General features: G+C 47.9%; 2 protein-coding genes across 5 annotated transcripts; one reads left to right on the forward strand and one right to left on the reverse strand.

Annotated features, from left to right (window-relative positions):
• Positions 1 to 13,032: 13,032 nt before the first annotated feature.
• On the reverse strand, positions 13,033 to 21,195 carry PFDN4 (prefoldin subunit 4). 4 transcript variants are annotated; one of them, XM_081148287.1, is made up of 4 exons: positions 20,950 to 21,195; positions 16,449 to 16,556; positions 15,519 to 15,659; positions 13,033 to 13,222 (listed from the first exon to the last, which is right to left on the reverse strand). In XM_081148287.1, exons 1-4 carry the CDS (start codon positions 20,971 to 20,973, stop codon positions 13,091 to 13,093), a joined length of 405 nt encoding a protein of 134 aa, XP_081004413.1. In that variant the 5' UTR covers positions 20,974 to 21,195; the 3' UTR covers positions 13,033 to 13,090. The 4 variants fall into 4 exon arrangements, with proteins under 4 accessions (XP_081004413.1, XP_081004414.1, XP_081004415.1 ...); XM_081148288.1 differs by lacking the exon at positions 20,950 to 21,195 and adding an exon at positions 20,682 to 20,800; XM_081148289.1 differs by lacking the exon at positions 20,950 to 21,195 and adding an exon at positions 20,430 to 20,524.
• A 19,464-nt stretch (positions 21,196 to 40,659) lies between these two features.
• Positions 40,660 to 57,111, forward strand: CYP24A1 (cytochrome P450 family 24 subfamily A member 1). The gene is made up of 12 exons (XM_081149222.1): positions 40,660 to 41,301; positions 41,509 to 41,699; positions 42,814 to 42,907; positions 44,695 to 44,791; positions 46,915 to 47,006; positions 47,598 to 47,709; positions 49,135 to 49,280; positions 52,226 to 52,392; positions 53,230 to 53,308; positions 53,801 to 53,998; positions 54,093 to 54,213; positions 55,640 to 57,111. The coding sequence occupies exons 1-11, from the start codon at positions 41,044 to 41,046 to the stop codon at positions 54,201 to 54,203; spliced, it is 1,545 nt and encodes a 514-aa protein (XP_081005348.1). The 5' UTR covers positions 40,660 to 41,043; the 3' UTR covers positions 54,204 to 54,213; positions 55,640 to 57,111.
• Positions 57,112 to 57,348: the final 237 nt, after the last annotated feature.

The following is a 57,348-nucleotide window of genomic DNA, read 5'->3' on the forward strand; positions in this document are numbered from 1 at the left end:
CATGCGGCACCTCAATTCTCCTGTCCATGAAGTCTGTGTTAAACTCCCCAGGATCCCTTCAGCTCCAACCTCTGACCCTAGGAGGCCTGGGAAGGAAGAGACGGCGCCCCCGAGAGCCACGTTCCGTTCCGCACGGCTCCGCAAGCGCCCGGACAAACGAGGCGTTTCAGCCTCCCGCCCGTCGCCCCCGCACCTCGCAGTCCGCTGCGTTAAGGACGACCGTGAGGGAAGCGCTAGGATGTGCCATTGGCTCCACGCCCCAAGCCCAGAGGAGATTTGAGAAAAAGGGGTTGCTGCAGTTCTGTGCCCGTTTGCAGCACTTGAGAAAGAGGACCATGAGTTTCCAAAATTTAATTGAAATGGAGCGTTTTATTAGTTTGCCCAAGTGTCAATAAAAAATGGTGCATGGCAGATAATTCTCTTGTGTTCCCAAGAGAGCTCTGTCTTGAGGTTAATAACCCTTTTCGATTGATTGACTCACTGGCAAACTCTTTCTGGTGGTATTTAAGTTCTAGATATTTTCTTGACTGTTATTTAAAAAAAAAAAATCTCTGTCCACTACCGGTTTTTCATCCACTGAAGAAACTTCATGCTCCTTTCCTTTTGAGCAATGTACTGAAATCTTTTTTAACGGACTCATAGATACAGAGAACAGGCTGACGGGGCGGGCGGGCGGCTGGTGAAATAGGCGAAGGGATCAAGCAAAACAAACAAACAAACAAAAACCTCATAGACACAGACTGCCAGAAGGAAAGGGGGTGGGGGGCAGGGAGGAGGGGGCACGGGGGGATAAACGGTGATGGAAGGAGGCTAGACTGGGGTGGTGAACACACAACACAATGTACAGATGATGGATTATAGAATTGTACGCCTGAAACCGATGTAATTTTGTCACCCCAATAAAAAAATCTCTTCTAAGCCATCACAGCAACCGAGTAAGACATCGACTAAAACTACATGAAAGCAATTCATTGATGCTGTAAAAAAACAACCATGAAGAAAGAGTGAACATATGACTCAACTCCCATCCTGGATATCTACCTGAAAAACTTGAAAACATGTATTTACAAAGATTTATGCACCCTGTGTTCACTGCAGAATTATTCACGGCGGCCAAGACACGGAGACCACCCAAGCGTCCTGCGACCGGGGACTGGATACGGAAGGTGTGGGCCATGCTCTCGACGGAACACTGCTCAGCCGTGAGAAAGGGTGAGAGGCTGCCATTTGCCGCAACACGGATGGGCCTTGAGAAAGTCATGCTAAGCGAAATAAGTCGGACAGGAAAAATAAAGAACCACGTGATTTCACTCACATGTGGGATATAAAGCTGAAAGCAGCAGATGAACAAACAAGAAAAACAAAAATTCATAGACACGGAAAAGAGTGTGGTGGTCACCAGAGGGAAGGGGGCGAGTGGGGTGGTAGAAGGTAAAGGGGTCAAATATATGGTGACCGAAGATGATGTGACTTTGGGTGGTGGGCACACAATGCCATATATAGATGTTGTATCACAGAATTGTACACTTGAGACCTATATAATTTTATTAACCAATGCCACCCCAATAAATTTAATTTTAAAAATCCCTGCCATATATGTATTAATTTTTCTTTGGGTTGAAGACAGGGAACCCATTGTTGAAGAGTGTAGTTTGGTTAAAACTCAAAAGCAAAGATGAGATTTTCCTTTTCACTATGAACTCAAAGGCCTCCGCCAGCCCTCCGTGGTCCCTGTTGATGTTTATATCCCCTAGGAACCGGCCAGGGGCTGGTGGCCTGTGACCCGGGTGTGCAGATCTTTGCTGTTGGTGCCTCACCGTTCTGTTCTCCTTAACGCTGTTCACATCTTCGAATGACAGCGTTTAAACCCTGGGAGACTTCACCGAGAGCCACCCAGGTTTCCGCTCGCCTTGAGGAGTCGGCAGCCCGGCCAGCGCCTGCCACAGCCAGCGGGGACCCAGCTGGTGAGGCCCCAGCTCGGTCCCCCCTTTCCACGGGCCACGCCCTTGCCGGTCGCCGTCTCCCCAGCCCCCGCGGGCTCTAACTATAACATTAGCCTGCGAACGAAAGACAGCTAGAAATCCCGCTCCCAGAGGAGCCGCGGTGACTTGGTCATTAAGGAAGCAGGAAGGGCAGGGACGGACCCTGGTGCACGACCGTCCTGCGGCCTCCGAACAGGCAGCCGCCCCCCAGCGACGCGAGCTCCCTGGTGGCGGGAGGAGACCGCTGGTGGGACCCAGGCACAGCGCTTCTGGTCCGAAGAGACCTTGGTTCAGGGTGAGATGATCTCACCACCACGGTGGGGCCAGAGGCATCGGGTAACTGTGCGGTGGCTTGACCCATTGTCTTTGCGCGGACAATGGCTTTCTGTTGGTCTCACAGCCACCTGCTCTCACGTTTCTTGGTCCTTCGAGCAATTACAGCCGGCAGGCCGGACAGAACGGAAGGTGCCTTGTTGTCTGTGCCGCCCTGGTTTTGTGTTGATAGCGGCTGTAATGCCGAGATTGCCCCCTGGGTCACACGGACCCGCTGCCCTGCGTGGCTCACAGCGCACCGTGCTAGCCCGTGAAATTTAGGGCGTGTGCAGAGCTGTGTGTCAGTCCCCAGCCCCAAGGTGTGTGTTTGCTTTCAAAGACCTCCGTGAAAGGTTACAGACACCAGTCACCAGCCCGGAGCTACTCAAATCCCACCGACAAATACCATCCAAGTGGCTGGAGGGGTTTTTTCCCCTTCAGTCCTTTCCCAAAGGCCTTCTAGAAAAGATCAGACGCAAGGCAAATAGTCATTTTAAACCTGCAGGGAAACGTGTGTTCTCTGTGGCCGATCGGTTCCTCTGTACTGAGACCGGCTCCGACAGACGCTGTGTAACTCGAGGCCAGGCCGGTGTGTTTCGAAACCTAAAACACGATTCATTATTCCGTGAAGGCCCATCTGAACGAGAGCCTGTTGCAGCATTTCATCAGCTCCTTTTCCCACCCCTTCCAAATCAGATAAAATGACACAAACACCATTTCCGGGCACCGTGGTCTCCTTTTCTGGATTGTTTTCTGCTTTTTCATTAAGTCTAAAGGTCTTCACTATCCTTTGGACCCATCGCACGCTCATGGCTGAATCATTTATGGTGACTGGCAATTTAAAAATTACCAGTGAAGTAAAATCTGTTTCCATCAAAAAATAACTCTGCCTTCAGCTGTATTTTTCAACCACAGGTTTCCCCTCACTTTCCCAAAGAAACCCACCGTCTTCATGACCACACCTGATAATCCTGCCTGTATTTAGCACAGCCTGCTTCTCCATGGGCACCTTCAGGGCCCATGAAAATGTTTTAATTTTTCGTGTTTGTTTTGTTAAATTGGAAAAAAATAATGAATATAAAGCAACCTGGGTTACATTTGCCCTTATGCCAAGACAATCATAAAATATACTCTTTGATATTTGCCTTATGGAGGAAGGGGCTCAGAAGGACAAAAGTGCCCAGTGCCCACGAAAATGATATCGTGGCACTGCATTCAGGGTAACGATGGGAGGCACTTGGAATCAGTCCACACAGTAGGATCCACGGTCAGAACTCCACAAACTCAGCATTACCTACTTAGTTCTCCGGCCTTGGGTACCCTCTCTGAGCCTCCACTGTTTCTCAGGACTAATCTTGAGAGACGGTGGAGGTCTCGCCAGGCCCCAGGCCTCGTGGGGAATGCTTAGTGTGTGTTCTCATGCCGTCCTTTGGCCTTGCAGCCCAGGCGATGGTTCTTGTGCAGCTGCTGATGTAATGTCAGGACACAGTGAGATCAGGAGCGAACCCAGCTCTGAACTTAGGAGCGGTGTAGCTTGGGTAGGGTATCGCCCCTCTCAGAGCCCTAGTTTCCTTATCTGACAAATGGGGACCATAAAAGAATCCGTTTCATAGGGCTGGGGGAGTTAAGGCATGTTTAGTAAATGTTCCATAAATGGTAGTTATTATGGTTCTTCCCTAAAAAGGGACCTTCCCCTGCCCTCCATTGTATCTAAACTTCATATAAGTGGAGTCATATTATTTTTGTAAGGCTTCTTTCACTTAGCAGTATGTGCCCGTGGTTCATAGATTCTCTTGTGTGTCATAGTAATGTGTTCTTTACGGCTGTATAGTATTCCACTGCATGAATTGACCACAGTGTATTTATCACCCTGCTGTTGACGGCTATGGGGTTGTTTCTAGGTTTTGGCTATTAGGAATAAAGCTCCTGCGGGCATTCTTGAATATGTCTTTTGATGGACACAAACCCTCTGTCTATTGGACACAGATCTAGGAGGGGGATTACGGGATCATAATAAATATTGAGTATCATGGTGTCCTAGACTTTAGGGTAGGTAGTGTCAGAGAATATAGAAGAGAGCAAAACAACAATGTGGTCCCTGATTTAAGTTTAAGGAGGCAGACATATCAATAGTTTTCGCAGATAAATAAAATGCAATGGCTGCACAAGCTACAAAAAAGAGGGCCTGGGTGCTGTGAAAGCATATGGTGGGGGGAGTTCAGGGGAGGGCACAGGTCCTCGGACCACGGGGAACGTGACAAACTTCAGAAAGTGCAACGAAGTCAGTATGTCGGTGCAGAGAGGGGAGGAACACGGAGAGGCAGGCGGGGTTCATCCAAGCAGGCCATGCAGCGTTTTCTTTCCCACTGCTCTTGCCAAGGGGAGAACATTCATTTTTTGAGAGGGAGGGAAGGTGTTGGGGAGAGAGTAAACTCATCAGATTTGTGGTCTGGAAAAAAATTTACCTGGCTACTGGGTAAAAAATGGATTGAAGGACATGTGTGTAAGCGAGTGGAGGAGGGGAGACTCATGAGCAATCACAGCCGTGAGATGAGCAATCACAGCCGTTGGGCCACGGTGGTGCGGACAGAGATGGAGAGATGTAGACCAAATGAAGAGTCATCTTAGATACACGTCTTATCCTGTTTCTCTGCTCGTTTAACTATTGTTCTTTGCCCCCGCCAGCTACTGTCATTTGGACTTCGTAAGTTTTTTTATCTGAATGATTTAAAACAATAATCAATAGCTTCTGAGTTAATCCATACCCTCTTCAGGCCAACAGTTTTCCATCGCGATCACATCCCAAGGGTTTCATTAATTTCCCAGTACATTTGCTCACCTACATCTGTCATATCAGGGTTTTATTGACATTGATCAGACAAATTCTACAGATAATTCAAGTGTTACTCCCAAATGCAGTAGGATTGTGAATGTCAGAGATGTCATTACAAAACAAATCAGGAATTGTGACTAGTATTCAGTGTCTCTTTCCAACAGAAGTGGCCCTTCCCGCCCCCCAATATTATTGTGCACAGTGCTGTCCAAGGCCAAGTTGGAAAGGACAGCACTTAGCCTCGGACAGCAGTGAATCAAGATTCTGAATTAAGATTCCAGATGTTCTGTGGGCACAACTGTCCCTCAGCTCCCAGGACTAACCCGAAATGGGTTCCCAATGAGAAGGGTATTTTAACATGGCCAATAGGCCAAGACCGTCACTCCTCCGCTCTCCGATTTCCACCCATTTCTAAGGGAAGTTCTAAATTTGAAGTTACTGTGGGCTGTCCTTGCATCTGGGGAGTGGCTAGAAGATCCTACACTTGCATGTCAGTATTGCCCTGGAGGAGCTGGGTGCATAGATGTGAAGCCCCACTGCTCGGTGTGAGTCTGGACTCCTCCGCTTCAGGACTGTGGGACTTCGAGCAGGGCCCTTCATCTCTCCGGACCGTCACTGCCTCCTCTGTGAAATGGAAACGGTGACAGTCGCAGCGTGCACCGCGTAGGGTCGTGAGGACCAGCTCGGCTCTGTGGACCTGGCTGGTTATCATCAGCCTCTGAACCGCTGCCGTCGGATCGAGGTGGACCGTTACACGGCCGCGAGCGCTGGTCCTCCTGCCTCTCCTCTCCCTGTGGCAGCTGTTGAAGTTAATATCTACTACGCTGCTCAAAGTCAGCGCCCAGCGTGAGAAACATTTTTTCGGGGTTTAATCTCCCGAAAGACAATGTTTTTCTCCTGTGATGCGGGTATATTCCGCTCTTCCCAATGTGGTATTACCCCAAATTTTCTTTCTTTGCCTTAGCTAACAAGAAGCTCGGGGCATGTCAATCCAATGTGTGGACTCCGGGGCTGATTTATTTACATTTCTGCCGCGGTCCAGCCGCAGCGGGAGTCGGGTGCCGAAGGGGGGCAAGGCGTCGGCGCTGGGAGACGGCAGACTACGTGACTCGGAGGCCGTGTGACACTGTCCCACTTTATTGAGGATCAACATAATCTTTTATACTTTCTTTTTTGGCTACGATCACATTTTTTCGGTTAGCAAGCAAGAAATATTATTCACAGGTTAAACAATACAAGTTTTGATTTCATCAAAACGGAACAATTTTGACTTTTATTTTTCAGAATAGAGGAGAAAGGAAAAATCAGTGACCTATAGAGTGATAGATGCGGCTTTGTTTGCAGCAGTAATATATTAGCTTGTGAGACAGAAATGTTATATAATATTTGCCTGTGGTTACTACTTCTTATGGTTATATTTTAACTATGGACCTATTCTTAAGCTATTATATTCTTCTTGCCATTTTCTCCTAAGAAAAGAGTGCCTTTTGCCATAGCTATTGATTAACTGCTAAGAATGCTTTTCTTTGGTTTCTTTGGGAGCGAGCACCGGCGTGGCCGCCTCCTTGCCAAGCGTTTCATGAAGGGCAAGTTCTCCTACTGAACATGCCTTCCGTTTACAGTAACTGTTCTGATACCGTTCCCATTGGAAGCACCTGTCTAAGGCAGAGGAGGGCCTGGTAGCCTTTTCACACTGTTAGCCCCTTCAGGGGATGCCACAATCTGCCATTTATTCTATGTGCTACCCAGGGTGGTCCTTGTGCAGCAGGCGAGGGGCGATGGCCTTTTTCTTGTCCTCGACTAATCCTGCAATCATAGGCGGGGGCACTTGAGGATAGGCGGGTGGGTGAGCTCAGCTTTCTCTGGTTCCTCCATAAATTCCTTATTGGGGCGTCAGGGGGAGTTTTCCTAGCTACTTCTAATAACAATTTGTTAAAGCATCCGGCACATGTGGTAGTGACTGGACTTGGGGAAATCGGGATTTCTTCAGAAGTGAGAACATTGCTTACCATTCCCAGGTTAGTTATTGATTTATGGCCCAAAATCCCCCTCCAAGGAGGAGAGATATTCCCATTAAGCCAATTCCTCCCACCCACAGGCCACGTCCTCTCCCCAGAAGACGCCTTCCTTGAAGCTTCCTCTCCACGTCGGGATCTTGTCAGACGACATGGTTGGGAGAGGACGCGGCACATTTCCCTTTTTCACTCATTTCTATTCTTTTTCTTTCCTCTATGCTGTTCACGTTACACTCATGTTTTGTGTATATACACACGTACAGTTATATTTGAGAAGCTATGTGAAATTCTTTTGGGTACATAAATGGACACAAATAAAATCACCAAACAAAACCAGTTTCCCAAGTGCAGTGTGTGCGTTCAGGGAGAGCCCGTCCGCTCAGTAAGCTGTAAGACTCGGGGCAAATCGTCTGGCCTCTCCCCCAGCCCCTCTCCGCATCTGTACCATGAGCGGCGGTGACAGACTCTGCTTTCAAGGGCTACTGGAGGAAAGGAAGGAGGGACACATGGAAGCACCCGGCTGGTGCCAGCGTACAGCAGGACTCAGTGCGAGTTCGTGGTCAACCACGAGACGATTCCTAGATGTCAGAGGCGGGCTCTTCCAGAGAGCCGGGTCCTGGGAGACACGCACACACGAGCCCTACCTACTCTTCTCCAAACTTTTCGGACCAAATCTTGAAGCCAACTTTTAAATTCTGTCCAGTACATAAATGTGGTGTGTAGAGTGTGCGCGTGTGTGTGCATGTGTGTGTGTGTGTGATCTTTACTAAAGAACTGTGTTGGGCCCTGGTCATGTTCCCCAGTGGTTAGAGCATCGGCCCGAGCACCATAGGGTCTCGGGTTTGATTCCTGGTCAAGGGCATGTACTTGGGTTTCGGGTTCGCTCCCCACCCCTGCCAGGTGCATGTGGGAGGCAGACAATAGCCACCAGTCGATGTGTCTCCCACACGGATCTTTCTCTCTCTCTCTTCCCCTCCCTCTCTCCCTTTCTCTCTCTCTGAAAAACAACAGAAAAAATATTCTCAGGTGAGGATTAACCGAAAAAGAATTGGGCTGGGGTGTTGCTGTTTTTCTGCCCCTAAACATGGCCATTTTATGTCAATGACACACAAAAATGTTAACAGTGATGCAGCAAAGTATCAGCAACACCCTCACAAGAGGCACTTTTTCCTGGCTTATATTTGTGCCGTAGCTAACAGGATTTTATAAACACTTGTTATTGTGAATGACGCCGCACCCAGAGGGTCCTTACCGAACGTCGGTGAAGGGGAGCGGCCTCCCCAGGCACCCTCCCGCAGAGGCTGCTCTGCGGCTGCTGTCACCCGGGGGAGAGCAGGTGCCGGGTCCTGTGGCACAGGCACTGCGCCCTGTCGTTCTTTCGCGGACCCTCCCGTCGCCGGGCTCCGCTATCTCTGGTCCCTACATGGGCTCATATATCCCGTAATCTTAAAAATAAAAACCACCAAAAAGGCCCTTCCGTCCCCTGCAGTGGCATCAAACGACCGTCTCTCGCCTCCGCTCCACTGCTCACTTTCTTGTGACTTTTCACTTCTGCTCCAAACCTCACATCGCCCGCTGCTTAATCTTTCTGGCAACCAGGACACTGCCAGCCCTTCCATGTCCCGTATCTTACTGCTGTCCCCATCTCCACAGGCAACTGTGGGCCAAGAGTTGTCAGGTGGCGCTTGGTGCCCCCCAGCCCGCTGAAGGCCTGAGCCAGGCCCCTCCTCAGCTGAAGGCGCGTCGCCCGAGGCTCCACTGTGCTGAGCGCAACAGGCCGCCAGCCGGGCGAGTGCCGGGAGTTCTTATGGGGACCCTAACGAACAAAATAAACTGACACACAAAATAGAAACAGACGCACAGATGCAGAGAGCAGACTGACGCTGGCAGAGAGGAGGGGGGCTGGGAGCCTGGGTGGAAGGGGGGAGGGAGCAAGGGAAAAACAAAACCCCCTCGCAGCCAGGCAGCAGTGTGGGGGTTACCAGGGGGAAGCGGGAAAGGCGCTAAATGGAGGTGGAAGGAGGCTTGGCGTTGAGTGAGGGACACAACACACAGATGAGGTATCAAAGAATTGTACACCCGAAATCGATATAATTTAATTAACCAATGTCACCCCAATAAACCCTATAAAAATTAAAAATAAAAATAAACAACAACAAAACCCCCACCAGTTTCTATGAAACAGCCGTTGAAGGCAATGTCATTACATCGTCAGCATCACACCCAATTGGGGAAACGTTTTCCAGGGTTTAGTCCTGTGAAAACTGCACATTTCTAGCACCTCCAGGCTTCTGCCCCCGTGGGTGTCCGTCTCCTCTGCTGCTGCTTCCTCCACCTGCTCTCCTACATCTTCTCCTCCATAAGCTCCCTTAGCTGTACAATGCACGGCCCAAGGATGAGCAATGTCCCCATAACCTGAAAGCTTGTTAGAAATGCAGGTCTCAGGCCCCGGCCCCAAACCACTGAGCCAGACGTGCGTTTTATTTTTAAATGTTTATTATTGATTTCAGAGAGAGGGAGAGAGATAGAAACATCAATGATGAGAGAGTCATTGATCGGCTGCCTCCTGCACACCCCCTTCTGGGGATTGAGCCCATAATTGGAGTACGTGCCCTGACCGGGAATCAAACTGCAATCTCCTGGATCCTAGGTCGATGCTCAACCGCTGAGCCACACCAGCCAGGCATTTTAACAAACCCCAAGTGGTATGTACATAGCTTAAATATGAAGAAGCCGGTCTCTAGGATGGAAAGGGTCCTAAAATATACCTCCCCACCCCTGCAAGGAGTGGACAGCCCGCCCCAGGCTCACATGGAACCCGGGAGGTGGGGACTCCAATGTCCTCTCAGCCCCCACGGGGCATGGGTAGGCACAGCGCTCCTGGGGCCCGGCTTCAGCCAGCCACCTTCCCCACAGCCCAGAACGGTCTCACTGCGGGTAGGTTGCTGAGCTCTCTCTGGCTCCCCTGGCCTTGACCTCAGCTACCTTCCTCTTTTAGGGCTTAGAGTTTTGCTGAAGAAGCCAAGGGACAGCTCTCCTGGGCCAGTTTCCCAGCCCCTCTTGTCCAGGAAAAAAAATGTTTCAGCCACCTTTCCAATGACCAGTGGCACGTCCCCACATAGTGGACGTCCTAGAGACTGCAGGTGTCCAAAGCCAGACTCATGCTCTGCTCCCTCCCAGGCCCTTCTGACCTTCTGTCTGTGTTCAGCTGGAGCAGGCTCGGGGAGTCAAGGCCACGGAGGAGAGGCACCAGGCAGGTAATGTAAATGGGGGGGGGGGGAGAGCTTTGTCTAATGGGTGAGCACCAGGTTATCATTTGTAAATATGGTCCCACTGTTGCCAAACTGTGACATTTTGTGTGAAATCTCCTGATTTTATTGTGGCAAGAAAATTTTAAACAATGAGCCAAAGAAAAGGTGTTTTGCAAGGTTTCACACGGCCTGTGTTCAAAACCAACTTATCCGTGGCTTCCTCCTCTGCCCTTCACCATCTCATTGCTGTCGAGATCTGCACATTTCACCTTCTAAGTTCCAGCTTCCTTCCTTCGTTCCTCTGCCAACTGACTATGCACCAGGGAAAGTACAGAGACATCTGGTATCCCTACATCCCTCTCTTTGTAGTAAAACCCACCTACCAACTGCCAAATTATTTCAAAATACTGCTCCTATCATGTGTATCTCCTTTCTGTTCAAAGCCCTATAGACTCCCCTGGCCTCCAGCTGTCAAAACTCTATCCCAAATGGCATTTCCTCCCCCGCCGTCCTCTTAAGTCCTGCTTTTGGCTGGAGCTCTGGAGGCTTGGACAAGGGCAGGGGTGGTTGTGGAGACGGAAGGGAAGTGAGCAGCCCAGCACCACTCAGACCCCAAGTGCAGAGCAAACTGTCTGCTACCTACTCCCTACTAAAAGCCTGGACAACATTAGCAAATTGTGCAACTGAGTTTGCAAACCAGCAGCCTCATGGTCAAATTTGTTCTATAAATACCTTCTGTTTACGTTGCATTGCTTAAAAAACATAGCTGCACCCTTTAAATATAGTGATTGTACATAAAAATCAGGATTTCTGTAAAAAAAAATTGTGGCAACTACTAGCTGGAGTTGAGTATTAGTTACCTCTTTAGACACTGTTTACCAGTCTTCAGCTACCCCATAAACTTACTACTAACAAAAATAAAAAAAGGTTTAGGGGCACTTTAGAAAAAAATGTAAAATGGGAATAAAATATTCCTGATGTCCTAGAACTTCACATGTAAATTACGAAAAACAAGATGTGAAGTTAGCAACATATAATCCCCCCCACCCTTGCTTTCTTGTATTAGACTTACTTGCTAATATGTGCATACAATTTTAAGTCCCAGCCTTAAGGGATTCAGTTTCTGACAAGTCAGATGTGCCTTCATTGTTAAAATCTCTGAAGGGTTCAGCTACATCTCCCACTGGCCCCTCCAGATCCATCCATTCACCACCCACCTGGGGCCCTAAAAAACCCCACTACATCTGGATTCGGTCCATGGTGAACCCCAGCTGGATTTTGGAAAAGGGGTCAGGGGACCAGTCTCCCAGCTCTATCATTGCAGGGATGCTGCAGGCTGTGTCCCTCCACAAATGAAGGCAGCCCTTCCCTGGGTTCCAGAGTGAAGGGGGTGGTGCTCCCTTCCAGGGCCTCTGGGGGCACAGAACCCTCCACTTCTGTCATCTTGGCCAAAGGTTTCTGAAATTATCCTAATTTAAGTGTGTTATCCATTTCCTGCTACAATCTGACTATCTTCCCAGTCTCACTCCTCTAACTGAACACTAACCAAATGCATGCAAGAAAAATATCCTTTCACGAGTTACTTTCTAGAATTTGAATATCACTATTTGTGAACATTCTGCAGCAATTTAAAAGTTGCCTGTGTGTCATGAAGAATTTCGGAATTTTATCTTTAAGCCTGAACTGTTTCTAAACATTTAATCAAAAAATACAATATGCAATGCTTAGCCTTAAAGGTTAAAAAATGACATTTCCTCTTAAGATTATGTATATTTAATCCTAGAAATATCCTCATTTTTGTATTATGATCCTTCCATTGGTATTTTGACATATCAGTGCCATCTGCTGGGAAGTTAATATACCACTAGGTCTTGCAAATCCCAAAATATATGTCCTTTGGGGGCTGTAGGGGATAAATGTACTCTTTATTTAAGAAAAAAGCCTTATTTTTAAACACACAGCTGCTTAACTTCTACATCATTATCAATATAAACCCCAATTAATTACAAAGCACCAAAACAGTCTGAAACATAATTTTAAAAACACACTAAACATTCCTATTGATACATCTCTCAGGTTCTAGAATATTCTTCTGTTGTTCTGCTCTGTTTGTATGAAGCTCAACAAGTCTCAGCATTAGCTGGCTCTTTTCCAAAGATCTATGACACTTATATGTAAGAGATAAGTGAAATATATATGTTTAGATAATAATATATATTGCATGTATTTAAATAAAATATATACATATTTTTCCGTATGACAAGTTTCAGGTGTGAAATGAGTAGACAGGTCTAAGGTTAGATCTTTCTGGAGTCCTTTCGCCATCTCTAAAAAGCAACTGAAATAGATACATATAAACAACATAACAGGACTGTTAAATTTTCAGATAAAAATTGCAACAGATATTCTAAATGATAATCTAGAAACAAAAAAGATTGCTTAACTGATTTTAATAACGTGACATAAAACCCCTACACTTGATAGAATCGTTATGCAAAATACATAGATGAATACTGTCTTCTTTTAAAAATATAAAATAAATAAGCAAGACATGTGAAAATAGGCAAGTTTCCATTAAATAAATGAAAAATTTTTGAAAAAAGAAAGTTTTGCTTTCCATATCATTTGAAAAAGAAAAATTATCATTTAAACAATATTCAAGTTTATTAAACAAATTTTAAAAGTATTATAAAATGTTTAGCTTTCATCAGCTTCAAGGTTTATGTTGCTCCCAAACTTTGCATATAGCTGAACTTTCAAATCTGCTAACACCCGCTGAATGGATGCCACTCTGGATTCTAAGGTGTCAATTTCTTCTTGCAAATTTTTCTGGAAAAAAATTGTTTGAGTTAATTTATCACCTGGATGGTTTCCGAGCCCTGTGCTAAGAGACTACTCGGGAAGACTGTCCAGCCGAGACCTTTCTGACTGGGACCGGCAGCTGCAGGCCTGATAATCAGGTCTCAACCCAAAGTCCGTATGCGCACTTTTCACTCACAGCCTACATTTGCTTCTAGATAAGTCAAGCTTGTTTTCTCAGTTTGGGCGGATTTAAAAAACATAATAGAGACAAGAAAATTAATTTCTAAATTATCATATCCTAGTAAACGAAGAACCAAACATGGTCACTTCTGGGAAACAGCGTATCACAGGCATGGCTTCTGCCACAGCCTCTTCCAACTGCCCAGAAAAGGAACTGAAACCAAAGGAAAGGAAAAGCATTCCTGCTGCCACCAATAACTAATAACAACTCAGTCAAAATCTAGCAGAAATGTTCACTAACTACAAGGCCTTTCCATGGAGACCAAGCACTCCGTGCAGGCAGGGGCCAGGCATGTCCCTCAGTACATGGTAGAACCCGATAGAGTGCGCACTCAATACTTCTGGGATGAAGGAATGAAGGAATTGTAAAATAAAGGTTCAATACCTACAGGTGTGGTGGGGGTGAGGTTGGGAGGAAGGGATGTTCACAATAGTGACAAACATTTATCTTGAAATACTTCCAAGAAGAGTATTTTAGAATGATTAAAAAGAAAACCAAAATTGTAAAGTTTTGCTTTCAAAAGAAAGGTTTATGCATAAGAGGAGACATACAATGTTTCTGTCTGGAAAGAGCTAGAGAGTTCTTTGGGAGGTATATTACATGTGGGTTTAATTCATGAAAAGTTTTGCCATCACGACACTTATTTATTCATTTATTTATTTTTAATTGATTTTAGGGAGAGAAGGAGAGAGAGAGAGAGAAAGAGAGAAACATCAATTGGCTGCCTCTTGCAGGCGCCCTGACCGGGAATGGTCCCCGCAAGCTGGGTGCAGATTCTGACCAGGAATCAAACCCACAACCTTTTGGTGTCCAGGATGATGCTCCAACCAACTGAACCACACCAGCCAAGGATCTTTCATGACATTTAAAGAAGAGAGACAAACATTTTAAGTAATATTCAAGCTAATTAAGCAACTTCCAAAAGAATCATAAAATAGTTAACTGCCATCAGCTTCTCATAGTGTGACTGCCCCTCTCACACATGGTTGGAGGACCCATGAATTGGAAACTTATTTCACACAATGTTTCAAATGCATCAGTGAATCTGCACTCTGATCCTGTAATTATACTTCACCGATTATTTCCTTTAAAGAATTTCCTAGCCCTGGCCGTTGTTGCTCAATGGTTAGAGTGTCAGCCTGTGCACCAAAGGGTTGCGGGTTCAAAGGGTCTTGGGTTCAATTCGCAGTCAAAGGCACATACCTGGGTTTCAGGTTCAATCCCCAGCCCCAGTTGGGAGATGTTCAGGAAGCAACCAATTGATGTGTCTCTCTCGCATTGATGTTTCTCTCTCCCCTCTTCCCTCCCTCCCTCCCACTCTCTAAAAATCAATGAAAAAAATATCCTCAGGTGAGGGTTAAGTGAAAAGAGAGAGAGAGAGAGAGAGAGAATTTTCCTAAATGTGAGCAAAGATTAAAGTATAAAAATGCTCACTAGAGAATCACTTCAGGAAAATACTGAAAGCAAGTGTGACATTAGGAGGACGGTGCGCTGAATCAATGCCCACCCACGATATTAAAGTCATCAAAAATTATGTTCTTAACATGTGTGCCTGACCCAGAGAAGGCTCCCAGGGAGTAGCTGCTGGATAAACATTAAACAGAAGAAGAAAATACTACTAGGGAGTTAACTGACCAAAATGTGAAGCAAAAGTACAGAGAAAGAGGAGAGCATAAAAGACAGACGTGGGAATGTTCATCATGGATGACGGTCTCTGGGTTGTGGGATTACGGGTGGTTTTTCTTTTCTGCTTTATTATACTCTGTACTTCCTAAATACTTCTAGTTTAGAGCACAGGCTCTGGAGTCACAGGATCATTCCCTCTGTCACTGAATAGGCCCCATAACCTCTATATCCTCGATTCTTCAACTCTCACTGGGACTAACAGTACCTGTCTCATAGAGTTGTTAGGATTAAATAAAATCACACTTGCAAAACATTCAGGGCATATGTGGGGCACTGTGAGATCCATGAAATATTAGGCAGCACCCATTACTTCCCCTACTCCTAAATGTTCTTTATAATGATACCAATGCCAATTTAAGAGTTAGGCTTCATCCCCAGGGAAAGACTTCATTATACCTTTGCTTCTTCTAACATTTCTTGTGTTTCTTCTTGAGAATGACTAATGAAAACATCACCGATTTGATAAGGTATCATTAAGCAGTCTTCATCTGCAAGCATGATGTCCTCGCAAGCATCTTCTAAGTTTTGGAGTTGTTTCTGCAAATGCAAAAGGGAACAGCAATGAAAGATGTATTCAAAATTCCCTGATAGAGGCCAAAAGACCATCTTAATTTGGGGACACCGACTCTTGGAGGGACCCTTTCACAAAGGTATTACCACACTAAAATGAAACTTTCTTACATTTTTAGTTGACTTCACAAGGAAGCGCTTACAAGGTAACTACCACACTGATCTCTAGATATTTCCAGATTGCTCCAAGCATGCTGTGGTGGACAGCGGGGATCCGTGGCCACTCAACACGTCTCCTGCTTTAAGTTTCTCACTTTGTGAGTTCTGCCTTCTGGTGGGAGAATTAACCAAAAGCAAAAACGAAATCTCCACTTCTCAGCCATGCTTGATGATAGGATGAAAGCAAATAAAAACTTAAATCCCATCAATCAATGCACCTGAACAGGAGAGTTGAATGAACAGAGGCTGGGCAGAAGGCCTCCAGTTTATAGGGGCAGCCATAGTGGCAACCCAGTGTCCTAGGTCTAAGGGGCAGCTTCCTCTTCGTGGAGGAAACAGCTGGCCATGGAGACAACAGTTCTGTCCCCTGCCACGTTCTCTGGGACCTGCTCCTGGAACCTCAGCCTAGAGTCCTACCCCTCAACAATCTCTAAGTTATCTTGCATCCCTTAAACAAGGTCTTTCTTTTTAAACGAGGGGGTTCTGTCATCTGCAAGAGTCTGGAAAGAGAGAAGCACAAGTTGCTGAATTCAGTGTTTAAGAGCTACGGCATGAAGAACATTTACTTTCCTTCAATAAGATACATATCTTCAATACCTTTTTTACATCTATTTCTTCCTTCAGCTCTGTGATCCTACTCGTATTCCGTGCAAATTTGTTAATCTTTTGTTGGTCTTCAAAAGTAACATTGACATCTTCTGCAGCCTGAAAAAAATTGAATACCAGACTCTCCTTAATTCTCCCTCACTTGATTATATTTAGAGGAAAGCCGTAACTAGTTTTAACAAAGACAGCCAATAACTGATGGTTCACAATGACCACACTCTCCCCTCCACCAGGCCTCTCACAGCCAATAACATAAGGTAGGTACACTCTGATTTCTCCAGAGGGTGAAAAGTACCCAGTCGTCTCCAGCAATATGGAGCTCAGTGGTCAGAACATGAAGGCAGACACCTAGAACTTAGCCTCCCGTCTCAGGCTCTCATCAGCCCATAAACAGTTTCACAGGCATCAGACCCATCATCAAAGACCCAGATGATATCTTGAAAAAAAAATCCTTTACATCACAATATATATAGCTTTGAATATTCAACCTTGCACATAATTCTTATGAACATGGACCTTGGTAAAGGTCCACACTGGCCTGCAACACAGAAACCAAAAGCAAGTCCTTACACAGATACCTGGCGGTCAAGTCACTTTGCTTCACGAGAACTCCAATTCCCTAAGCAAACAGGGCACAGAGAATTCTAGAGTCCTGCTTGCTGCAGTCAAATACTGAGCCCCTGAAAATCTGAATACATATTTACAGATGCATTTGTCATCATGAGGCGCACACAGGGCAACCATATGAGCACCTAGGACAGGGCTTCCCATATATTCAACTGGGGCTCAATGCAGGGCTTCTGATTTTTGAACCCGAGTCACCCTAGACCACACTCACATGCACAGGTTTCTGAAAAATTGTAGAGAACTGGACCCTGGTTTTCACCTTTCCACAGCAGGCGTTTCCTGTTGTAGCCCCACCCAACAGCCTCCTGCACACAGTTGGGCCCTGGAGTTCATTTCCTTAATGGTGGTTTTTTCATTGGGGTCAGGGGCTAAAGTTGGTGTGGGAGGCAAATCGGCACTGGGTGAACTGCATGCCACCCTTTCTGTTTGCAGCAGGAAGGGAGGAGTCTGTCCCTTCTCTAACAGCAGTGGCGTCTGTTTGCATCTCACTGATCTAGAACATTCCTACATTGCTTAAAGCTTCATTCTGGCAGGGAGGGGGCCCGTGGACATTGAGAGGTCCACCACCCCCTAAAACTGTATGCAAAATGGCACGTATGGATGTGCATGCGTCTGGAAGGGTCTTCATAGACTTCATCAAGATTCTTAAAGGGATCCACGCCCCCAAAGTCAGGAACTCCTGCTTTAAGAGCCAGATGTAGTTACTACCACTCACGAAGCTACAAGAATTCAAGGAAGAAGGAGTTATTGTGTAGTGAGGCAGCAGAGTGGTAGAAATAAGAATGGGTTCAAACCCAAGTGAGCAGGAACTATGGCAAATCATCCAATTCTTTGGAGCCAGCTTAGGTTTGTCATCCGTAAAATGCGGAAGCTATTCCTACATCAGAGGGGTGATAAGATGAGCACTTAGCAGAAGACCTGGGAATGGAGACACCTTTCATTAAGTGACAGCTCAGTGGTTTATTTCCTGAGTAATGTTTACCAAAAATCATTACAAAGGAATAACAGACCCAGATCTACAAGAAAATTCTACTTGGCTTCAGAGAAGCAGAACTGCTGAAGATTCAAGGTGAAAATTAAAACTCCCTGGACCCCAAACGTGCCCTTTTCTTAAGAATCAGTATCATATGGGATTATGGGAGAAAACTGAACCACAGTCAGTCACGCCCCACGTGGAGTTTGGGCATTACCAGTAGAACCTCAACTGACAACTGGGTCTGATTGTCCTGAAAAACTGGGAGAAGGAAATTGTGGCCAATTTCAGTCTATTTTTGTTGTTTAAAGGTATCTACCAAGTCTATGATGTAAAATTATGCTTTGTATTTTTAATCACCTTTCGTGCATACATTCATTTAATAACTATTTAGTAAGTGTCTCCTTTGTGCCAAGCACAGTGAAAGGCGGGCGGCAATCCTACCCTCATGAATACTGGCAGGCTTCCGTTCCCGTGGAGATGGGCAAGAAACAAGGCTTCCTAATAGGTGGTGATATATGTGGGGGTGAAAGGGGTTGAAAGTGTTGGCGGGGCTGGGGAGTGACCCGGGGTTTCTTTAAACAGGAAGGTCAAAGATGGCTTCTTTGAGGGAACATGAACAGTTTCAGACTGCAGTCTCCCACATGGCCCCCAATCAGGTCTTAGAAAGCAAAGCTTTGGAGATGGGGGAGGGGGGCTGGGGCGTGACACTGAGTCAACCCATCCGAAGAGTCAGGACGCATTGGGAGGTAATGTGCTACAACCATGAAGTACTACAGATTGAAACAATCTTTGTGAAAATCAAAGGGCTGTCCCAGCGATACTCCACTCTCAGTGACCAGCACGCCCAGATGTTTCTCCTAGAGGGGCAGAGGGAAAGTGTACATGCACCTAATCTATCAGAAATTGTTCACAGCACCTGGCCTGCGTGGCTCAGCAGTTGAGAGCATGGACCCAGAAGATCAGGATTCGATTCCCCGTCAGGGCACATTCCCGGGTTTCAGGCTCTATCCCCAGTCGGGGGCGTGCAGGAGGCAGCTGATCAATGACTCTCTCATCATTGATGTTTCTCTCTTTCCCTCTCCCTTCCTCTCTCTGAAACCTATAAAGATATATATATATTTAAAACTGTTCACAGCCACGGAAACATCTAGGAGAGGCCGTCGCATCCATCACGCTGGTCTTATTAAAATAAAAAGAAACCCCTCTGTTTTCCTGCCATCACAGCTCAAGCCCTCCTCCGCGGACTCTGCCATCCTGACTTCCCTCTGTCCAAGGGGCTCGGGTCTGTGCAGGAGAAGCTCCCTCTGCAGGACGCCTGGCTCCCCTCCAGCTTCCCTCCCTCCTTCCTAATCTAACGGATCACACCTTCTCTGATCACAAAGCAGCCTTCGCTTCACGAGCACCTTTCTCCCACAGTTCTCATGTCCTACAGGAGCTGGGAACTGTAGTTCTCTGTGCGCCCAGTCGGTTAAGGCCTGTCTCCCCCCGAGCCTAGTGCCACCTCCGCCCATAAAGCTGCGACTGTGCCACGCGACATGCTCAATGAATGAATGACAGTTTGCTGAATGAATGAAAGGAAAAATCACTGGTGGTCACAAATCTGGCAGAGCCCGGGGTTCGAATCGCTCTCCTCCTGCCTCCGCAATGTTGCTTCACCGCTTTCGGCCTCCACACCCGTCCAACGGGGCTGAGCCACAACCAGCGCCTTCCATGGAGCTGGGGGGCCCCTAACAAGAGGACCCCAGGTAAACCCAACACGGAGGTAAAGTGAACCGCAGCGTCTCGCTCGCCGGAAGGGCCGCGGCCTGAGCCTCGCCGGGGTGCTCAGGGAGGATTTGTGGGTGACAGGCCAACAGAGGGGGAACTCGTCCTGGTTGGCCCGGGGGGGTCCCCAATTTAGCGCGCACACGCACTGCACACCCCTCGGTCTGCGGCTCACAAGGATAGAGGGCCACCCGGCACCTACTCTACAGAGCAGGGGAGCGAAAGGCGGCCCGAGGCCCTGGAGGCGAGGTGCCCCCCCCCCTCCCGCGCGCACGCGGACCTCGCCGTGCAAACCCCTCCGCGGGGCCCCGGGGCCGGGAAGCCCAAGGCCCAGCTGCGCGCCACGGCGCCTGCGCCGACCTAACCCCGGGCGTCGCCTCCGAGCGCCGGCTTCCTCGGCCGCGGAGGGAGCGCGAAGCCAGCGCCTCCCCGGGAGCGCGGGGCTCGCCGCGCCGGCCGCGCCCCCCGCCCCTCCCCGCTTGTTTCTCCCGTCTGAGCACCGGGGTAGGCTTACTGGGTGACGGACCCTAGATGGGGGGTCCGTTTGCTTGGAAGGGCAAAGGGGGTGCTTCGGGGAAACAAATAAAGTGAAAGAATAACTAAACCTGCGCGCGGCCCCAGCTCCGCTTCCCACGAGCCGCCGAGTCACCGCCAGCGCCCCGGGGCCGCGCCCAGCGTCCCACCTGCGCGACCGCGGCGCCGAGCCCCTGCGCGCGGGGAGGGCCGAGAGTGGCCGCAGGGCCCCAGGGGCGGGGGCACCGGCTCCGGGCGCGGGCGCCCACGCGGGCAGGGTCCTGTCCGCGCCCGCAGCCCGGAGCCTCGGGGGACGACCCCACCCCCCGGCTCAGCTCCCTCACCTGCCAAGAGCAGCACGGCGCCACCCGGGCGGGCCCCTGCGCGACACAGGCGACAGCCCGGGGGAGCGCCCAGCGCCTAGGCCGGTGGGCCCTCGGCTCCCCACGCCCCGGGCCGCGCCTGGGCCGCGGGACCCCCGCCGCTCCGCGGGGCCGCCCTCAGGGCCCCGGGGGGCTCGGCTCCGGGCCCCACGCCGGGCCCCGCTCGCCCGGCCCCCGGCGGCCCAGCGCGCCCGCCGCCCGACCCCCGCCCCGCGAGCGCCCCGCTCACCGCCTTCTTCATGGTGGCCGCCATCTTGGGACTGGACCACGGCGCGCGGCGGGGGGCGGCGCCCTCGCGCTCCGGCCCCGCTCACCCCTGCGGGCCCGCAACTCCCGCAAAACGCAACAGCGTCTCCAAGCGCCCTGCTGTTGGTCTCCGACCGGGGATTGCGAACGTCTAGGAGTCAGGGCGGAGAGGGAGCCCGGGAGGACTTGGTACAGGCCAATTAAAGGGGCGGGCACCGCCCTGTGAGCCGACGGAAACGGGGGGTGTGGCGAACGGCTGCAGTTCCAGCGGCCGGCCGCGGGGGGCGCGGCGGGGCCGGGGCCGGGGCCGGGGCGGGGCCTCGAGGGGACGGACGGGAAATTCTTTTCCATCAGTCCCCCGATGTACCTGGAGAAACTGACCTTCCTTAAAAAGGCTAAGAACGAAAGACCTTGACAATAGGGTGTGATGTTAACGTGCCCCGATAATTCAGACGGTATAAAGGAGGAAGAACTCTCATTAATTAGCTTCTTCAACATCACTATTAGCCAATTACTGTATATCCTGACACTTGTGCCTTCCAATTCTTTTGGGGGGCGGGGGCGGTCTCAGAATCCCTATCTGGACCAGCAAAAGAAAGAAACCTGGGGTACAAATAAAAACAATTGGAGGCTGCTGGTCAGGGAGGAAACTCGCCAACAACCACTTGAAAATGCTTACCCTCCACCTGGCGGGGGGCGAAGTCACACATTCCCTTACACCAGGTTGGACGCTGGCCTCCCAATGCCTGGATCCAAGATATGGGTTTTGTTTTTTTGTTTTTCTGACCCACATAGTATTTTTCTTTAATTGAATCAACATATGAAAGTTAGATTTCATTCGACAATATAAGAACAATATTTGTTTTGCTTGAGCTTGTAAAATCAGAGCCCCGGTGACCTTGATCCTATATATTTGGGACAGCAGCCGCTGGTGCTGATCAGGCGTGGCCCATTTAGCTAACTCGGCCTCTCCAGGGCCCCACAGACTCCCACCTGCCTCACCCTGAGCTTACCTATCAGGCCCTCCAGGTGTATGAACTTGTCACCCCAGACTTCTGTTCTAATGCATCTAAATGAGGGGTTTGGGTTGTGCATTTGTTTGTTTGAAATCTTTATGCTAGATGTTACTGCGAAAAAACAGATGAATTAGACAAGGTGCTTGGTACCAAGGACCTTACTGTTGGTGCACATGTATCACCACAACTCATAGCACCTGCAGCTGCAGCCAAGGGACAACTGAAGAGGGTCCCCGGGGGGCAGAGCTGTGTCCCACTGGAGTCAAGGGCAGTGGGACTACAGCATGGAAAAAAATAAGACAAATTTCCTTGTCTTAATGCAGCTTACATTCTAGTGATGGGAGACAGACCATAATCAAAGCCTCGAAGTGAATTATACAGTATGTTAGATGGTGAATGTTATCACTATGCTATTAGTAACTATAACAAGAACACAAACAATAGCAATAGAAGACTATGGGGCTACCAGCGTGAAAACTCTGAGGAAGATGCAAGGAATCGTATGGTAAGTATGTTGATTGGAAAATTGAGGGGAACAAAAACCCTATCTGACTTGACGTGTCAGGTACAAGATTATCCAGACTCATCCCAGCTTAATTTAGATTCTGTCACAAAGCAATAATGAGCCCGCATGATTTCATAGCCATGCCTGCCTGAGTTCCCTCCAAAACCTGCAACATTTGCACCAGACTCCCGGTTCTAAGACTGCAGGGGTGCCTGCAGGGGGCGCCCCAGGACCGTGGTAGTGTTCCCCAGACCCTAGCCTAAGGCCACCTGGATCATCTGCCAAAATATCAACACAAAGATTATTTTCTTAATTATTTAAATTTAAAAAGTCTGTTTTAAAGATGCAGACTAAACATATTTTCGAAGGAGATTTAAAATCTCACATAAAGGGGAAAAAGTTTCACTAGCTACAGGAACAGATCTTAAGGGATTTAAATAAATCTCCAATCCCTCCCAGATGAAATTGTTTCAGCTGCGATTTGATCAAACAATGGACGGTAACAGGGCCAGGTGTGCCCCTGAGTGAGTGCGTCCTCACGGTTTTCCTGGCACCTCTCATTTACTCAACCCCAGTCCCAGCCCCAGAGGGAGGGAAGGGAACCTTAATACCAAATAAAGATAGATGATCATGGTGTATTTAAAGAAATGGAAGAAAATAGCAGAAAAGGAAGAGAAAGGCGAGAGATGAAGCTGGGGAAAAGCTGCTTCTCCTCCCCTGCCTCCCCCTGAGAAGGTGGGGGTGTGGAGAGCACATCCCCAGGCCTGCAGGGACTGTGCTCCATCTCACGGGCCGCATCCAGACGGCACGGCTCCTCACCTCCAGCCAATAGCTCCCACGAGGAAATGGGGACCCAGTACCATTAGAAATTTCCTTTTCCTAGACCCACTCACCTGGATTTTTTTGTTAAGTCTTGTGATTTTGAAAACATTCATATTCATTTTCAAATAAATCCTACACCTACTAGGTATACCAACTACATGGAGAGCGCAGGTCACCCGCCAATCTGTGACGGCTAATAAACCTCCCCAGGTGCACATCTTCTGGAATGTTCTTATGACCACATTTCTCATTCCTAAATGGGGGGGATCCCCCAGGTTTTCTAAAGTAAACCTGTGCAAATCGGGGACTCTAAGTGATGCAAATCAGGGACCTTGTTACTGAAAGATGTCCTCCTGAGCCTAGCTACTCTCACCTGTACTTCCTTCCTTCCTCTTTCATTCCATGATCACCAGAATTTCCTCTGTGCCCCTTCAAGAGTTGGTCCATCCTTGAAAGCTTTCCTTGGTTAACTTCTTCCATCTTTAAATTCTGCCCTTGTTCCACAGTTGGCACTTGTCTAAGCTACTTTCTCTCTCTGATAGTTCTTTGGAGTCTTATTGTGCTGGGTAATAATAGAAAACAGTGTCAGTTTGTATTTGGCTCAACGATTTTGTACATGGTTTTTATCATGGTCCTGTTTGAAATTCTCCACTGTCTTCCCATTGCACGTGGGTATAACTTGGATTCCTTACCAAAGCCTAGCCTCCCTCTCTGACCTGACTTTGTACCCTCTTTCCCCACACTCACTATGCTCCAGCTTCTCGGCCTCCATTCCTTGGATGCTGCCTGCTCCTTTCTGCCCCAGGGCCTTTGCACTTGCTCGTTTTGCAGCCCTTGATGTCCTTTCTCCTGTTATTTTCTTGGATAAATTCCACTCATCCTCAACACTCATCCTGTATGCCGCCCCATCAAGAAAGCTTTCCTTAAACACATGCACGACCCAGAAACACAGCATCCCCCCTTTTAACATCTTGAAGCCCTCCTAGCACATTTACTTTTGAACTCTGTCTCCTCGGTTATACTGGGAGCACCAACAGAAACACGCCTGTTTCATCATCTCAGTAATCGCAGCACCAATAGGAAGGTAGATGCTTGACAAATATTAGCTAAGGAATAAATAAATGCATGAATGAATGAGCGACTGTGTACTTAGGGATTAACACAGTAACATATCATACAATGTAGCTGTTGATGAATTCACTCAGTAACTGTGCAAAGGTCCATAGGTCATTTCCATTCACCTTTTTTTTTTTTTTTTTGGCTAGCTCTGGTGCTACATGCCCACAGAAATTGTGATCGTGTGGACTCACTGCCGGAACAGCCCTTCCTTCTTTCGCCGGGTGGCGCTGTGACTCCAGACTCTGACATTTTATTTCTCTCTGCAACCCCTCAGGAATTGTCAACGTTTTGTCTACACTCTGCAAAGCAAGATCACACAAAATCAAAGAGACCTCTCGGTCTTTGGACCAAAACGTCACCACCTTTTGCTAATTTGAAGTCTTATTACCTTAATGTTTACCTGGCAAAAGGCAAAGCATTTTCGAGAGCCTTCAATGTATGCATTGATTTTAGGTCTTTATAAAATAGGTCACTAACTCACCTGTTTATCTCAAGGTACATGCTTATAGCAATTTTGATATTGAGGGTGAGTCAGAACTTGTTATAAGGAACAGTTGAAGCATATCTTTGAATCAAAATATACATTTCCTAGTGTGATTCATTCAACAGGGATTTACTCAGAACCTGGTCTGCACCTAGCACCGAGCCAGGGGGCCTCTCCCGCAGATGCTGCTCCTGAAAGGACCAGTGAAGTGGGCGTCTTATGTATTTGTGCTCACCTGATACCGCTTGAATGCTTTTCTCTATATCTGGGGGAATTTCCAGGTTGTGGGTGTTACCTTTCCATTCTAGAAGGAAATTCTGGAATGGAATTTCCTGGCATCCTTTAAGCTAGGAGGCAGGCCTGCGGCGCTAGGTCCAGCCAATTGGATTCACCAGGGGGACACTTTGACCTAAGGGCACAGAGAGGGAGGTGGCAGGTGCTGGAGGCACCGGTGATGGGGGCAGCCTGGCAGAGGGAGCTTGAGTTCCCTGCAGCAGCCAGCAGAGAGGTCCTCAGGGGAGGCCCTGGCCTCAGGGACTCGGGGCCAGAGGTGCTGAGATCCTAGCCCGGAGCAGGCTCCCAAGGTCATCTCAGTGTCATCCCTAGATGTTTGCCTCTCCTGCGGGTCACCCAGCCCTCACTAAGGAAGCATCTGTGCACATTCCAACCCCCATTTCCAAATCCTGCTGCTGCTGAGCCTAGCTCCAGGGAGTTAGGTTGTTTGACACACAAAGCCCTATAGAGATGTTATTTTTAAAGAAAAGTTATTCCTGTGTCACTATTAATTCAGCCAATACGACCAGGAACATAACCAGAGGTGAAATTCTATCTGAACAAAACAAATGCCCCTTACTACGTTGCCATGGCATATATAAAACTATGGACACTGAGCGTGTTTTCAATGCTGTTTATTTCCTAAATCACATACTCAGGTAACCTGTAGGTGGCATCCAGGTCAAACTGACACTGCCCTTAATGACAAGGGTGTATCAAAACCACAAGAAGCCAACAACACCCCAAAACCAGCGCAAAACACCACCAGGTAAGCATCAGCGAGCAGGGGGGCACAGTGAGTGCAAGGCACAGTCACCGGCAGAGAGGAGTGGCCTTGGCATTCCAGCCCCTACCGGCTGCTGCAAGGCCTCGAGAGGCACCCGGCCCATCTCTGTAAAGACCCCGGGTTGGGTTTTGGTGACGAGCAAAGGATGCGGTGGAAGGTGCCGTGGACGCATGGTGCCATCCCTGCTGCTCCTGAGCTTCCTCTGAGCAGGACCCCTCGCAGGCCCGAGGCGGGAGGGGGACAGGGCAGCCCCTGGCCTCGCCCTGGCACCAGGAGACGGGGGTGCGCAGAAAGCTTTAGAAGGCAGCTTCGTGCAGGAGTAAACAGTTTTCTTGTTTTAAGACTAATTCTCTTTCTGGCCACCTATTCTGAGAAAATAGGTGTAAAGCCAGAACTGGCCTGTTTAATATGAGTGCTTATTGAAGGGGTGTCGATAAAGGCGGAGCATTTGCACTGCCCTCAGTGCTCAGAGGCCGGGGTGTGACCCCGAGATGCTCTCAGTTAACATCACAGTGCCAGTTCGGAGGCGTGACGTGAGAAAAGACGCTGAAAAACAGCTCGGATGCAAAATTAGGATGTGGATTTTGTTTTTAAAAAACATCTCTATACATACATATAGAGAGATATACTTAGAAAAACACAGGAACAAAATGTATAAAAATGTTGACATATACCAGCGATTTTATATCCAGGTGTCAGGAAGTAAAGGTGACTTTTTACTTCCATCTTTATAGTTTCTACATGTTTTGAAAGTGAACATGGGTTAATTTTTTATTCATGTAGAAATGAATGTTAACTGACATGTAGATACGCAAGATGTAATGACAAGAGATAGGCCACGCTACGAAGCGGACACATTGTGATTCTAAATAGAATTTTTAAATCAACCAATAGACTATATAGGAAGAAATCTACAAAAGCATTCTTAGTGGTTGTCGCTGGGGGGTGACATGAAATGCAATTTTTTTTTCTTATCTGTACTTTCTCACATTCCCTTTAATGATTATGCATTAGTTTACTGATATTTGGAAAATTTCTTCTTCCAGACATGACTATGCTATTACCCTTCTTGGTGAAGAGAAAGTTCAGTAATTCTCACACTCTGCCAATCATAGGAGCTCACCCACCAGAAGCAAAGGGCTTAAATCTAAATAGTTTCCCAAAATCAATGTCCTAAGTCTCAGAGAAGAAATAAAAAGCTCCCTGAGATACTAAACAGTGATCTACAGTTTTTAAAAATTTCTGTAAGTTAAATATTTAATGTGCTGAGCACGCATCTCATAAAACATGGTTGCTATGAGAAATTGCATTGATTTACTTAATCTGAAAGTGGGTATTATAATTTCTATAACACCCACCTAACCTGTAACTAAATATATGTACTTTTAAATAAGTAATACAATATTACAGAGATGTAGAGATGTGGATATAGATTAGATAGATGATAGATGATGATGATAGATGATGATGATAGATGATAGATGATGATAGATAATAGATGAAAGATAGATGATAGATATAGATAGATGATAGATAGATAGATGATAGATAGATAGATAGATAGATAGATAGATAGATAGATAGATAGATAGATGATAGATAGATAGATAGATGATAGATGATAGATAGATAGATAGATAGATAGATAGATAGATAGATAGATAGATGATAGATGATAGATAGATAGATAGATAGATGATGATAGATGATAGATAGATAGATAGATGATAGATAGATAGATAGATAGATAGATAGATAGATAGATAGATAGATAGATGATAGATAGATGATAGATAGATAGATAGATAGATAGATAGATAGATAGATAGATGATAGATAGATCCCCTTGTTTGTAAGAAAGTGTTTTTCCAATACCCTGCTCAGAATAGAGGGTTCCCCTGGCAGATTCAAATCCCAATGCAAAACAAAGCCTGATTCTTCAAAACACCAAGGTGAAGGGTGAGCTGCTCCTGAGGGTGTGCGTGAAAATTAAAGCAGCTCATTCAAGGGTTTTTCTTTTGTCTTTTTTAAGTTAGAGCGAAGTCAGAGAAGCAACAGTGCTGAGCTGGGAATAGAATAAGCTGGAGTGAATTCTGAGCCTGTGAAGACTGGCAGAAGAAAGGCTGGGACTACAACATCAGCACCGGGTAAGGACCTCAGACTGAGGAAGGGGTGGGATCGTGCCCGTGAAGTCAGTTTGCGGAGGAAGCAATGTGTACTTTATTATTCAGACAAAAGGGATGAATGGAAGGTTTGCAGGAAGAGGGTTTGGCAAAGTAAACCCTTGATCTTGGGAAAGATCAAGCACCAGCCCCAACTAATTGTCCTGGATTGGGGCATGGGGGCAGGTGCCACCATGGGAGGGGGCTCAGGTGCAGTCAGGACCACCATTCCTGACCCAGGTGTTCTCAGCCAAGGACTGCCTGCACCTGCCCTGCCATGGACAGCACTGCGGACAGCACAGGAGTTCGTGTTTCCTCTCTCCGGGTTATGTGAATTACTCTTACCATATTCTTATCTGTTAGGACTTTCACTTTAGCTTATGTCGTGATGGGTTCAAGTTAATGATTAAAGCCTTGGGGCTCCTGCTCTGAAGATCTAAATTCTAAAGGAGCCACCTTCTGCTGTGAATGCCACTAAGCAGGTCTATTTAAAATGTAAGACAAGAAAAACATTGAATCCTGAGGTACAATTTTTTTAAATTTATCTTTATTGTTGAAAGTATTACAAATGTCCCCTTTTCCCCCCATTGATCCCCTCCACCCTGTACCCCTCGCCCCAGGCCTTCACCCCACTATTGTCTGTGTCCATAGGTTATGCATATATGCATATAAGTTCTTATGCTAATCTCTCCCCACCGATCCACCCCCGCCTTCCCTCTGAGATCCCTCAGTCTGTTCCATGCTTCTATGTCTCTGGATCTATTTTGTTCATTGGTTTATTTTGTTCATTAGATTCCACATATGAGTGAGATCATGTGATATTTATCTTTCTCTGCCTGGCTTATTTGCTTAGCATAATACTCTCCAGGTCCCACCATGCTGTCTCAAAGGGTAAGGGATCCTTCGTTTTTACAGCTGCATAGTATTCCATGGTGTAAATGTCTGAGAAGATGCTTGATATGATTTCAGTCTTCTTGAACTTGTAGAGACTTGTTTTGTGTCCTAACATGTGGTCTATCTTTGAGAATGTCCCATGTGCGCTTGAGGAGAATGCCTATTCTGCAGCTTTAGGATGAAATATTCTGTAAATGTCAATTAAATCCATCTAATCTAGTGGGTCATAGAGAGTCACTGTTTCCTTGTTGATTTTTTTGTCTGGAAGATCCCAGTAAAGCCAGTGGGGTGTTAAAGTCCCTTCTATGACTGTATTGCTGTTGATCTCTCCTCTAAGGTCCTCTAGAAGTTTTTAAATTTTTTTTTCCAGCCTGTGTTAGTCTTTTGTTCTGAGGTGGGTCTCGACAGCATATATACGGGTCTTGTTCTCTTATCCATTCAGCTAGCCTATGTCTTTTGATTGGGTCATTTAATCCATTTATATTTAAGGTTATTATTAAAAGATACTTATCTATTGTCATTTTAATTCTTTATGCCTATGTTTCCCATTCTATTTCTACTTCTAATTACGGCAGTCCCTTTAGCATTTCCTGCAATGCTGGTTTGGTGGTGGTAAACTCCTTTAGCATTTTTTGTCTGGGAAGCTCTTTATTTCACCATCTAGTTTGAATGATAGCCTTGCTGGATAGAGTAGCCTTGGTTTCAGACCCTAGTTTTGCATTACCTTGAATACATCATGCCATTCCCTTCTGCCTGTAGAGTTTCTGATGAGAAGTCAGCTGACAGCCTTATGGGAGCTCCTTTGTAGGTAACAGATTGCTTTTCTCTTGCTGCCTTTAATATTCTCTCTTTGTCTTGGAATTTGGTATTTTAATTATGATGTGTCTGGGCATGGGCCTCTTTGGATTCTTCTTGCTTGGGACTCTCTGTGCCTCCTTAATCTGTGTGACTTGTTCCTTCACCAGGTTAGGGAAGTTTTCTGCCATTATTTCTTCAAACAGGTTCTCTAACACTTGCTCACTTTTGACCTCTTCTGTTACTCCTATGATGCGAATATTGTTACATTTCATGTTGTCCCACAACTCCCTTAGACTGTCCTTCTGTTTTTTAATTGGTTTTTCTTTTTGGTTCTCTGGTTGAGTTATTTTTTTCTACCCTGTCTTTTAACATAATGATCTAATCCTCAGCTTCCCCTAATCTGCTCTTCATTCCTTCTAATATTTTTTTATTGCTACTATGTCATTCTTAATTTCCTTCATAGTTTCTATATCTTTTTTCATGCTGTTGAGTATCTTTATGATCAGTATTCTGAACCCTGTATTTCATAGATTTATTTTCATTTTGTTTAGCTCTTTTTCTGGAGGATTCTCTTGTTCTTTCATTTGGAGCTTGTTTTTTGTTCTTTTGTGGTTTTTTTTTTTTTTTTTTTTTTTGGTCTCCCCATTTTGGCTGCCTGTTTGGATTTGTTTCTATGTATTAGGTAGATCTACTAGGACTCCCAGTCTTTTGGATGGTCTCTGGTGCAGACCAATGTCAGATGCTGTTTATGGCTGGCCCTGAGTACCCTGTTTGAAGTTTTCTACAATCCACAGCTTGTGGTTTCTTCTGCTAGAGCTGGGTGTCTTTGGACAGGACCAAGTTGTGCACCAAGGTCTGCTTTTCCAAGCCCTGGGTCCAGAAGCAAATCAGGCAAAGACTCAAAGCAGCCAGAGGCTGTTATTAAGCCTCTTAATGAGCCTCAGGCTGTAGAAACTCCAAGGGTTAGGGCCAGAGGTTTTCTAGCAGAGTGAGGCGATTGCTTCCCCTCCAGGCAAAAGCTGCTTGGAAGGTAAATGTCTGCCTGAGAAAGATGCCTTTTGCAGTATGGGGGAATGACGACACAGAATCCAAAGGGGTGCCCTCTGAGCTCTATCTCTAGAGCCCACAGCCTTAGATTCTCCTCACACAGCTCCAGTGCACTCTGCCCTCCCTCTGCTGGAGCCCAAGGTGAGTGGCTGCACACGAAACTTTGTGTGTTGTCTCTTTAAGAGGGTGCCTGCAGCTCCAGCCACCTTTCCCTGGCAGACAGAAACCCTGCTGCTTTTCACAGCCAGATGTTAGGTGGGCACCTTTCTCAGTTCTGGTGATCTGGGCTGGGGAGCCCAGCCTGGGGTTTAGGCCCCAGAGCCCTCAGTGGGAACCCCCACAGTGAGATCTCCCTCCTGACCTTCAGCTGCTGCCTGTGGGAGCCCAGCCAGCCCTCTCGCACCTCTGCACTTCCTACCAGTCTCTGTGGGGTCTCCGCTTTTCCTCCTTGGTTATGACGTTGCTCTCCAGCTTGTCTTCAGTTGCAGGTGATTATTCAGGACGGTTTTTCTATGTTTTAGCTGTAATTCCAGTTTGGTCCCGGGAGAGAGTCAGTGTAGCTTCCACTCAGTCCACTGCCATCTTGGAATCTCCTTGAGGTACAATTTTTTTTAAAAATCTCTAATTTGTGGTGAAGGGCAGGGGGTGGGTGAGCAAGAGAGGGGTGGATGGGGTCAACGGGGGAGAAAGGGGGTCATCTGTAATACTTTCAACAATAAAGATAAATTTTTAAGAACTCTCTTATTCATACCTAAACGGATAGCACTTCATGTCCAAGTTTACAACACTGAAGACAATCCATGACTAAGTAATAGACTTATTTTTGCTTTTCAAAAGTGATTCCTCCTTTTGGTGTATACATAATACTTCAATAACATTTTTCGTTTTAAAACAATTCTATTGCTGTTGTTTTTCTGGGTGGTATGATTGCAGGTGGTTTTTGTTGGCTTATTTTAAATTTTGTCACATTTCCTAACTGCCAGGCATGAGCTGCTAAAGCTTCCATTCTTTCCTTGAATCCCAATGACTACTTAATGAGTGTTGGATAATACAAATGTTATCCATCTGGTGCTCTAGGCCATGTGCTCTTCGAACCAGAAAGGAGGTGCCTCCCTCGTCCCCCACACTGAGATAACACTGTCCTCCTGAGCAAAATAAATCAGACAGTTTCAAAAACTTCCACATTATCTAAAGCAAAACAAGGACATTTAACTGAGATCATTTGAAAGAAAAATGCTTCCTCATTACCAACCCACCTCCGCTGAGTGACTTCCTTTGACTTGGGTCCCTAGACGCTTGGAGTATACTCGTGGGAGGTGAAATCAGTGGGGTCCTTGGTGTGCATCCGCAGGCACCATTTATGCTGAATGAGAACCAGGATCGCTTTGTAAACAATCTTGGGTCTTGAATTCAGACACCCAAAGAGACACCCAAAAGTTTATGTTCACCCGGCTGTTTGAGAGGTAAAAATACCTAAGCAATTGGAGTCTTAAGAATTCGGAAGCAAGAACACAATTCAAACATCCTGCTGGTATTTAAACCACACCTGCCCACTATTGCTCCCCTGCGGCTCTGCCACTGACGATGCTTTAGCGGTGGGCTCTGTTTTGGAATCCTTCCACTTCCAAATGGAAGCTTGGTCACCGGCAGCCACGCTTCTGTAAGCCTCTCTCAAATGCCAGGTAAATTCTCTTATTGATTAGGGCAGCCAGGGCCAGTTTCTGTTGCTTACAACCCAAAGATTCAAAATTGCCACCAAATCCGAAAGTTCAACCTCTGCCAGGCCTGGAGAGGGGCGTGCACATGGGAAGTGTGAGGCCGTGGGGACCTCACTTCATTTCTCCTCTCTGCTCTCGGAGCAGCTGCTTCAACCCTTTTCATCTCTCAACACCTCCTTCCTCTACCACTCCAGTTGTGGGGGGAAAGGTGGTCTCCCCCTAACTTTTGATCGGAAGAGCAGTTGATACTGCTGAGTGGGCTGTTTCCCAAACCCCAAATCCATGCTTCGAAGTAAGAATCATTGGTCCAATGTCGGCCCTCCCGACTAATCTATGGCCAGCATCCATTGTCATGTTGTGCCGTGGTTCCTGCCAGGGCCGGGGCCTGCAGGGTGAGGGAGCAAAGCCATCGCCAGACAATGGGCACAGATGTACCCTCCACAGGCTGGGCAAACACCACCCAAGAAGTCCCCTTGTTCCAAGATGCCATTGTCACCGTTATCACGATTTATTTTTCTGTGACCTCCCTGCTCTGCAAAATGTAACCCAGATAACTTCTCTGCCTTTTCACCTCTACCTCCAGTTTTTTCCCCATTTTCCTCCTAATCTTTTAACATCATAATCAATGTATAGTATTTAATCCATTTTGGCTTTCCTAGAGCTTCCGTGAGTGACATGGTCCCCTTGAAGCATTTCTGCTGCCTCGAACATCTGGTTTTCAACACTCACTCACTTTTTTTGCCTTCCAACATGGGCTCACTTGAGCCACAATTCTTGCAAACTCTGCATTGGCCCCTGTGATCACTGCCAGGCACCTGCATGCGCCTCTCTGTGTGTTTCACAAGCTGGTCAGTCAGCAGAGACCATCACATCCATTGGTAAATAAAATAGCAGGGGGTGGTCACTTTAGAAGCTGGGCTTGGTCCTTTGTGCCTTCATTTCATTGCCTTAATAAAAATGTTCTGGTTCATTTTACCTTTCCGAGAAAAAAAAAAAAAGAATTGGTCTGTTTATAACTCCTGGGCCATAGACCTTAAAGAATATTATCATTGGGGATAAAGAGGATAATCGCTTGATGCTAACACTAGTAGTTCTCAAACATTTGAATTTCACATCCCAGTAAGGATTTAATAATATAGTGTCACCAGAGAGCTGCCAGCATTTTTTGCTAAGGAAAGATGGGAAACCGAAGGCTAAAACCAACAACTTAATAGCAAAGACTTTACCATACAGAAGAAAAGAAAAGAAGAGAGCAGCAACCGACCAGAAGAACAGCCCTTCCCAGCGAAGTGGCGCTGACGCCCTGGAGCCAGCCTCTCGGAATCCAGGCCCCCGAAGCCGTGGGCAGGCGGCCCACCAACCCCTCCTGCAGACCCGCATTTGGAAGCCACTCCTGGACACAGGTTACCTTCCCAGAGTGTAAAGTTCAAACGGGGGCCAGAGATAACCCCTCTTCATTAGAAGTCTTCTTTCCTGAAGCCTGGGTTGAGCTCGGCGATATCCCCCTTGTCACCGGCGGGGAGGCCAGGACCCAGCGGTCCTATCACTTACCCGCAGTCGCAGAGGCTGGCGAGTTCCGGAGCTGGGGTTCCCCAAGGACAGCTGATGCCCAAGTCCACTTTCCAACCGTTACTTTTCCCCATTCAGATTCAGACAAGGATTTTGACACACACACTGGCCTGTTAGAGAGAAGTTATTTTATGAAACGGCTTGTTTTCTTTTAGACTCCAGACTTGGGACTTCAGCAAATGTTACTAGCCCGGTGGCGTGAGTCATGGTAGCGGTCTCATCTGAGTCACTTGGACTTCACCTACAAAATATGCAGGAGGAGCTCTGCTTGTGACTGAATGGTTTTGAAATCAGGTCACAAGCTCAGACAAGAGGGTAACGTATTTATTTATGTTGGCAAGAAGAGCCGATTGTGTTATGTAAGTGAACGTGAATGGGTTGACACCCTGGGGACATTGTCCACGCTGAAAACATCGTGAACTCATTGATCCCAAGTTTCAGAACAGGGCAGGGCAGGCTGTTAAACATTCCACAAAATGGCCATTTATCCCAAGGGTAAAAACTAATTTCCCCCCATCCCCATCTCTTCAGATACCTCTCTGCGTCTGAATTGAATCTCCTACGTTCACATGCAGCCTTGGCCTTGGGGAGGTGAGTTGAGCTCAGTAGGAGAGCTGTTTCTGCTCCTGAAAATACCCTCGACCTCTGTGAATGCCTCACAGCCCCTTTCCAAAGACAGAAGGACTCTTCTAGGGCCTTCTCTTAGAACTGTTCGCTTGGCCCATTTCATGGATGTTGACAGATTACTGGATATCCCTTTCCAGTCCTCCTGGGGTTTGCTCATGGGGACAACTTTCCACTGGCTCCCTAGTCCCTAGAGGTGCCAGCCCCCCACTGAAGTGTGTGCTTGGGGGTATTGAAGCTCTGGCAGAACCCAACCAGAGCTCAGCAGCGCTTCCTCCAAGTCAACACTCATAGTAAGATACGTCCAGGCAGGCTCCTGACTTACAGGAGCAAAACAGGGTACTTTGGGTCCGATGTAATTAGCAATAATAATTCTGTACGGAATTTCCCCTATTGTCCCCCGATGAATTTGCCAAGTCATATCATGCGAGAAAGCATAGAACAGGTATCCATGTGATGATGTAGTTTTAAAGGTTAATTATGCAACATATATGGTACCAAAGGAATTTTTCCAAATCAAAGGAATTTTTTTCATTAGCCAGCTTCACTTGACTCTGTATCTTCCAAAATTATTCACAATAATGACAGCTAGTGCTTACTGAGCATATACCATGTAGCAAATACTGTTCAGATACTCGCTCATTTAACCCATTCTCTCCCTTTTCCTGGGGAGACACTGTGTTACTTTAAAGGGGGCACATCTTTCCCTTACAGGTCTCTATTTTCCCAGGTATTTTGAAAAAAGAGAAACAAATAAAATGTTCCTTTGTATACAAGGTTTGTAATTAAATACATCTTTTCCCAGGAACTGTGTTTTGCTAGAACCATAGACTCAATCAAATTGGACTAAAACATGTGCTGGCCTGTGCGCTCAGTGGTTAGAGCATGTGCCCACGAACCGAAGCCTTGGGGTTCGATTCTCGGTCAAGGGATGATCAAGGCAACCAATCGATGTGACATCGATGTTTCTCTCCTTCTCTCCTTCCCTCCCCTCCTCCCTCCCACTCTCTCTAAAAAAACATCAACGGAAAAAATGTCCTCAAGTGAGGACTAACAACCAAAAATGTGGACTAGTACATCTAAAACAAGGCATTGAATCTCCGTTATTTTGCAGAATATTATTTGACACATATTTACTGAGCACCTCAGCTGATCCAAGCATAGTGAGAGCCATCAAGGATCACAGCAGAGCCCTGCCGGGCGTGGCTCAGCGGTTGAGCATCGACCTAGGATCCAGGCGATCAGGGTTCGATTCCCCGGTCAGGGCACATGCCCGGGTTGCGGGCTGCAGCCGATCAATGACTCTCATCATTGATGTTTCTGTCTCTCTCACTCCCTCTCCCTTCCTCTCTCTGAAATCAATAAAGATACGTTAAAAAAAAAAAAAAAATCACAGCAGAGAACAGGGCAGCGGTCCTCCTGCCCTCCGGTGGCAGCCACCCTAAAGCAAGCTGGCATTCAAGTTCCAAGACTTGAACTGTAAAATATGATAGTAACTATGACATTAGAATAACAGGGAAGAGTGGCTATAATTATTCTCATTTTGTAGATTAGGACAAGGTGAACTGACTTGGCCAGAGTGGAACTAGTAACAGGGTAGATTCTAACTGAGATCTGGCTTAAAATCTGTAAAAAACAGGTTTTTTCTCATATAAAATGAACATACTTACCTTACAGTATTATTGTGTGGGGAGAGGTAGTAAAATGCCTGGCATACACACAGTAGCTCCTCAATAAATTCTAGTTTACAGTTACAGTAAAATGACTCATAAACTTGCGTGTATACCCTGTATTTTTCATCTCCTTTGACGTGGAGCACCTCTCTTAATGACAAACCTTTTTAAACATTCTCCGCACGTCACTGTGTTCTTGCAGGATGTGAGCTACATTTTCCCATAATGTGACTTTAACTTCCCAAAAGGACTGAATTCTACTCGGAAGTCATCAAGCAAGTGCAGGAGCCAAAGAGATGTTTGTGAAGACAATGGTTAACTGTGTTTCACCAGATATTTTAAGGATTCCTCTTAACCTTTCTGACATAGGCACAGGAATCCCCAATTTTATGAACAGGGAAACTAGGCTCAGAGAGGTTAAGTAACTTCCCCACAGCCACACAGCGTGCGAGTGGCGGAGCCGCGGCTTCGACAAGCTGTTGAAACTCACAGTTATTTTGTTGAGCAATATTGCTGCCTGTGTGTGTGACACACACATAACCCTCCAGGATCTGCGACACCTTCTTCCTCAGAAATCAGAGAATGTCTTGACACTTGTCTTTCTCCTTTCCCTTGGGAATGAGAAAATAATTAATAACCAATCGGCTGTTGTTTGCTTTATTGGGTGCTGGCCAAGGTGAACAGCACTGTGTCATATGCTCCAGAGAGACTAAAACAGAAGATAATGTCCTGAATTTCAAGGGGTTTTTGTCTGATTAGTCAGAGAAGCCAAGACACCTGTAATAGACATGACCTGAATTTATGAGAGCCCGATTCCTGTAGTTTCTAATAACATTAACGATGACATTTTAGAGCCTTTACCCCAGGGACTTTCAATGCTTTGTCATCTCAGAAAAATCCTGCCGGGCAGGGACTGCCGTCGTCACCACTCTGAGACGAGGGACGTGGGGCTTGCGGGAAGTTACTCCTGGTTTGTCAGGCTGCTGGGTGGCTGAGCTGGAATGTGAACCCACCAGCATTTCTTTGCTAGTCTTCCTTTGGCTTTATCCAATTATCTAGTTTCCTGAGTCAAAATTGCAATATTAAGTTGAACGCAAGATACAGTAACTGAGACACTGAAGTTGCCCCTCTCGTGTATAGTTTGCAAAAACCAAGGCACGGGACACAGTGAAGCTACAAAGTAACGTGGAGCACTTAGCCGTGTGTGGACCTTCCCGCAGCAGCCCCGTGGAATGGGCCACTGTCGTTACAACTATTCCCATGAACCTTGAGCTTTCCTGGGAGGTCGGTTCCAACACCGTCCATCGGGCAGATGTGGAGAGTAAGTCTCCAAGTTTCCACAATCAGAAAGCAGGTCTAGGACTCACGCCCACTTTTAGCCAAAGCTTCGAAGCACAAAACGATACTACTATTTGAGACCTTTGAGAGAGTTTTGTGTTTTTCAGCACAGAGAAACCGGACGTCCTTCGAAGGACTTCTCCACCCGCCCTCATCACAGGTAAACACAGACACGCTTTGTCACCGGTGGTGATGTGGGGTGAGGCTGGGGTATAATTACCCACTCAGGACTTGGTGAGATTTCCCAGAACCAAGCAGGGCCTGGGCCGTCCCGGTAATGATGGTGGGCACTCTGAGCACTTCAGAGTCTCACCAGTAATTCCCAGCAGGATCCCTGACCTAATGACTCAGAAACTAAGTAATGAGCGAGGAAGAGAGAGGCCTGGGCCTGGGCTCCAGGCCATCATTTTGAATTTAGCTGCACGGAGTCAAGGCTGGGTGTGTGTTGATGGCACCAAAGTTTCAAAGGACTGGTCGGTCTTCCTTGCCTCTGCAACCCAGTGTGAAAATCAGAGGGGGCTTTCTCCGCCGGACATGTGAAAGCAGTTTCCCTGAAACAGGAATTTTCATGCTGGCTACTATAAGCCTAATGATGGCCTGCCCTTCCAAGTGTCTGCTTGGCGTTTATAAAGCAACGGAGCGCTCAGCTCACATGAAAACCCAGCAAGTCTGAAAATATTTATCTTTCTTCCTGAGCATACCTACAGAGAGAGAGAGAAAAGAAAGAACAAAGGAGGTGGGTGGTGACTCAATAGCGGGCACAACTAGAGGAGTTATGATTTATTGAGCATTTGTTACGTGTCAACGGCCGTGCCAGAAGCAAGGCGCAGTGGCGAGCTAAATAGATCTTCTGTTTGGGGTTATTCATTTATTTATTTATTTTACCACCATTAGCACATAAAACAGCATTTTCGTCTCAGAGCCCCACACATACTGACCTCCCCCCCCCGACCTCCAAGGGGGAGATATTCCCACTTAAGGACTATTTCCAATATTCTGAGCTATCCCTGTTTCAAGAAAAGGTGATAGGTGATGTAACATAGCGTGATGTACACGGATGTGTATAGTAAGGGCCTAGGTTAGGATTAGAAAATCTGGGTCCGAATTCATCATGAGCCAGTAGTAAGGTCTGCGACACTGAGCTTCAGTTTTATTTATTCATTTATGTTTCTGGCGTTGGGCTGAACTAAATGGAAAAATTTAGGTAAAATGTCTTCCTTAGTGGCTGGTTTATCATAAACCCGAGGAAGCTTTCATTTGTATACTATGTAGCATGTGTTATACACAATAGAGTGCATATTGCATATGCTGGGGTGGGCAAGAGTAGGTTTACCGTTCATATGGAAAATAGTACAACAATTAATAATACAAGAATAAACACATCTATAAACCTACATTTGCCCCCTCCTGTAGTGCATAATCTTTAGTGTACGCTATATAACATGTTCTATATAGTCTGTGTGTGTACATATAAATAGGTATCTATACATTATATCTAAATTGTATTCGTACATAATATAAGCTATTATTTTATTGACATTAACAGTCATTCCACCTCTCAGGACAAATCTGAAATGACAGTGTTCAAGCTCAAGTTGGACTGCAACAGGATTCCAAGCAACAGACTGAAGGCTGACAATAAACTTACCAGGGAAGGATTTGCCAGCACTGGGCTCAGAAGCCCCAGCCAGGGGACTGAAAATCGGGGGGAGGAAACAGTGTCCCTGTGCTCCTCCCTGGGGGCGGCAGCACTTGTGCTGGACCGCAAGGAAAGCATAGGAGCCACTCTCAAATAATCAACAAAAATCTCCACTTCTCTTCTTGAATTAGTAAAGAAAGTTCTACTCTTGCCAACCAGGATGACTCCAGAAAGAGAGAGAGAGAGAGAGAGAGAGGGAGAGAGAGAGAGAGAGAGAGAGCGGGAGAGAGAGAGAGAGAGAGAGAGAGAGAGCGGGAGAGAGAGAGAGAGTGTGCATGCGTGTGTGTGTGTGTGTGTGTGTGTGTGTGTGTGTGTTCCCGCGCCCCCATGCTTGCCCAGCTTGGACTTTGCAGGGATGGGCTGTGGTGCCAGGCGGCAGGTGCCTCTCCTTTGCACGAGGTGTCCCCAGAAGGGAGGGGAAAGAGGCAGCGCAGCCTTAACTGCAAGCTCGCTGTCAGGACGCATTTCCCACCTGTCCAAGGAGGTAACAACTAGGTGGGGGGCTGGCCATGGCCCACGTCGTAGGCGCTTTGCTGCGTTGATTCATGAAATCTTCGTGACAACCAGAATGGAACGGCCAGGGCGGAACTTCTGAAAACTCAGAACTGCCCAGGACCCAAAGGTGAGGTCTCCTCTTTAGCGGCCGAGTCTCAGCCCTCCCGACCTCGGGAGGCTCCGAAAGCCACCGCGCTGGGACAGAGTTCCGTCCCAGTCCGTCTGAAGTGGCTCGGGGGGCGCGGCTCTCGGCCCCGCGGGCGCCCGCAGCCTTCCCGCCGCCCGCGGAGACCTCGCCCGCCCCGCGGCGCGATTGTGCAAGCGCGGGGCTGCGCTGCGGCCCGAGGGGAGGGCGGGCGCCGAGCGCGGGCGCACACCCGCTGAACTCCAGGCGCAGCGCCCTCCCCGGGGGGTTATCTCCGGGGTGGAGTCCGCCCCGCTCCCGCCCGGAGAGCGGCGCGCGGGTCACCGGAGGCGCGGGTGCCCTCGTTCACCTCGCTGACTCCATCCTATTTCCAGCCTCCCCACCCTCGCCCTCCCTCCCCCCTCCCCGGGTCCCGCGTCCCTCCGGGCCGGGCAAGCCAGGACCCACTCCGCCCCACTCAGCGTGCTCATTGGCCACCCGGGGCCTGCCCTGTCTCCATAAATACTTGGTCCGCCCGCAGGGATCATGGAGAAAGGGCCAGGAGGAAACTGGAGAGCCCGCGGCGCCTCTTCTACCCTCCTTGACATCTCCACTTCGCCGCTGCAGCCTGGGAGTCAGACTTGCAGACCTCCGGGCAGACCAGCATCCCTTCCCTTCGTCTTCCAAGAGGCACCGTCCGCTGGCTGCCCTCCTCCAGCCCCTGGGGCCAGCGCTCCGTGGGCCCCCGCGCCCCGAGGCTGCCGCGCAGTGCCGCGTGGAGCATCCTGGCCGAGGTCCTTTCTGCCCCTCTGCCGCCCCCTCCAGCTGGTCCGGCTGGTCCTCTTTGCCACTCTTTCCCGAATCACGCCCCTAACCCAGCCCGCGCCACTTTAGCAGCCTCGTGCCCTGCGCCCGGTGCCCCCCGCGGCGATGAGTTCCCCCATCAGCACGGGCCGCTCCCTGGTCGCCTTCCTGCGGCCGCTGCGGGGCCTCAGGCAGCCCCCGCGACCCGTGACATCCGCGGCGTGCGCGCCCCCTCGGCCGCGGGAGGTGCCCCTCTGCCCTCTGATGGAACGTGGCGAGGCGCAGAGCGCAGCCTCCCTGCCGGGCCCCACGAACTGGCCACTGCTGGGCAGCCTGCTGGAGATTCTCTGGAAAGGGGGGCTCAAGAAACAGCACGACACACTGGTAAATGCCTCGTCGCGCCCCAATTCCCTCTCTTCCCCGCCCCGCTCCCCAAACCCTCCCGAGGCGCGCGGCCCGGGCGCACAGTGCGCTCAGGTGTCCCCGGGGCGGCGGCCCCCCAGAGGCGCAAGGCGGGGGGAGGGAGAAGCGCGGGCGGGACTGCAGGGGTGCGCGCTGACTCTCGGGGCGCCCCCCCCCCCCCCGCTGTAGGCGGAGTACCACAGGAAGTACGGCAAGATTTTCCGCATGAAGCTGGGCTCCTTCGACTCGGTGCACCTGGGCTCGCCGTGCCTGCTGGAGGCGCTGTACCGCACGGAGAGCGCGTATCCCCAGCGGCTGGAGATCAAGCCCTGGAAGGCCTATCGCGACTATCGCCAGGAGGGCTACGGGCTGCTCATCCTGTGAGTCCGGGCGCCAGGGTGGGGCCGGCCACAGCGCCCGATGCCCTCGGAAACTGGGAAGAGGTTCCCTGGGGGTGGGACCTTCTCATGCCGGGGACACGAACGCCCCTACCCCATGCAGTCGCTAGTCCTGCAGAGACCTGGGTGGGCCGAGGGACAGCTGGACTGCGCGCCCGCTTACCTGCGCTCTCCTGGCCCCTGCGCAGGGCCACGCCTTCCCATCCGAGAAATGCCAAAAGGCGCTACGCAAACTGTGGCGGGATGCGGTTCTGAAGATAGCGCGCCAGGCGGACGTGTTATACAAATGAAATGATCCCTTAAATTTCTCCCTAAGTCCCTCTTAAGAGCTCAAACGCCAGAAGTGAACGTCCTTTGCCTTTGACAGTGACCTTCCTTCCTGGAGGGGAGTGGAGGGTGATGACCTCGGTGCCCTTGAAAGGCCGGATGGGGAGGGGTGTGGAGGGTGCACTTAGGTGGATAGCTGCTATCATGCGGTGTGAGTCCTCTGTTTCTTTATTGTTACCATTTAACAAGTTAGCGCTTTTTACCCCCAACTTTAAACGTCTAATAGTTCTATTTTTAGGATTTAATTGCTGGGATGAAGAACCATAGTCACCCTGGGGCATCACAGGGCGTGTGGTCAGCATGGGGACTGCAAAAGGGGTTCTGATGGGAACAGGCTTTTCCCAGCTCCTGTGAATCTGACTCTGTGCTATTATTTGGAGGCAATGGAAAGCTCTATATTTGAGGTTGAAAGAAGACAAAAGTCTTCCTCAGACAGACCTGGGTTTCTGAGAGGAGGGGGTCTTCACATGCCCACTCGCACTGCTGGGAATCGAGGCGTCTGGCCTCCCAGCTCCCACCCAGCAAGGACGCCTCGGCAGCCCTGACCCCGTGGCCTTGCTGGCGCTTTCCTTGGCTGGGAGGAAAGGTGCTTTCCCATCCCTCCACCCAGCGCAGATATCCCGGGGCTCACAGTCGCCGGACATTGCCGGGCCCGGTTCTCCGTGTGCATTTGACGGTACAGCTCACGCAGTTGCAGAGCTGCGGGGGCTCTGCCTCTTCCTTCGGGTCTTTGCAGTTTGCTCAGAATAGATCTCTGCATCTCTCCCAGGGAAGGGGAAGACTGGCAGAGGGTCCGGAGTGCCTTTCAGAAGAAACTCATGAAACCAGGGGAAATTATGAAGCTGGACGACAAAATCAATGAGGTTTGCAGGCTGGGGCCAGCCTTCCTGGGCCTGTTGGGGGGGGAGGGATGTTTATGGAGCTTTGAGTTGCAGCTGCAAGTGCAGACGGCAAAGCGGGCAACTGCGGATGATTCGGGGGTCTTCAGTTTCTCGCTCCTCTCCACATCCCACCCCCAAAGCCCTTCTTCCTCCCTCCTTCACCCTCTCTTAAAAATATCGCATTGAGGGAGTAATTATAAGCACTATTCCACAGTACCATTTAACTTCCTTAAGCCTCAGTTTCCCAATCTATAAAATGGGAGCAACAGTTCTCACTCCACAGGTTTGCTGTGACGATTACATGAGATAATGCTTATGAAGTTCCTTGGTAGTGACATTTGAGCTGGGTTTTGCAGGGTGACTAGGAGTCTACATGCCAGAGAAGGTGAAGAAAGGCATCCAGGGTGAGAGAACAGCCTGCTGAAAATATGGAGCCATGACATGTCGTGGTGTCTTTAGAGACTAGTACATTCAGAATGGGCTTTTTCCGAAGTGATGCAGGACAGAAGGCAGGTCTTGACGATGTTTTTGTGCCCTGCTAAGGTATTTAGTCATATCCTGTAGCCAACCGGGAGCCAAAGGGGAAGGGATTTAAGCATATAGTAATCTCTTTCTACTCCTGTTCACTATTTATTTTGAACTGAACTTGGACCCACATGAGATTATATAGGTGAAGGATGGCAAACTCAGAAGCTTCCAGGGACCAGGTAATTAATATAAACATATAAGGCAGGCCCTGTAGGGGTTTTGGCCAGCAGAATAGTGCATGCGCTTCTTAGAGGTGACAGCTGTCCCAGTTTCAGCAAATGACTGCCCCGTGGGAATGCAGACACAGTGTCGCCAGATCCTGTAATTACTTCTTCTTCTTATTATTATTATCATTGACAAGTAGTGGAAAATCCACATTCTCATGTGAAATCTCTAAGTGTGTAATGGTAACTCATTCAGAGTACTTTTGAATGCACTGTGGGCAAAGGAAGCATCCTGTGTACATGGGTGGGCTCTGCTCCAGGGCCGGCGCGGGCACTTCTCAGCTGCGTGTCCGAGGGCGAGTGCCTTCGCCTCTCTCTGTGCCTCAGTGTTCTCAGCTGTTACTAGGAAATGGGAGGAATGGCAGCCCTTCCTCCCTCCCTGGCTGTAAGGATCAGCTAAGAAAATACACTGTGTGCGGCGCTCGGTGCTACAGAAGCCTCGTGAAATGAGAGACCTTAGTCATCGAAAGCCCTGATTTTGAAAACCGGCATCTAATGGCCTTACATAACTCGTCCAAGGTCACAGAGCTATTTAGCGAGGGAGCTGCATCCAGAGTTTGCAGATTTCCTGGCTCCAAGTTCAACACGGTTAACACAATACGAATCAGTAAAGAGACGTTTGCTTGCCCAGATCTGGAAACGGCAAACCTCAGGGTAGTTATAGCATCACAGCCTTTGAGATGTCGTGCCAACAGCGACACTTGACTGATTTCCCCTCTGTGGTTTTATTTCCCATTCTGATTAGAAGAAATGTTTTCCGTTCTTTAAATTTAGATCAAAGGCTGAAACTTGAGCTTCAGGGCGGCTGCAGGAAAAGCTGAGGAAATCACCCAGGGTGAGGTCGTTAGGGCCTCAGGTGAGCTCCGGAGGAAAGTATACACTTGACGCTTCAGCAGAAGGGGTAGCCTGTGGCCAGGGGCTACACAGGGTAGCGAGACCTAAAGTTAGCTCATGCGCTCTAAATCTTTGTTTCCCCTCAAAGACTAAAGTGTGCTTTTGCGGCTTCTTTCTTTTAAGGTCTTGGCTGATTTTATGGGTAGACTGGATGAGCTCTGTGATGAGAGAGGCCGCATTGAAGACTTATACAGTGAGCTGAACAAATGGTCGTTTGAAAGTAAGTTGTTTTACGGTCTTGTTCGCTTGATTTTGCCAGGATTTTGAGGATAAAAGGTGGCTCTGTGGACAAGTCGACAGACAACTCTTCTGGAATCATTGCTATTCTGACGGGGAAAAGCCACAGGAGCCTTTTTAATGCTTTCAGGCACTGAAGTTATGCTTTGCACTCTGGGTTGTTTGTGTAGTCATTCAAAAAACACTTACTGAACACCTGCTATGTGCCAGGCACTGTGCTCGGGATGCGGCATTGCAGAAGACAGGCAATATCCTTGCTCACGCGGAGCTTGGGTTCTAGTAGGGGAGACAATCGACAAGTAAACACATTTTAATATATACTGTGCCAAGGGGTCAGGTGCTCAGGAAAGAACATAGGTACCTGGATGAGGCAACTCCACTTTGGTAAGGAGATATCTGCGGTGCAAGCCACAGGGGTGTCTGTGGGAAGATTGGCCCAGAGAGTGGAGACAGGCGATGCAAAGGCCCTGGGGCAGAAATGTGAACATGCCATTAAGGAGCTCCGAGGATGCTGGCGTGAGTGAATTGTAAGGGGAAGAGCTGCTGAGAAAGATCAGGCCAGGGCAAGAACTTTTAGCTCGAGTCAGATGGGGAGCCATGGAGACGTTCAGACAGAAGAGGGCATGACCCCTTTCTTCAAGGGTCACTCTGGGGATAGGAACCAGAGCCCTGCCTTGATGGGCTCACTGCCCAGTGAGGGCACAGGCAATGGAGCAAGGCAATTTCAATACACTAAGCATGTTCAAGGCTGTGGGCGAATCCAAGAGGGGTGCTTCAGCTGAGCTTGGTCTGGGGATGCTTCACGGAGGAGGTGCCATCTCAGCTAAGGCCCCGTGGGTGAGTGAGAGTTCGCCAGGTGGAAGTGAGGGAAGGAGGAATATTCCAGGCAGAGGAACAGAGATTATGTCGAAGGAACAGAAAGGCACTTAGAATGACAGGGGCCACATCCTGCAAGGGAGGGGCAGGGCGAGCAGAGGATGGGAGGGAGGCAGCGGCCAGCCACGCAAACCCGTCTAAACCAGGGAAGGGAGTTTGACAGTGAACCTGGGAGTCCCCGGGAGTGACAGTAAGTGCTTTAAGCAGGTTCGATTTGCTTTGAGGGTCACTCTGGCTGCTGATGGCAGGGAGTGGACACGGCATCCTGAGATGGTGGCTTTTGTCCTGAGCTGTCTCCTCCTTCAGACCAGCTTCACTTTAAAGCTATGGACCAGTCACCTCAGCCCACGAGAAGCTCCTTGCCAACAACAAGTCCACAGAAGGTGTTAAGGGAAAGAGGGGTAGAGAGAGGGAATGATTACAGAGGAGAACAGAAGTGTATGTTTTGGACCTTGCCCACTGTAAATACTCAAATTAAGGCGTATCAAATGCATTTGTTTGCAACTCAAAGAGAATTTGACTGCGGCGGTCTAAAAATTATTGTCTAGCCTTGCGGGAAGTCTAGAGGCCCGTCTCGGCGGTGTCGCTGGGAGCCAAGCTCATGCTGTCTTCTCGCTCATCCAGCCTTAGCTTGTTGCAAAATAGCTCCTGTCCCTTCTGGCCTCACCTCTGCATTTCAGGCACAAATGAGAAGAAAAGAGGGTGCCGGTCCCACTTCACCTAGAAAGCCAAAGAGTATTTCCTGTGGTCTCACAGGCCAGACCTGGGTCGTGTGGCGGCTCTGGCGGCTTCAGGAAGCCTGGGAAGTTAGGGAACAGGTTTGTCATCAGTCTCAGATCCACCTTGATTCATTGCCTGAGAACTGAGACACTGACACCCTAAATAAAAACAAGGGTGTCTTAGGGAAGAAATGGGGGAGCAGTATTGGGTAGGCCATTCACAGCGTCTGCTACGGGTGAGGTCAGTGATCCACTCTGACTAACGCCAGGCGTTGCCGGAGATTCATGCACGTATGGAAACGGCTACGTTTCTGACCAGGAGGTTATGCAGGGGATGGGTCACTGGGCCTGCAGGTAATTTCTAGAAAGGGCTCTCCGACTCTCAGACTCTGCGCGTCTCCTCTGTTCTTAGCAAAGACCTCATGTCTGTGAGAGATGGAATGAAGCCTTTAGTAGCCAGCTAATCATAGAGTCCAGATTGAGTAACAGGGTTAATTATTTTAATTAACAGGCATCTGCCTTGTGCTCTATGAGAAGAGGTTTGGGCTCCTTCAGAAGAACACCGGGGACGAAGCTTTGAACTTCATCATGGCCATCAAAACAGTGAGCATCCCGTAGCTCACCAGGCATCGCCCTTTCCCCAGCAGCCTGCACACATAGCCCAGGACAGGAGCTAAGTGTCCGTTTTGACGTGTGCTGTGCATGTATTCTCACGCACGTGTGCGCCTATGCACACGTCATAAAAGCACATTAGATCACTATTTAGGCAAAGTTAAAGTAGGTAGTTCAGTTAAAGGTCAGTTGATTAAATTGCTATTTTCAAAAGCCTGTAAATTTTCAGATTTTAAATTTTTGAATCGTTCGGGCCGTATGTGGACATAGTAGATGCTGTGAAACTGGCGTAGGAATTGCTGAAGTTCGGAAATTCAAGTGAATATAAAAGTGACAGTCTCCTGTTTTCTTCTTTTTTTTTAACATGTAGGTTATAAGAGCAATTTTTTATTAAGTTCCATTGAAAAACCCTCCCAAAGATGATTTTGAATATGTTCCTGGGGGCAGAGCAGAGAGGCCTGCGGACAGGGGCGTGCTTTGGGTTCCGGCCTGTGGGGGCCAGGGGGTGTCCAGAGTGCTCCTGGCCGAGGGACAGGTATCTTGGAGAGGAACAGGGAGGAAAGGTGTCTGTGTTCCTCGCAGATGATGAGCACCTTCGGGAGGATGATGGTCACCCCAGTCGAGCTGCACAGGAGCCTCAACACCAAGGTCTGGCAGGCCCACACGCAGGCCTGGGACACCATCTTCAGATCGGGTAACGGCCCCCCCCCCCGTCTCCCGAGCTGCCGCCCAGGGGTCGGGAGTGACCTTGGCCTGACCACCTCGGTCCTCTCATGGAGTCGCTCCTCCTGATTCTTTCGGGCTTTGCCAACACGAGCTGGGGAATCGCCCCGGTGCAGACACATTCTAAGGAAAAAGCACGGGGCAGCGCTTTGTTGTCGCGGGGAACTAGGAGTGGGACTAAGATTTGGAGTCAGAAGCGCCCGGGTTCAAGTCCCTGGTCCGTCCCTGGTGTGGGGGGTCAGCCGAATGTGCTATCTCCTCTTCATCAGCAGTTGTCTTACCTCTAAAATGGGTTCATAACAACAACAACAATAATAATAATAGCCCCTACCTCAATGTAACTGTTTCTAAGTTTAGTAAAGATAATCTAAAAGCCTGGCATGTGACAATCTCTCAGTGGATCAGAGCTGCTTCTGCTACATATGGAGGGAATATTTGATGCTAAGTATTATCCTATGATAAAATAATATATCATAGTGTGTATATTTAAACACATACTTATTTAATTCCCACAGAAAACCTATGCTAGGTCCTTCTATCAGCCCCAAGTAACAGAACTGAGACACCAAGACGTTAAGTAACGTTCCCAACGTCACACACTCGGTGACGGCAAAGCCAGGCTTTGCAGCCAAACAGGAAGGCTCCCGAAGCTCAGGCTCCACCCACGGTACCACTTACTGTCCTCGTTTTTACCACCGCCGTCACCACAATTATTGTCCTGGTGGTGGCTCCCATCATGGACTTTAGTGAGGGAGACCCAGCCTAGAATGTCCTTTACAAACATTAGAAAATGTTACTGTCCTTGTCAACATCCACGGGCGCTGCACCACACTCGTGTGTGTGTGTGTGTGTGTGCGTGTGTGTGCGTGTGTGATAACACGGGTAGAGGGAGTTCTCCCTCCATTACTGCCAAGATTGGGTGGCCGCACCCTGTGTTAGCATGTCCGCCTGCCTTAGTGACCATGGCAGCTAGACACGTGGACCCGGGGCCACGTTCTGATTCTGAGAGTGGGCCTGGCTCCCACTCCTGTCTCCTAAGGATCCCGTCCGAACCCTACGCTCTTACTAGCCAAGCTGTGACCGTAGGTCAGCAGCACCAGCATGGCCTGGGAGCTGGTTAGAAATGCAGACTTCCAGGCCCACCCTGGACCCTCGACTCCACGCCTGCATTGTAGGAAGATGCCCAGGTGACCGCTGGGCACTGTGAGGGCCCTGCTCCCATGGGCATCCACCCGTCCCTGAGGACTCCGCGAGGCAGTATGAGCTCATCTAACAATGTCACCGTCCCCAGAAAGGCCTTTCCCGCGTCGTAAGGGCCTCGAGTTGGGCTCCCTCTCATTTTTCCCCTCCTCCGAATGTCCAGCTGACTTCCTCTCCCCTTTCTCTCCTCCAATAGTCAAGTCTTGTATCGACCACCGGTTAGAGAGGCACGCGGAGCGGCCCGGCGCCGATTTCCTCTGTGACATTTATCGCCGCCATCGGCTCTCGAAGAAAGAGCTGTACGCCGCTGTCACCGAGCTCCAGCTGGCCGCGGTGGAGACGGTAAGGGGCCTGGGTTTCCTTCGCTCGGGAAGCAGCGCGACACCGTTTATCCCGATGAGTTTTACACAGTCACTCACTTCACTCATTCCGTGAGGATTAACTAAAATAAAAAGTCTCGCCCCGGGTGCCGTGGGAGACCCAGTGCACAGCCTTTATGCTGAAACGTGACGGGAGACAAAGTCCCCTGGTGCCTCCTGTCGCAGCGACGAGGTGCCAGAGCAGGGTAGGTGCTGGGAGGGCGGCAAACTGCTGCGGGCGTTCAGAAGCAGCCGCCCCGCGCCGCGGCAAGGCCGCCGGGCTAGATTTTTACAAATCAGACGTGCTGATTTTAATTTAAATGCAACGGCTAATTTTAAATACCAAGATTCTGTCCCTGATGTATGTGATGGATACTCCTGGTGGGTACTCAGAACAGTCAACTCCAAACACAAACGCTGACAAGTGTCCAGGCGGGTTTAATTGGCTTTGATTCATTTTAGAGCTGTCATCGGAGGGACGCATATTAATATTCCTTGTAGGCGTAACATTTCCCGTGCAAATTGTCTCCCTTTCCATAATGTTTCTTGTCTGAAGAAAAAATAGCATTTTCTACATCAGAAAATAGAAAGGTTCTGATGTCACCTTAAGATCCAGAGGCTGTCAAAAGTGGGAATCCGTTTCAGCCCACTTCCCTGTGGGATCATGGCTCCTTAGGGTGATAAAGATAAAGCTTCATCTTTTTTTTTGTTCAGCTGGAATGTGAGCTCCATGAGGGCGATGACTTGGTTTTGTCCCCTGCAATACTTGTAGGATGGAGAATACCACTTGGCTCAATAAATGCTTGTGCAATAAGTGAAAGCGTTCAGGAACTATGGAGTGCCTACTATGTGCCAGGCACCATTCCAGACACGCGACATGCCGCCATGAATCAGTTCCCCTCACGGAACTTAAATGGGAGTGGGGAACAGGCAAAAGACATGTAAATAAACAAATACATATAATTATTTCAGATAGCGATACAGGACACGGAGGAAGCCATCAGGGTGATGTAGCAGAGATGGGGGAGGGGTGCCTCTCTGGAGCTGACACTGGAATGTTGAGGAGCCAGTCATGGGAAGATCTGGTCCAAGAACGCTCTGAGTAGAGGAAACAGCATATGCAAAGGCCCTGGGGCAGAAGGGGAGATGGAACAGGAGAGCTAGCAGATGCGGTCAGAGTTGAGGTTGGAGAAGCCGATCCGCCACGTTAACCAAGAGGCTTAGTAAGCACTTAAATTTTATTACACCTGTGAGGCAAAGCTCTTGCAGTGTTTTAAGCAAGGGAGTAACTTGATTAAGTTTATGTTTTGTAAAGTGGGCTCTGGCTGGTGGGTGGAGTGTGGACCTAGCAGAGAGAGAGTGCAAGCGGGAAGGCCAGCTAGGGATGGACCCATCAACAGAGGTCACGCCAGGACAGCTGGTGCCCGGGAGGTGCCACAGGCCACTTCCCTCCGCTTAGCCCCCGCAGCTGTCCTGACAGGCCGGGCTGTCTCACAGGGCCTTGGTGAGAGCTACAGTTATCTGCCTTCGGGAACTCAATTCGGTACTTGTGGTGAGGGACCCACTGATATGCTTCAATCTGTTTCTTTTTTAGTCCTGGCTGTTCTGAGAGTCTCATTTGGCAAATCAGAGAAATTTGAAAGTCCATCTAATTTGGCGGCTCCACCCTCTTCCTGTTCCGTAAATGACTCTGTACTAATGCCGTCCAGTTTATTTGCAGCCGAGGCTGCCAGTCCTCTGACAGGGAAGAAGCCTGCCCTGGGGGCATATTCTTCCAAAAACAATAAACGCCATGGGCTCTGAATCGCCTTGCACTTTGCTCGTTTATGTGACTGGCACACGGCACTGAGCAAAGCGTCTTGGTGTCTGCAGAGAGAGGACACAATGACCATTTTTATGGGCCTCTTTGGTTTAAATTAGTTTAAAAAAAGCCTAAGAAACAAATACTCATTCATGACTACCAGTGGTGAATATCATGAAGCTAAAAGCTGCACTTGGCTGTTTCCGCCAATATTTGTTCTCTCCCTGTTGCTCTGGAAAGGAAATAAAGGATGCCACTTAAAAGGCCACAAGCTTTGTCCTCGGGCTGGTACCTTGAAGCACTCAGCTCGATGCTAGAATTTCTTATTTTGGTGCTGGCGCCGTCCCACAAGGGCTCTTTGCATGCGGCTGAAACCCTGAGTGCAGATAATGCCTTTATATTTTTGTGGTAACTTTTTAGGGTGTGGCAAAAACAAACCTTTCTTTTACATTCCAGAAGTGCAGTTCCTTGTGCGTTTGCACTGTAAAATTTAAAAAGAAAAATAAATCTCGTATAGCAACACTCCTAGGGTGTCTGTTCCTTTCTCCTCAATTTTTATATCAATTTTTGTCTTTAATAAATCTCTAATTAAACTCTTTTTCTTTAGGGATAATTATAGATTCGCATGCACTGCTAAAAAACATAGAGAGGGGTCCCTTCACCCAGTTTCTCCCAATGGCAGCTACTTGCGTAAAGATAATCGTCATCACAGCCCTGACATTGGCACTGACCCAGTCCACCACCTGGCGCTCATTCCACCGGTTTTACATGCGCTCCTTTGTGTTCAAAGCATTTTGGTACCAAACTGTATTTTTTAAGTGTCCTAATGTGGCAAATTATTTAGAGGATTCTATTTTGATTCCCTCAATAAAGAAACTATCCTTCATTGATACGTTTTATAAAATAAATTTGACTTTTCCTACTTGGTAATCATTTAAGGCACAGTGAACATGTGACATGTGAAACAAGGACATATGAAAAACATCACTAATTTTTTTTTATTTTATTATTTTATTTTATTTTAATTTTTCAGAGCAAGGGGGTAGGTGTCGCCTTTGGTTCAGCTCAAACTGGTTTTAAGGCAGTTTCGTAGCAGAAACTCAAGTTTGTGTCCATTGGTTTTTCAGACAGCGAACAGCTTACTGTGGATTCTCTACAATTTATCCCGTAATCCCCACGTGCAACGAAAGCTCCTTGAGGAAATTCAGAGCGTACTGCCTGCGAATCGGGGGCCGCGGGCCGAGGACCTGGGGAAGATGCCGTATTTAAAGGCCTGTCTGAAAGAGTCCATGAGGTGAGAACACATGCCGGGGCCAGTATGAGTCTGTTAGAAAGCTCTCCTCTTAAATACACAATAAGGGGCCCCCCACAGGCAGCTCCGCGGCTGATTCTTAAACAGTTATCGAACTGAAAAAACAAAAAAAACAAAAAAAAGAACCTTAAGACCATATGCCATTTCTATCACTCATTCCCCAAACCTTTTGGGCGAATTCGATGACATCTTGGAGAGCCAGTGTCCTGCCCTTTGAATCAGTGATAATAGCACTCTCATGGAAGCTGTAAGCACTAATTAGGATCCTGGGCAGGCCTGAAGGATCTGAGATGAAAGCCCAGCAGGGGAACCATATTATTATATGATAAGGCATAGAGACATCTTTATTTTTGAGCCTCCGGTATAAAATGTCCTTTGAAAGTTCTTTTTACACCCTTTCTGGAAAACAAAACTCGCACCGTTTTGTTTTAGGATTAAAAGGAAATATCTTTAGCTTCATGAAGGGTGGGTAGGAGAAACCTGGAACAAACACCGAGACTCGGGGCGGAGCGTGAAAAACGTGCACATTTGAAGCCTAGAATGAAACGGGAAAACCACTCTGAACAGCTACAAGCAGGCCGGGACGGGGGCGGGGGGCAGGGAGGGGGCTGCCAACCCACTAAAATAAGGAATGAAAACAGGAGGTAGAGACGTTGGGAGGAAAGAGACAGAACCTCTTTCTGGAGAAATGTGATCAGGTTCCGCTTTTGAGTCACGACCTTGGGCAACCTTCATTCGCTTACCCAGACTGTGTTCCGCCAGCTCTTGAGCTAGAGCGTGGCCCGCGCCTGCCCTACACCTTTGGTTTTGCTTTCCCAGGCTCACCCCCAGCGTGCCCTTTACGACGAGAACTCTCGACAAGGCGACGGTTCTGGGTGAATATGCTTTACCCAAAGGAGTAAGTAGAATCTGTGCGTCTTGCACCTTGCAGAGCTGTGAGGGACACACTTTCCAAACATGCATCCGATTCCCCTAAAAAGGTTTGCAGGGGAAACATGCATTCTGCAGATCTGTAGATGGTAGTGCGTGGTCGACGGGAGGTTGCATCGTGTAGGGTTAGGCATAACAGCTACGGAGACAGGCCTGGATTTAAGGAGGCACTTGAGTGAGTGAGGTAACCTCTGGGGGCCTCAGCTTTCTCATCTGTAAAATGGGGGTGGTAATAAAATCTACCACATGGGGAGTTGTGAGAGTGTGACACAAGATTTTAAAGTTCTTCACCTATTCAGCACCTGGCACATTTCACGCCCTCCATACACGCTGGCAAACAGCATTATTATAAATTCGTGGGTGGCTTTCGTATTTTTAAGGTGATCACTTTTGTAGGTTTTGCTCTTCAAACGTCGTCTTCTGCTTATTTTAAATGCCACTCGTTTCTGTGTGTTTTTAGACAGTGTTGATGCTAAATACCCAGGTGTTGGGGTCCAACGAAGAAAATTTTGAAGATCCCCATCAGTTTAGACCCGAACGATGGCTTCAAGAGAAAAAGAAGATTAACCCTTTCGCACACCTCCCGTTCGGCGTCGGGAAGAGAATGTGCATCGGTCGCCGGTTAGCTGAGCTCCAGCTCCACTTGGCCCTTTGCTGGGTAAAACCCTGACCGCTTTCCACAGTTATGTTCTCTGCTACTCCACAGGCATAGAAAAGGGCTAATCCTGCTTTCTTGTGCACCTGTGTTCCAGATCGTTCGCAAATACGACATCGTGGCCACAGACCACGAGCCCGTGGACATGCTGCACTTAGGCATCCTGGTGCCCAGCCGGGAGCTCCCCGTCGCCTTCCGGCAGCGATAAGAGGCCTCAGGTGAGCGTCCGGGGTGCTGTGCTCGACAGGGGGTGAGCCTAGCCCAGAAGTCAGCCAGGCCCGGGCTTGAACCCCTGCTCACCACCGATTCTCTGGATGGCCCTGAGAATCTGCCTTCTTTTTTTTTTTTTTTTAATTTGCAAAATGGGGACCAAAGTAGTGTCTATCCAGAAAGTTGATATGAATACTAAGTAATTAGCCGAGTCTGGCATCCTCGAAGTGCTCAATAAATGCAACCTGCTGCATGTCAATATCACAGGTGGACACGCTTTTTTTCTAAAGGGCCGGTGTGCGAATATTTTAGGTTTTTCAGGCCATAAGGTCTGTCTCACGTACATTTAACTCTGCCTTGTAGCTTGAAAGCAGCCTCCGGCAACTCATCAGTAAGTAGATGTGACTGTTATATTAGTTTTCTATTGCTGCTGTAACCAATTCATAAAACTTGTGTTAAATAACAGAAATTTGTCATGCTACAGTTCTGTAAGTCAGAGGTCCAACACAGCTCTAACCAGGCTGAAAAGCACAGTGTTGGCAGGGCTGCATTTCTTTCTGGAGGCTCTCAGGGAGGATCCATCTCCTTGCTACTTGGGTTGTTGGCAGAATTTGGTTTCTTGTGGTTATAGGATTGGGGTCCCCCACTTCCTTGCTGTCAGCTGAGAGCTGTTCCTGGCTTCTGGAGTCATCTGCGTTTCTGGGTTTGTGACCTCTTGCTCCATCTCCATAGCTGCCCAGAGCGAGCTGAGTACCTCTCCAGGCTGCATTCCAATAAAACTTTATAAAAACAGATGGTGAGCCCTATTTGGCCACAAGGCCTTGCTTGACAGACCTCTGGCATATAAGCATATGTATGCACTAGCTTGTGTTAAATACAATGTAATGCTTTTCCTGCACTCACTATTAAATATTGAAGTAGAAAAAAGCCTGAGAAATCTCTAATATCTTTTGTAGAAATAGGACATTTCCAACATACATCTTTACAGAATTCCATGTCAGTGCTCAAACTCAATTTCAATCATTCTACCTTTTCAACAGAATCTCCTAAAATTTGCCTACAACTAGTTGTTCTTTGCTAACTGCAAGCTAAGGGGTATTTGCTGATAGGTGACTATTTAAGGAAATGTGCAGTTACCGGAGAAATTTCTGAATGAGGCCTTAGCGAATGCTCCCCGGTGTCTGGTCCCAGGGGGCAACATGCCCAGTGCTAAGCACCTCAGCAGCACTGAATCAAGTCACGTAATGAAGGAATTCCAGCTGAATTTGGAAACTCCCAGGGCTCAGCAAGGACAGGAGGCATGTTTACCGTTGCGAGCCACACCTTTGGCAAGGGCCCGTGGCAATTTCTGGTTTTAGCATTTATATTTTGCTGATAATCCTTTATTTAATTACACTTCTTTGCTATATAACTGGAATATACTTTGTTTTCCAGATTTTTTTTTCACCAAGGCCCGGAACAGTGATTTTTACTCTCCAAGAATGGTGCTGTGGCTTCTGCCTGACTCAAAAGCAAACTTCAAAAGCCAAGCGTGAAACCGCACACGGAGACCGTTCGGCACAGTGTTCATCTTTCTTCTGCACGATTGTTCTGGAAGCTGCACTGTCCACTGACAAGGGTTTTTCAGATAGGAGCCACCTCAGGGAAGTGAGTGAGGGCTGTGACACAGGTATCTACTGGCTTACACAGAGTTGCAGGACTTTGCTTCCTCCTGCATTTTCCACGGCACGACCGAAAGGCCGGGCCCTTGGCAGTTAGTCAGGCACAAGTCACTAAGTGCTGTCCCTGCCCTGCCAAACTCTCCGCTTGAATCTCACCGCTCCAGAGAAAGTTTACAGAATCACAATGAAAGACCTACCATGTCTCCTGGGGTAACATTGACGGTCCATTTACTGTAACTCTGCTGAATGTAATATTGGGGAAAACATTTGCTTAATAACGTCAGCAAAGCCAAATGTTGATTAAAGTTACCAGGCCCCTGTGCCACTGCACTTTGAAATAGGAACATCATTGGGAAATGAGAGACACCTCTGTTTAAGGAGTACTTTAACGAAGTCAAACCTCTGCTCTAAGAACATGCCTTAATGATTTACCGTGGCATCATTTAGTTAAAGGGTCCTTAAGTTCTTTATTTAGTTAGTGTATTTCCTCTGTGACATTAAGGAGTTGGATCAACAGTTTAAATTGTATGTGTACATGTGTGTTTTAATGGCAATTTGCTTAAGTCATTTTTAAAAAATATATGGTATTTCATTTAGGATCTGTGGTTTGGGGCAATGTTATTGTTCAGTCACAGCTTAAAAATATTTAGTGACTTCCCACGCCTTAATTTCCCCATCCAAAGAATGGGACAGTAGCAAAGTGTATATACATTGTAGATTAACTATATGGGGGGGGTGCAAAAGTAGGTTTGCAGTTGCTCAAATAAATAATTAATAATAATACAAGAATAAACTCTGTGTTTGGCATACTCGCAACTGTAAACTTAACTTTCAGCAACCCCTGTATGACCCACCTTATGAGGTTTGAACTGCTTGGGACCGTATGATTTCATAAATGGAAAATGCATAGGGATTTCTGTAATACTTATAAAACGTTCCTTAAAACTTGTGTTTACATATGGTTTACTTACACATATTTTTACTACCACTTTTCCTAATGGTGTACTATATATTTCTGTATATTGGATAAAGGTTTTCCTTTTTAGGTTATATTTTTAGAATATTTCAGAAGAACACATTTATATCTTTATATTTGAATAAATATGTACATATTGCTAAAGTAGGTATAAGCTTTCTCCTTCCTGTTAAAATATTTTTTATTAGAATTTTAAATCCACGTGTTGTCAGAGTTCATCCGTGTATCTTTTTGAATTCTCTGAAAGAATAAAGGTTTTAAACCCTGAGAGAGGTTTCTTCTTCATTGCACTTGTCACAACAATGACAAGGTTTCTTGTCTCACTAGAAAAATTCTCATGTGGCCATTTCACGAGCCGTGTATCACAAAATCCACCTTTATGAAAATCTCCACCACCTGGACCCCAGCAGCAACTCCCAGCTGGCCTCCGCCTTGCCTCCCCCGCCGGTTCCTCGCCATGCTGTTCTTTTCAAACCTGATCGTGTCCCATTCCTGCTTCTGAGGCT

This window comes from Miniopterus schreibersii (assembly GCF_964146895.1).
Source record: "Miniopterus schreibersii genome assembly, chromosome: 10".
NCBI classification, from domain to species: domain Eukaryota; kingdom Metazoa; phylum Chordata; class Mammalia; order Chiroptera; family Miniopteridae; genus Miniopterus; species Miniopterus schreibersii.

What these genes read in the sequence shown, in the direction of transcription:
- PFDN4 (XM_081148286.1), bottom strand. Translation starts at nt 19,048, where the DNA reads ATGTGCCCTGACGGGGAATCGAATCCTGATCTTCTGGGTCCATGCTCT. An exon ending in AAGAAATAGATGTAAAAAAG is followed by an intron (nt 15,660 to 16,448) that starts GTATTGAAGATA and finishes TTGCATTTGCAG; the next exon opens with AAACAACTCCAAAACTTAGA. An exon ending in AAATGTTAGAAGAAGCAAAG is followed by an intron (nt 13,223 to 15,518) that starts GTATAATGAAGT and finishes ATTTTTTTCCAG; the next exon opens with AAAAATTTGCAAGAAGAAAT.
- CYP24A1 (XM_081149222.1), top strand. Translation starts at nt 41,044, where the DNA reads ATGAGTTCCCCCATCAGCACGGGCCGCTCCCTGGTCGCCTTCCTGCGG. An exon ending in GAACAAATGGTCGTTTGAAA is followed by an intron (nt 44,792 to 46,914) that starts GTAAGTTGTTTT and finishes TTTAATTAACAG; the next exon opens with GCATCTGCCTTGTGCTCTAT. An exon ending in TCCACTTGGCCCTTTGCTGG is followed by an intron (nt 53,999 to 54,092) that starts GTAAAACCCTGA and finishes CCTGTGTTCCAG; the next exon opens with ATCGTTCGCAAATACGACAT.